The sequence below is a fragment of the Pituophis catenifer genome, unplaced genomic scaffold (genome assembly GCF_029215685.1).
Source record: "Pituophis catenifer annectens isolate HBS135680 unplaced genomic scaffold, rPitCat1.0.hap2 SCAF_4, whole genome shotgun sequence".
Classification (NCBI taxonomy): Eukaryota; Metazoa; Chordata; class Lepidosauria; order Squamata; family Colubridae; genus Pituophis; species Pituophis catenifer.
This window is the reverse complement of record NW_027256884.1, coordinates 76771704-76832651: the sequence shown is the minus strand read 5'-3', so window position 1 is coordinate 76832651 and position 60948 is coordinate 76771704. Positions and strand designations below refer to the sequence as shown.

General features: G+C 36.6%; 1 protein-coding gene across 1 annotated transcript; it reads right to left on the bottom strand.

Annotated features, from left to right (window-relative positions):
* Window positions 1-21492: 21492 nt before the first annotated feature.
* On the bottom strand, window positions 21493-38816 carry KCNJ6 (potassium inwardly rectifying channel subfamily J member 6). Its single transcript, XM_070943508.1, has 2 exons — window positions 37904-38816; window positions 21493-21818 (listed from the first exon to the last, which is right to left on the bottom strand). Exons 1-2 carry the CDS (start codon window positions 38799-38801, stop codon window positions 21493-21495), a joined length of 1224 nt encoding a protein of 407 aa, XP_070799609.1. The 5' UTR covers window positions 38802-38816.
* Window positions 38817-60948: the final 22132 nt, after the last annotated feature.

Sequence of the window (60948 nt, the reverse complement as noted above, 5' to 3'; positions counted from 1 at the left end):
AATTGTATACATTTTTACATTAAGTACTTTTCATATATTTCTTTTATTTATATAGTGCCTAAACAAGAGTGATCTCACAGCTGTACAAACTGTAAAACAGTTCTGATACTGCCAACAAGCTTACAAACCAGCCACAGCACTACAGGAATGTACTTCCCCAAACTAAGTTCAAGTATTAAATTAGAAATACATTTTTGAAAAAAAGATACATTTAGAACTTCTTAATCCATTCATCATGATTTTCTTTGGTTTTTAAAATTGATGATCCTTTTTCACTTGATACCTCATTATGAGGTAATGTGCAGGGACGTATTGTACTGCATCATTGTATTGTTTATGGCTGTGAGAAGCTGTTAAACCAAAAGTCAAAACATGCTTGTTCAGTCTCTTGTATGCAATGTTCAGAAAATGGGCCATGCACATTGTCAGTATTCCATATTTAATCAGGAACAAAGATTAAGAACAAAATTCGGCCCCATACAGGACCAAATTCTGTTCTTACCTGGAGCACTTGGCAAAGAAATCAATAGAGCTCTAGCTCCCTCAATTGCCTGCTATAGTATGTATGGATATTGCTGCAAGAAGCAAGTACATTCTTCATGAAACCCTTCTTCTTCTCTATGTAGTATGTGGGTAGCAAGAAGAGAAGGGTAGAACATAACTATGGTGAGGCTGTTTGTAGGCTTTCCATGCAAATATACTTGCATGGGCTTATCTTTACAAAACAGGGTCTAAACTAATAAATAATGCAAAATTTATCACGAATAATTGGGTTTTAGCCTAATTTCTTCTAAAATGTTAAAAATGTGAAATGGCGGTTATCCTTTTTTAGGGTAAAAGGCTTTATACCAATGGTTTATATTTCAGTTACTCACTATGCCCAAATAACTTTTTAAAAGTAATATATGTTATGACAGGTTTTAATGTAAGTCTGCACAATACATTACTTTGTATGTCCAGGTTTGCACACACAAAGGATTGATGAAACCACATGAGGATCGATCATAGTCAGTTGATGTATTACTGTTACAAGGTTATCAACCAGTTTACATTTTTGTCACATGCAGATGGGGGGTGGTCACAAAAAAATAGCTGATGGAATTCAGTTTAACTTTTGTTCTATAGCAGTTTCCCATTATTGTTTTAAATGTAAATAACTGATAACATTCAGATAGGATTGATCTGAAACTGCACCTATTTGAACACAGGGAAAAAAACACTTTGTAAAAGTCCTTCAGTAAATTGAGGACAAAGAAGAAGCCATAAGAACTGGAAGAGTTTGCAGAAGTGCAAATTCTGCAATTTTGCCTGTTTTTATTCACATTGTTTAAGGAAGGAGGAGTTAATTATTTCTTGCCCCAATCAAGACTATTGGTAATGAAATTAAATGCTGTGTTTGCAGCATAATCTGACTCCTTGAAGACTGGTTTAAATCCTGAAATTTAAGAATGGCTGAGTTCACATGACAATGATTGAAAATGCAACGTATTTGTTGTTGTTGTGTTCATTCAAGTCTGATTTGAACCTTTGGGTTATGCATCGGCACAGAAGCCTGTTCTGAATCTGCTAAAATTTATAATATTTTTTGGACTATGCATTGCTACTACTGAGCTTCCAATCTGTTTTTAGCCTGTACAGTGTTAACACTTTGACCTAAAGTAGAATAGTCTTTCTGATTTTCTTTGGATTTTTTCTTCCTTCCAATTCTTTGAAACTGCTTTAAATTGTTAGGACACCTTGTTTGCACAGATGAAGCACTCCCTTTTGATGGGCATAAATGGTTTTTTCTTAGCTTGATGAAGGTCATCAATTTTGTTTAAGTAAGGCTGCAAAGCAGGTACATCATAATTGATCTCATTTGACAGTTGCACTGGGAATAAGTTTTAAAGGAAAGGGTGGGGAGGTGTAAATTCCAATGGTTATTGCATCTCTGTCTGATAAAATTATTTCCTGCCTGCAGAGGAGCCTCATTTTTTTTTACTTTACCTACGTAAGCTGAGAGTTCAAAGATTCTCTGGAATTCCACATGAGACCAGAAGGTCTGATTTCAACTAGCCTTGAGAAGTTGTGGTCTTCTGCAATTCCACAAGTATTCCTCAATTTGTATTATGCTATATTGATTCATATTCTCCGACCTTGCTGATTCATCTTCAGGCAAGGAAATCTATCTTGGAAGGAAAGATTTCACCAAATCACACACGAGTGCTCCAGACCACCCTATCTGGAATTGTCAGAACTGAAATCTTCCCATTCTACTGACATTATAGTTGACTACATTATGCTTACTCTGTTTCTACAGGTCATCTCCAATGTCAGTTTGGTGTCTCCATTCTGCTTGGTCCTTTCAGCATTAAGCTTTTCATCAAAAGCTTAATGGGCAGCTCAAGATATAAGACAGACCATCATATGAATAGGTGGTCTCCATATTCTCAAATGCCATTAGCTAATTATGCTTTAGACCAGGGGTCTCCAAATTTTTCAGTCTGAGTGCCACATTGGACATTCAAGAGATAGATGTCTGTGGAAATTCTCAGTCATCCGGTCATGGTTGTTCCAGAGGTGCTTTTTCAAGAGGCAACTGAACTTTCTGGTTTTTCTTCGAAGACCAGTTTTTCTTCTGTTTCTCATCCAAGAAGCTCATCCAAGGGATAGGGGAAAGATCAGTTTTATAAACGAGAGAATAAAATTTAATTGAATGTGTTTCATTTTGCTCTGTGATATGATTCACAACAACAGCAAAAAAAGAAATGTGATGACTACAAAGAATGATGCCGTACTTGTATGGACAAATGATATAAGAAAAATGTCAAACATTAGCAAATGCTCTGAAGAAATAATGAATTGGTTACTTCAGATGAGAAAAGAAGGCTATTCTTTTTTTGAATAAATTTTATTTAAATTTTACAAATTTACATTAAATGAGAATCAGCCCAATTTTGTGGCACAGAATACAAATAATAATTATACCCCAAAAAGAATTTCAATAAAACAAAGCAAAGAAGTTCTGGCAATTTCAGGTTTAATCCACATGAAGCACAGAATTAATGTGAATGATGAAGCTGATCTTTTATTTCAAAATGAGTGAAATGCTGTTGTTATATCTGGGGCGTAAAACAAAAACGGAAGTTATGCTGGATCAGGCCACCCCCTCTCCCCTTGCAAGCAGAGGAAGTCACCTTCCAACTTGCTCAAAGCCAGCACAAATTTTAAAGGGGAAGGTGCTTCCCCTTCCTCATCCAGCAACCTTCCAGCTGGCTTACAATGCCCCTCCATCGGAAAAATATAGGGAATCCTACCTTCCTTTCCAAACAGTAGTGAATACAACCCTGCTTTCTCTCCCTGTACTGTTTGGAAAGGATTGAAGCACAGCACCTAGGAAATGCTGGCAGGCTGGAAAGAACCTTCCGGAGACCCAGATGTCACCCGTGGGCAGTGGTGGGTTGCAGTTCAGAGACACCTGCTTTAGAGTAATCATGGGACAGATTTTGCAGACATGCTTCCTGGTCTTCCAGATTATTTTCCTCCAAGGTCTTCGAGGCAGATCACGAACCTGGGATCCATCTCAGCATGTCTTCTTGACCAAAGATCACCAATTTCTCAGTGTAGCCTACCTCTGCTAAGGCTGCTAGTCAGAAATTGTCCATTGCTACTGAGCCACTCTTCCTGTCCCATTCATCACTAATAGCATTCCTGTGGATCTCTGAACTTGATAATCAGAGTAGTAATTAAAAGTTTGTGAACCGTTCTTTAATTTTCAACATTTCTGCATAAATATTACCTGAAACATTGTCTGTTTTCTACACGAGTCCTAAAACGAATTAAATGAAAAATAAAGGAGTCAAAATATTATCATGGTTCATTTATTCATTGAGGAAAATGATTCAAAGCTACGTATCAAATATATGACCCTTTGCTTTCAGTAATTATGGTGCTTCCTTTAGGCAGCAATAACTGCAACTTCTTTTTTAAAAAGAAAATATGTTAACATTTTTAATAAACATAGTAAAAATTAATATAAACCAAACTACAAGAAAATAGGGGAAAAAAAGAAAATATGTTAACATTTTTAATAAACATAGTAAAAATTAATATAAACCAAACTACAAGAAAATAGGGGAAAAGGTAGAAGAAAAAAATGGAAAAGAAAGAAAAATAATATAGTAAATAATGTATAAAGAACTTAACCTCTTCATAATAACAAATATGAACAATTACAAATGTCTTAAACTTTCTTTTCATTTTTATGTCTTCTCACAAATTTTTATTACAACTTTAACAAATTTCTTTTTTAAATTCAGTGTGAGAAAGTTAACCCTGTCACTCAGCAGGAAAAAGGAGGTCTTAATCCTGCTGTACAGGGCTTTAGTCAGAACCCATTTGAAATACTGTGTCCATTTCTGGAGATCTCACTTAAAAAAGATATTGATAATTTTGAGAAAATTCAGAGATGGGCAACAAAAATGGTGCAAGGCCTGAAGAACAAAACATATCAGGAGAGATTGGAGGAACTGAATATGTAAGCCTGAAGCACTGGTGGGTTTCTACTGGTTTGCCCCGGATGGGGCGAACAGGTAGTGGTAGCGGCGGGAGGCTCTGCCCACCTGCCCGGACATCATCATGGACGCTCTGCGCGTGTGCAGAAGCGCTGTGCTTGAGCGTGCGAGTGTGCGCGCTCCCGATTCCAAACCGGTAGCGAAGGTAAGTGGAACCCACTACTGGCCTGGAGGTCAGAAGGGAAAGTGGGGACATGATTGAAACCCTTAAATATATTAAGGGTGTGAATAAGGTTCTAGAAAGCAGTATTTTCAATATTAAGCAAAAATCAAGAACACAGGCATAACCTCAAAGTGACAGGAGGAAAGTTCAAAAGTAACATTAGAAAGTATTGAAGAGTAGTGGGTTGAACACGACAGAGTCTGGGTTGTCAGCAACTAACCAGGAAAAATAGTTTCTGAATCATATTCTATAATCTAGTATGGACAGATTCAACGGCTGTGAAAAAGATAAATTCCTTGCTATATGAATCATTAGGAAAAGGTCTGAAACAAAAGCTGCCGATATTGCCATATTTTAGTAGAAAAGCTGAGAGACTTCGGCTTGGAATAAAAAGTGATTGAAAGAGATTATTATCAATTTGTAGAAAATTATACATGACATGGAGAAAGTGCAGCTAGAGATTGTTTTTCTTTCTTATTATATACTTGTTTCAAGCTCACCCAATGAAATTGGAAGAAATTTTAGAACCATTCCACATGTGCAGAATTAGCCGGTGAAATTTATTATGACAAAATGTAGTCGGGTTCTTAATTAGGATGGCTTTAAAATAAATTAATACATTCATAGAGACAGGCTTATTACTATGGAAAGTTGGGGGCTGTATGCTGTCAAATAATTGCAGAGGAACAACAGTAGGAGAGCATTGAATTCTCATCTTCAGCTTGCAAGAAAGTCAAAGGCATATGTTGAGTTCTTGAAGTGAGAGCTATTTATATGTTCTGAATACTGCAACTGTTGATGAGGATACACGAAGCAATTTCATATTTTATAAAAATACATTTTTATCAAATCCCATTTTATAACTATGCATTAAAGCTGGGATTGTGTTTACTGAATATTCCTATTAGAATAATTTTCATTCAGCTATTTAACATAAAATTAACCCACATGTCCTTTCTAAACAGTTAATTTGACAATTCCTGAAATGAACTGCTTATGTGTTTTTATTGTAAAAATTCCAGGTTCAATTCACTAACTATGTTTCCTTCTGAAGTGTTAGATTTTTTTTAAAGGAAAAGATATCTAGAAGTTTTCTCCTTGAGACTATGCAGAAGAAAAGATGAAGCATTTTAAGAAAAGAGTACCTATATTAAGAGAGGGAATGGTTTGGGTTTCTATGGCAGCTACTGTAGTTGTGCAAAAAACGTAGAAAAGGAAGAATGGATTTAATGGAATGTCAACATATCCTGAAAGTTAATGTTTTACCATCAGGAAAAAAATTAAAGCTGAAAAGCTCAGTATTTCAGGAAGACAACAATCCAAGGCATACTTGCAAATCACCTCTGGCGCTTACAAGAAAGAATGACAACAATGTTGGAATGCCTTTTGTGTCATATACAGATTGTGCCACCTTCTATTCCACTTAAGGATTCATTGAAATATACAATATGAACAGGATTGTATAATCTGTTGCTTACTACTGTATATTTACATTTAATTTCTTTGATCTACAAAAAGTTTTGATTGTCACGCGTTATTAAAGAACTTATCTTCCCATCCTTATTTACCATTGGTGATGGGGTCTGATTTGAAATGTCAGATAATCTGTTTTGAAAGATTGAAGTGAGAACCAAGGAAATATGCTATCTTGGTACTTGATCCTTTTAACAAGGAGGATTTGATTGAAGATTCAAAAATAGAGGGAACAGGACGATCACATGAGAATTTTTAAAGACAAAGTATAACCTGGTGGGATTTCATTAAAAGTAAATAAACAACAGTGCAGTCTCGGATAATATTATTGAGGAAGAAAACTGGGAGACTTCTATGAAGCTAATATGGTTGAATAAGCATCTTTCAAAAGATCTTAGACTAAACAAGGATGCTTTGTGCTGGACATTGAAGGACATTGAAGGCTAATGGCCAAGGAAATCTACAAAGCTTCAACTAAGAAATGTAGGAATAAAGCCAGAAGATAAAGGAGGAAAATGAGCTAACACTAGCAAGGGAACCAAAATTCAGTTAGAAGGATTTCTTCAAATACGTCAACAGATAGAGGAAGACATGAGAGATGATGGGATCATGATGTATTGCAAATAGAGACATTTTAATAGATGATCAAGAGAAAGCAAAGAGACACAACTTCAATTTTGCCTCTTTCTATACATTCAAGCAGAATAGTGATTTGAGTAGCACAGCCTGAATTAATAAAAAGGGACAATGAACAAAAGGGGGGGATACAGGTCAGTTAGGGCATGGTAAACAATCTTCTAGCTAATCCAGTTTTCCTGGTCTGATGAAATATATCCCAGAATATGGAAAAGCTCTTCCTCTGTCAATTATATTTTAGGAGTCCAGGAGAAAAGCATCAGAAGACCAGAGAAAAGTAAATGTGATCCCCCACCTAAAGAAATGGGAAAAAAGACAAAGATACCAATAATCAGCCAATTAACCTAACACCAATTCTGGTGACTGTCAAGACTCAGCACAGCTTTGTCAAAAGTATGTCATGTGAGGAATATCTCTTTCTTTGAAAAGATAACTACATTAGTGGACAACAGGAATGCTGTGGATAAAATCTACAGGTTCCACATGACATTCTCATTGATTCAGATGGTAGTATAGTAATGTGGATCCACAAATGGTTGGCTAATGGCACTTAGACAGTCAACATTGATGGCTCTATATACAGTTGGAAAGCAATAACCAGCTGGGTCATGTAAAAATATGGATTAGGGTAAGTATCATTTAACTTTATTATGAGTAATCCAGATAATGGGATTATTGGGATGCTTACAAAATATGCAGTTGATACAAAAATTGGGAAATCTAGCCAACATCAAAGAAGACAGAATAATATTGTAATGTAAATCGATGAGGTTGGAAAACTGTTGAAAGGAACAAGATAGCCTTCAAGAGGGAGAAATTTAAAATATTTCATCTGGTGAGGAAAAATATAGAGCACACATATAACATGTGGAATTTTGAGTTGGAAACACAACATCAGAGATGAATTGAGTGTACAAATTACTAACAAGTTGGATGTGAGTCAAAAATATGGGACAGCTTCTAGAAAGGCTAACTGTTTTGGGGTCTACTAGTACCAGCATTGATTAAAGTCTTGTGACGTATTTATTCCTTTCCAAGTGAGGTAGAGCAACACCTAGACTTCTGGGTACATTTCTGGACACCGCATTTCCAGAAGAATTGATAGAACAGGTTTAGAGATGGACTACAAAGATGATGCAGGAATTTGAAAACATGCCCTACAGGCTGAAAAAACATGGAGAAAAACAGATTGAGGGGAGACATGATATCAGTGCTCATGTGCATAAAAAAGTACTATAGGAAATATGTTCAGGAAATATTTTCCATTGCCAGAAAAACTAGGACTAGAAATAATGGATAGAAGTTGAAACTATCCCAATTTTATTTGAATATAAAAATAAAGTTCCTGATATATTTTACCATTGAAGCAGGTTTTCTTTTTCCATCCTTAAAGAAGAGGCTAGGTAACCATTTTTAAGAATGGTTAATTGTTTTTTCTGCACATTACAGATAGTTGAACTAGAATATCCTTGTGTTCTTTTCCAAGTCTGCAATTCTATGATTCTACTAGTTGACTACTTTTCCATTACTGCATTTAATAGATGCTGTCAATATGTAGAGATGGATTAAAGCAATCCTGAGTTAGTGAACTGAATAGCAAATCACATTTGTTTTGATGAAAAGCAATCGTTCAAGTTCATGGTGGAGGAGATGGTGATTGGAATCAGTCTTTGATCTGTGACAAATGCTAATTAAGCAACAAAGTCCCACTTGAGTTTTTGCATTCTGACATGAGATTTTAGTGATTAAAAAATATTTAATTTTACTATGGGGATTTTATCTTTGAGATATAGCAAAAATATTGCAAATCCCTACAATAAACTGTAGCTTGTGGAATTAATAGTAGCAACAAGCCACAACATAAATCAAAATGTACAAGCAAACTTCCAACTTTGATCTCAGAATCTCATTTGCTACCCCAAAGCAAGCATTGCTGGCAAATCTGGTTAGTAATTGACATAAAAAAATAAATAAATCAGAATTAAATAAATAAGCACCTTCACACTAGATAGAGAAATATCTGAATAAATTAGATGTTTTCTGATGGAATACACAGGCTTAATTAGACATTTATGTAACAAACATATAACAGATCCCCAACATTAAAAAAAACAAGCAAACCAAAATTTACATTATTGCAGCCTAGAATGCTCCAAATTTAATACAAGAAGTAGCAAAAGTTGGAGAACTCACCTTCTAGAGTATTTTTTTAGAAAGCATCCCTATTTCCAAACCCTCCCAATCCACAAAGGCAGTGGGTGGGGGAGGTATAATATTATATTCATTTCTTGGAACTAACTAACTGGGACACTAGCTTTTGCATCAGTTGTCTTCTTTAACATATAATTCCCTCATAAGTTTCTAAGAGGATTCCCTCACTTTAGATTCATCCCAAATTATTTTATCACTGTTCCATTCAGCCTTGTCTAGCCTTCCTCATCCACTTTTAATTTTAAAAAAATCATAATATCATCCTGCTTTTTCTCTGCCTTTTTAAACTATTCTTTGCTCTCTTAGACTAATTTTGCAACCATTTTTTTCCCTCTCTGGCGACATTATATATCTCAGTTTCTTTGCAGCAATCATTTTCTTGTATGTATTTAATCTCATGCCTCTTTCAGTACTTCATCCATGCAGTATCTTTTCAACCCTTCCCACTAGGATTAGGTTGCATATTTGTGTGACAGTTTGTAACAACATTCTTTTCATTCTGTTCTAGGCTACTTTTTTTTCTCTTTTAAAATGATCCACTGTCATTCATTCTCTGAGGAGATAAATGTATTATTTCTATTTTTTTTTTATACTGGACCCATACTTTTTTTCTCTGCGCGTTCTATTTTACTTCAGTTTCACTTTTTCCTTTTCTTACATAGCTGTTCCCCCCCCCCCTCAAGTTCCACCCTTGACATTACCCAAATAATAATCCGTGGCACATTCAAAATCTCTTATCATTCTTGTTTCCTTCATTGATTTTCTCAATCTGTCATCATAAAGAGTTAAATAAATCATTTTGCGGAATGGGGTGTGGATTTGGTCAATTTTTGATACCTGCCAACAGCCTGAACTAATACCTGCAGGTTTTTTTTTCCTGACTTGCCATTGCCTCCTTTCTAGTGCTGAGAAAGAGTGACTGGTCCACATTTAGCTAGGTGGCTTTGTGCCTAAGGTAGGGCTACAACTCATGGTCTCCCAGTTTCTAGCCTGATGCCTTAACCACTACACCAAACTGGCTCAATGGTTTCTAATTATTTGAGAGCTAATGATGTGTTAAAGTGCTAGACTAGAAATAGACCTAGTCCTGCCTTGAGTGTGGAAGCAGCTCCTTGTCATATCATGTATAAATTGCTTCAATGTGCAACTATTTTCCACATTGCATTAATGTGGAAGTACAGTAGATGCAGCTAATTCCAGCAGTGAGGCTGGACTGGTCACTTCTTTAATTTGAACTTTATTTAAGAGAAATTCAACCAGTCTAATGGAGATAGGGACTACTTCTCCCTCCCCCTCCAGTTTCCTCAGGTTTTATCTCTTGTAGGGGAAACTTCTCTTTAAAAGTACTAATACTATGGATGAATGAATCAGATCAAAGTGCAATTTGAATTTTTTATTTGATTTAAGGAGATATTTTTATTCATATCTGCAGTTAAAAAATAGTTCATCCAAAGTTTCAGAAAAATATGTGTGCATTTGCATGTCCATTAAATGTTCAAATTAATTCAAAAATGTATGATTTGATACATCACGTAAGCAATTCACCTTGAAGATTCAATCAAAGAGATAATTTGATCAAATTGCCTCCAAGTCAACATTTTGAATAGAAACTTCCTACATTTTCACAGTATAGAAGTAAAGAAGAACAAGCAGGAAGACAATAGAAAGCTATAGTTGCAACGATATTCTTCTAGAAAAATAGTTCCTTCTTTTATGTCTTTCATCTCTGGCATTATAAACATGATATTATTATAATATTGCCTTTTTAAAAGACCACATGCCCATTTTTAAAAGAAAAAAAGATAGCTCTTGCATTGCAATTTCCTTGGAGGTATGCCCACCTGCTTGGAGAATGGGGTGGGGTGAGTGTTACAGGGGACAGACCAGATGGCATGATAAATAGCATTCTGAAAAGCTGAAGGGAATACTGTAGAGCAGGAGTATCAAACTCAAGGCCCGGGGCTCTGATCCGGCCTGCAGGGTGCTTAGCTCTGGCCCGCGGGGCCACCCTGGAAACAATGAAGGACTGGCTCGCAGTGCCTCTGGCAGCAAAAATGGTACTTGGGAGGGCCACACGCTGGCAGAGGATTGCAGGAGGAGAGCCTGTTTTCTCTGGCAAAGCACTCGGGCCATCACAGGCGCCCCCGACATGAGTGACGTCAAGCTGGCCATGCCCATCCTGGCCATGCCCACTCTGGCCCCCTGAGGTCAAACACAACCCTGATGCAGCCCTCAATGAAATTGAGTTTGACACCCCTGTTGTAGAGGAACCTAATGTCTGCCTTCTTAAGGTTTTGTGCCTGAAATATTATGCAAGGAAGTGTTTGTGATCATTGACTCTTTGTTTTAGTTCCTTAGATCAACATATCTGATCCTCAGGAAAATTACAGACAATACAGAATTATGTAAGATTTCACACATGCATCCCCTCTACACAAATGAGACAAATGAGAGCATGTGGGTCTATTGCTTGCTACTTTGAATTGAGTATAATGTCAGCATATATTAAAATCCTAAGGGATGTAGGATAGGGTTAAATTTTGGATATGCTACAAGAAACAGAATGGTACTAGACTTGCAAAATTAAGGCAGCTTAAAATATTTTCTTTAAGGTTCATTAACAAAAATAATTTAAACCAAACAACCTTTCTTCAGGGGTCTATTGGTCTCCCTTAGCTTGCTTGTTTTCTTGCAGACATTTCATTATCTTAACTAGGTAACATTATCAGTGCCAGTAAGGAGTGCTGTTTGCTGTCAGTTTATTTATTTATTGTTTATTTATTGGTTCGATTTATATGCCGCCCTTTTCCGGAGACTCAGGGTGGCTTACAATGCGTTAAGCTATAGCCTTCATACTTTTGTATATACCTGCTTAGTAGGGCTTTCTGGCCCCCCAAGCAGTGTTCTTTTTTATACAAAGTCAGCTTATTACCCCCACAAACTGGGTCCTCATTTTACCTACCTCGAAAGGATGGAAGGCTGAGTCAACCTTGAGCCTGGTGAGATTTGAACTTGCAGTAATTGCAGGCAGCTGGTGTTACTTAACAGTGCTTTAGTCTGCTGCGCTACCAAGGCTCTATACTTATATACTTACTTATATTCTAGTGTCTTGCCTGTCTGTGTGGGTGGGGGTGGTCTTAGGGATTCTTTGGTTGGTCTGTTTATTAATGGCTCTTTGGCAGTTTCATGATTGGGGTATTGCTTACTTGCTTCTTGATCTGAAGTTGATCTTGCAGTTAATCTATGCTGATCTGAACTGAAAAATAGCATTCCATACTAGCACTGATGATATTACCTAGTTAGGATAATGAAATGTCTTCAAGAAAACAAGCAACCTCAGAGAGCGCCAAGGACTCCTCATTTCAACCCTGAGCTACAAATATTCTCCTTTATTGGAACCTTTCTTCAGTTTGCTAATTTGTTTCCTCATGTGAATACCACATGTAATGACAACATGAAGTATTCACAAGCTTTAACTTTGAGTTACATTAATTGATAAAAATCGTAACTATGCCAACGTATTACTTTTCATATATTGAAGAAAAGTTAATAATTCTATCTACAAAGTTGTTTTCTCGTGCCTGAAGAAATGAAGAAAACTCTTCCAGGACCACCGGATAGCCTGTCCAGAGTCTTAACTAATCTTTATTTTTAAAGGAAATCAAGATGAAAAAAATCCCTGTGAAGATATCTGAGTTTCTTAGAATCATCATTGGTATTAAAAAGTCTTTTCAGTACTTTCATGGCAATAAATCAATCACATAATTTTAATAGGAAGTACACTTCAGTAACCATTATCTGCATCAAAATCAACAATGAACAGTTCATTTCATTAAAAAAACATGTTTCTAGCGTGCACCAGGGAATCTTTCAGGTCTTCCATGGTCTTGAACCTGCAGATGTTAAGCCTACTGAACCTGAGTTATGCAACTAGTTGTTCTAATGATAAGATATAAGCAGACAATTCATAGACATAATAAGTATTTGTAACATCATAATATCAGGTAATTTGATAATAATTTATGGGTTTAATTTAATGTTAAAATGAAATTTGTTTGGCTTATCCCCCTGCCCAAGTTTAATTTGAATAATTCTAGAAGGTTCTGTACAGGATGCAAATGGACTTGGCAATAAATAAATAACATACTGCTTCCATTAAAACTAGGGGGAAAGTTATATGCACTGGTTTATGAATCTAAGGCTACAAACAAACAAACAAACCAAAAGAACTTTCATTTTATCCAGAAGCCTCAAGGCTTGGGGACCTGGAAAATGAAGATGAAAGATGAACAGTCAGTTTCAGATATATTGTATATATTGATTACCTGCATTTTATAAATTGCACAGGATAAATAGTAATCAAAATATCAATGAACAACATCTGCAGGAAATACAAATGTAGGCATTTCAACCTGATCCAGAAACTGCACGATAAGTGTTCCTGAAATGGCAATTAATTACAGAGTCTTACTCAAATCTAAGTTTCATTAAGTCCTTTTTATTTATTTTTAAAATTTGTGTGTGATTCTTCAAAACCAGTTCTTTCCAATCCAGTGGAAATTGTGTTGGAGCAAGGTGTAAAGGATTATCTGCTTAGACATTTCATATTTAAATACAAATAATTTACAGGCCACTTATTTGATGAGGATGTTTTATATCTAGGATAGTAAGACTAAAAAAGTTTTCCCCATTTTTTTAAGAACAGAAAGAATAACAATTCCTTTTGGTTTTCTCCACACTTGGAATTGATTTTGTTTTTGTGGAATCTGTCATTTTAATACCTGGATTTGAGTTTTAATTTGATTATTTATTTACTCATCTTTATTGAAGACATGACTTACTTGGGAAAGGGGGTGAGGATCCAAAAGATAAAATATTCATATTTTAATAGGCAACAGTTTAACTAGTAACAACACACTATGAAGAATGAAAAACACTACTCAGTGTTGATCAGCTTTGAAAACTGTTGTTAATAAATAGCATTCCATTCTTCCCTTGTTTTCAACATTTCAGTGGAAATCACTGTCACAAAATACATTGTTAAACTCCATTGTAAAAAAATAGAATTGTGTGGGACATTCTTAGTACAAAATATTGGTGAAACTTCCCCACTGAAAGTTTCGGAAATGTTGACTTTTTCAGCTTATATTACAAAAAAATGAGATTCCATAAACTTTACATCAGATGCTTAATTGTTAATAAACAAAGACAGTGCAAGAGAGACATTAAGCTTTGTGTCCTGTTTACAACTTTACAGCTTAACACATGCATGTGCCAGAATGATGCAGTTTATTTTTCTGTGCTAAAGAACCCCCCCCCCCCAAAATGATGGGATTTTCAGATAACTTCAATAAAAAGCACTCTTTTTTCTGTTTATAAATCTTAATAAATTTCCTATTAAATTGATTAAATATTGGAAGCCCACTAAAAATTATAGATACAAAAGCTGATCATCCCAAACTAGCTTTCTCTTTTACTTTTTTTTTCCTCATAGAAATTCTCATTTGCAGAGCAAGTCAATAAGTTCTGTGTTGAAACTTCTCACTGTCCATGGACACCCCACCCCCGACTCAATTACAGATAGTCTTCAATTTACAATAGTGACCTTTCAAAAGTGACTTATGACCATTTTCACACTGATCACTGTTGCAGCACCCCTATAGTCACATGGTTTACATTTGGATGCTTGCTAGCTGCTTAATATTTATGACGGTTGCAGTTTCCCGTGGTCATGTGATCACCTTTTGCAATCTTCTGATAAGCAAAGACAATTGGGAAGTCAGATTTACTTAGCAGCTGTGTTACTAATTTAAAAACCTTAGTGATTCACTTAACAAATATGGTAAGAAAAGTCATAAAATGGGACAAAACTCACTTAACAAATTTCTCACTTAACAACATACATTTTGGGCTCAATTATGGTCATAAATTGAGGACTACCTGTACTTTTTAATCTATTGTCCCCCTGAGCCTCTTTGTTTTAAGGCTATTTATGAATGGTCTTATTGCATTACTATGCCATTTTAGAAAAGCCCTTCATTCTGAGGCCTTAAAATTGTGCTTGGAATTGTGAGCAATTAGAATTATGCTCAAAGCTAATATTATGAAAAAAAATTATCATCATGTTCTTTTGCCTCCTGATCCTACTCCACCTAAAGTTGAATATGATTTTTAATCCAAATGGTTTCTTTCTTACATATACATGTTGTTTATACACTTTTTTGACATGTGAATCCTCTTCTGGTTCTATGTGTAGCCTTACAGAAAGATGCTCCAATCCAAAAAGGAAAAACCATAATGCAATCAAAGTTAATGTAAATTAACTTTGAAATTTATCAATTTATGAAATTCTTACTGAATCCAACACAGATATTCAGATAGAGACAGATACCCATCTACTTGTATGCCTCCTTGTTGCCCATCTCAAGACAATTCTAGAGTTATATGGGGTCAGGAAAAGCTATATATACAAAAATAATCAGCATATTCTGACACAGTGATGCACACAAAGAGTATCCAACTACATATTCACATTATCTACAATAAAAAGAACTTTTATTTCAAAAGATGGAAGATAAAGAAAGTAGCAATTGTGTATGTGTTCTGTTAAAACTTTTCAACCTTACTTATGCAAAGTGAACACCAAAATGCCTTTTGGGGAACTGTCAAAGTAGTGCAAGTCACATGGAGTCACCTTGTAATAAAACATTTTCTGAAATACACTAAATAATGGGAGTAGCTGGTATTCAGTCCAATTCAGTAGGGCATCCTTAGCCTAGAAGAGAGCAGGGCTTCTAGGAGTTGCAAGTAATCAGTTCATGAAACAACTGTAACTACATCCAGTGAAAATCAGCACAGTCAAGTGAAATTAATGGGAAGTATTTATCACAGTGAAAAATTTCTGCCTGCCTACTAGATTTCACCTGAGTTATGTATGTTAAATGGTGCTATATTTTTGTACAAAAAAAGTAATGTCATTTTTTAAAAGATTCCCAGGCCAACCAGGAATTAATGAAAAACTAAGGCTGCCATTAGTTTTCTTTTTTGACAGAAATGCCTCATTTTGGCTCACTTCGTGGTATTGAATTCCAACAATTGCCTTCGATAATCACAATTCTCTCTCTCTCTTTTTTTTCTGCCAGCCTTCCTTTGAGTGAGCAGTTATTTACTCTGAAAACTGATGGCTACTGAATTTATTGGGGCTTATTTGGGATAAACATGTCAATGTAAATCAAACTGTTTTAGTTCTGTTGAAAGAGGCATCCACATGAATTTTGTTGGTTGCAATTCATCTTTAGAACTCTTCAGACATCTTGCTAGCCATGGCAAAAAAAAATTGTACAACATTATGTACATTATGTGGCATTTTGTGAATCAATTTCCTTTCATTTCCACAATGCACAAAAATTTGGATTACTGTACCATATGCCAGCAGCAGATATGGTCATCAGCAAGGCATCACTATATTATTATGTAAAAATATTTAGCAACAGATAAATGGTGGAAAATGGCTCAAAACTGTCCTAGGGTAAAGTTGAAGTGTAAATTATTAGAATTGGGATAATTTTAAGGTGCAGCATTAGATTAAGCTCACTTGACTTGTGAATTACTTGTGAAGTAATTGGGATGTCATTTTACAGATGATCAGAGCACTTCCATAAGGAACTTCTTAGATTTATATATGGTGCTCTTCATAGTTTTGTCCCTAGGAAAAATATGCCATTTCCCTGGTTCAGCATAAATGATTTCCTATGTATTTTCAGACATGGGGCAGACTTAGGAAGCATAGCTGCAAATATTATACTGAAAGAAGGCCAATGGGTGTCCATCAGATAAGATTTATTTATTTATTTTTTTATTTTATTTGATTTCTATACCGCCCTTCTCCAACAGGACTCAGGGCGGTGAACAGCTGAGATAAAACATAACATATAAAATTTAAAAAACAGTTTAAAAGACATTAAATAATTTTGGCCCTCAATTTAAAACAACCCAGTTAAAACCAATTTCAAATTAAACCGAAAGGATGGGATCAAGCCAGCCCTGCTAGATGGAATAGATGAGTTTTCAGGGCCCGACGAAAAGTCCGGAGGTCTGGTATCATGTGTATCTCTGGGGGTATGTCGTTCCAGAGGGCAGGTGCTGCCACAGAGAAGCCTCTCCCCCTGGGGGTCGCCAGCTGACATTGTCTGGCCGATTGCACCCTGAGGAGGCCCTCTCTGTGTGAGCGAACTGGCCGGTGGGAGGCTATTGGTGGCAGAAGGCGGTCTCATAGATACCCCGGCCCTAAGCCATGGAGCACTTTAAAGGTGGTGACCAACACCTTGAAGTGCACCTGGAAGACCACTGGAAGCCAGTGCAGCTCATGCAGGAGAGGTGTCACATGGGAGCGCCCAGTCGCTCCCATAATCCCCCGCACGGCCGCATTCTGGACCAACTGGAGCCTCCGGGTGCACCCCAAGGGGAGCCCCATGTAGAGAGCATTGCAGTAGTCCAGGCAGGAAGTGACGAGTGCCTGAGTAACCGTGCGTAGGGAGTCCCGATCCAGAAAGGGACGCAACTGGCGTATCAGGCGGACCTGATAAAAAGCCCCGCTGGCCACGGCCGTCATATGCTCTTCTAAAGACAGCCGAGCCCTCTCTGTGGGGGCCAGTGATTCGCCCCCAATAACTAGCGATGGCACCAGCTGGCTATATTGGGACGCCGGAAGCCACAGCCACTCGGTCTTGGAAGGGTTGAGTCGGAGCCTGTTTCTCCCCATCCAGGCCCGCACAGCCTCCAGGCACTGGGACATCACTTCAAGGGCATCGTTGGGGTGGCCTGGGGTGGAGATGTACAGCTGAGTGTCATCAGCGTACTGATGGAACTCCACCCCAAAGCCATGGATGATCTCACCCAGCGGCTTTACATAAATGTTGGACAGAAGGGGCGAGAGGACCGACCCTTGTGGCACCCCACAAACAAGGCACCTCGGGGTCGACCGCTGCCCCCCTGCCAACACCGATTGTGACCGGTCAGAGAGATAGGAGGAGAACCACCGCAGGACGGTGCCCCCCACTCCCAACCCCTCTAACCGGCACTGCAGGATACCATGGTCGATGGTATCAAAAGCCGCTGAGAGATCTAACGGGACCAGGATAGAGGAGCAGCCCCTATCCCGAGCCCTCCAGAGATCATCCAACAACGCGACCAATGCCGTTTCCGTGCTGTGCCCAGGCCTGAAGCCGGACTGGAGCAGATCAAGATAGACAGCTTCATCCAGGTACCCAGGAAGCTGTCATGCCACCACACTCTCAACAACCTTCACCAAGAAGGGAAGGTTGGAGACCGGACGGTAGTTAGCCAAAACAGCCAGATCCAGAGCAGGCTTCTTGAGGAGGGGCCTCACCACTGCCTCTTTCCTCACTCAAGGAAGCGTTGATAATCCCCTGGAGCCAGCCTCGTGTAACCTCCCGGGAAGCCAGCACCAACCAGGAGGGACACGGGTCCAATAAACATGTGGTACGTGATCAACAAGCCCATCTGCACTCCACGGCCCCACTTCACAAGAAGGGACTCACATCTGGCTATCTGTGGAACAGTGGTCTCCCTCGGATCAAGACTTTCCTTATAATAACCGCCACCCCCCGCCCCTGCCCTGAGCTCTTGGCTGGTGGAATACACGGAAGCCTGGTGGGCACATATCTACGAGGGGATAGGTCAATAGTATTATTGCTATGGAATATTTTTTTGAGACTGGAATAATAATATATCTCTTGGTAAGTTTTCCTTTAAACTAGTAATTTATTGATGGCTTGCCACACAATCTTATTATTCATTAATGAATAAGAGATTAAGTATTTATTGAGTAATTGTTGCTTAATAAATTGTTAGCTATCTAAGCTTACCTTACCCCCAAAGATACCAAAATCAGATGAACTAAATGCTTAAAAATATCACTTTCCCCAAATTATCCAAACTGTGCTCTAACATTGCCTGGGAAGACCATTTCATAGTCTCATAGGTTATTTCTGTTCATGATGCAGCATCTAGGAGCAAGTTCTTCTCAATGGGGATATCTCAATTTCAATTGTTCCAAGAAGTGTACTGCAGGTCCCATATTTTATTCTTTGAAATGGCAATAATTATTCTTGGTGGTTGTAAGAAAACAGCACTCTGTTTCAGGACCAGTCTGTATTTTAGTATTATCATTAGTTTTTTAAAATTTATTTATTTATTTATAGGATTGTTGATTATATTTTATTGTTTTCTTGAAAACTGCTTTGAGCTCCTGTGGAAAAAGAGAAGTACAGGTAGTCCTTGACTTATAATAGTTCAAAGTTACAACAGCAGTGAAAAATGACTTATGACTGTATTTCACATGACCATCAGTGGTGGGTTGCTACCAGTTCGCCCCAGATCAGGCAAACTGGTAGCGGCGGCGGCGGGAGGCTCCGTCCACCCACCTGGACACTTCTGCGCATGTGCAGAAGTGTTGCACATGTACGCAAGCACGCGCGTGCCCACAATCCCCTGAAACCCGCCCCTGATGACCATTGCAATATCTCCATGGTCACATGATCAAAATTCAGATGCTTGAAAACTGACTCATATTTATGATGGCTGCAATGTACTGCAATAATGTGACCAGCTTTTGTGACTTTCTGACACAAAAGTCAATGAGGAAGCCAGATTCACTTAACAACTGCATTACTAACTTAACAACTGCACTTAACAAATGTGGCAAGAAAGATCGTAAAATGGGGCAAAACTCAATTAATGTCTCACTTTGCAGCAGAAAATTTGGGCTCAATTGTGGTCATAAGTTGAGGACTACCTGTAGTAAGATAAAATTAATAAAAATGAATAACAATATTATTCTTACAATACTCTTACAGTATTTTCTGTGGAGCTAAAAATGGGACCAATCTGAGTGTGAATTGAATAGCACTTGATGTTGCTCACCGTGTCTCAGCAGGTTTAGTGACTGGATGGACTCATATCTGGTAGCTATATGATACATATTTAGATTTTGGGTCAATTCAGTTGCAGTAATCCACAATTGGAAGAATCTGATTCTGTCAAGCAAGGCACTACTCATAAGTAAAGATGACAGAATGAGGCCTAGAAACTATGCTTGCTAACATACAGAAACAATATCTGTTCAAAGCTGATACAGCGGTATCTAACGAGACAATCTTTTTTAAAGATTGTCTAGCTATGAAAATATTCAGAAGAATACTTAAGACGTACGATGTTCTACCATAATAATGAAACTCAGTAGTCCATTCAGTAGTTTTCTTTCAGGCAGAACTTCAGCTGAAGAGGTTTCCAATGAGCTATAAATAATGTTCAAAAATCTCCAATGCTTACACAACTGCTCCATTTCCCCAGCATATTTCAAATGACACAGGTGTTTGTTTGAAAGTCAATGCTTCCTAAAAGTATTGCACTTAGCGGGAAATAACAGATCAATACACACACATGTGTGCAGACAAACTCCTGTGAATGACAAATGTCACACAAGAACTCCTGTTTTTGACAAGAATCAGGCACAGTTAAAGTCTAGCTGCACGACCCAACTAAGCATGAAATGCTTTCACTGTTTAACATTAGAAAAAAACCAAGATAATTTTGTAAACAGTTTCACAGTATATCAGGAATCATGTTATAACATCTTTGCCCTCTCCCCAGCCCAGTCCCACCCCAATTCAGACCTATGGCTTTTTAGAGTTAGCTAAATCATCGCTTAAGAAAATAGTGAGGTACTCTAAATAGCTGCCAGTCTGGTATGATGAAAATGGCATGCGTTAATGGGGCAGTTTAAAAGGTGCCAATCAAATTCTAATAATAAACTGGTTTAAAACAGAAATGCCTTCTTAGTAGTGAGTTTTTAAAGGATTTTTTTTTTTGCATCTCATTATTTTCTAAATTCTAAATCTAAGTCTAAAATTAATTACACACAAATATACATTATTTAAAGATTCTTTACTACAATACTTTTGTACATGCTGGATTTATTATTAAAGTGAAAGAGAAAGAAATTACAGAAGTACAGTATCGTATTGATCTGCAGATCTTTCTGCACATCTTGGGTCTTAAAGCTGCAATAAAGGCATATCATTTAAATCTATTTTGGAGAAATATATATAAAAATCTGGAGTTAAAGCTCAGGTCAGTAATAATTATTACCTACAGATTCTCCATTCATGTTTGCCCTGATCTATGTATTTTTGCTTTTTGTCATCAAAAACAAAACAAAACAAAAGCCACTTGTTTATGTATGAGAATATTGATTTCTCCAACTAAAAAGTGGAACAATAAAAGGTAAAACAAAATAGGAAAATATACAATATTGCAGCTTCAACCCAAATCTTCACTGATCTTATTGATGGATGGACAGACAGTAAACATTTTAGACTGCTGTTTTCCCCCCTCTTTTGAAAGTGTTAATGTTTTCTGTCCCCTCATTCAGTTCTAAACTTTGGATTCATTCTCTAAATTGGCCACATCACCATTCCTTTCTGCTTGTTCTTCATGGCTCTTAGCTTCCTCTCCAGCCTCCATTTCAGCATGCTGATCTAACTGGCTTGAGACAGACCAAGTAAGGGGTAACTCTGCTCGACTGGCCATCTCTGCCAATTCTTTGGCGCTATAAGATGGGGTGTTGGTTTCATATGTCTCATGGAAATTATTATAATCAACTTCATAAAATCCATCCTCTAGGGTGAGAACAGGTGTGAAACGATAACCCCACAGAATTTCACTGGTAATGTAAGAACTTCGGGCTTGGCATGTCATCCCTGCAAAGAAAGAAGAGAGAAATTAGAAAGATTAGCTAGACTCAGTGGTACTGAATTTACGTATTTATTAATCACATTTATATAGCTGGCGATATGACTCTGGGCAGTGTACACACAAGTACATCTTTATCATTGGTTTTAATTCTTTTGCTACTTGGAATGCTTTTTCATGGAAAAGTGGGATAAAAAACATTTTTAAATAATATACTTACTATGATTTTATACTTAGTCTAAATTCCAAGGAAAAGCACGACAGATTTTTAAAATTCAAGGTTTAATAGCATGCAAAAATGATGTCTTATATTCAATTTAGAAAAAGAACTTTACAGATAGTCCTTGTTTAGCAAGTGCCACATACAGTGATCATTCATGGCTTCTTTTTTTGGTGGCAATTTTATTAAACACTATAATTATAACAATAAAAACTAATTCAAACTGAACAAATATACAAAAATAAAAAGAGTAGAAAGTGCAGAAAAAAAAGAAAAAAGAGAAATAGAAGAAGGAACAGAAAAGAAAGAAAAGTAAAAATATAGTAAAGAAAATAAAATAAATATATGAAGTGACTTTGCACCTTCACCACAAATATGAACAATTTTAGTAACTTATCATCTTCTCTTAAAATACAACAAATGATTTCTTCTTCCCATATTCCATAAAGCACAGTCATTTAAGTTCTTGTGCCAGCAAAAGTTCACAAAGGTTTATCAAAGATAATAACATATTTATTTTAATCTTGATCAAATAAACCAACTATATACTGTTTTACTTCTAACAAAGAATCTTTAGCCCATTCAAATTGTGTTATAGAACTTAATTTCTTTTCATTTTTTTGGTCACTTCTCACGAGATTCTTCAAAACATGCCTCTTTTGTAAACCCAGTACAAGAAAATTATCCTGTATTAGAAAATACCAGGGTGGTATTCGGACTTGTTCCTTTGGTGGGTGAGGTTCTTTCTGGCCAATAATCTTGTAGAATGCTTTTGGTCAGTTCTTCTCTCTTCCCAGCAGACCCTTCCATTAGAGATGAAGTGTTAGCTCCATCTCTTCATCTTCTGTGGCTTCCAATAGCACAACACACACACACACACACGCACACACACGCACACACACACACCATACACCACACACACCATTCAAAAGAGACAATAACAAAGTTAAGAAGGAAACAAAAAGATCAGAATAAATCTTCTCCAGCAGTTTATACCCAGATAGGGATTAATAGTCAGCAAATAGCCGAGCTGAAAATAAAACCCTAATAATCACCTCCACCAACCTTGGCAGGAGAAGCTACTGTACATAAACAAGGAGCAAACCCCACACTAACTCACACTAATGATGCTACTTAGTCTGGAATGAAACATCTGCAAGTGAACAAGCAAGCTCAGAGCACCAAGAGCTCTACAGTTCAACTCTGAGCTACACATATTCTCTTCTATTGGAAACATATAATTGTACTTTGGAGATTGCTGTAGATATGGTAATAACCACTGTTTCCAGTATTTCTGCCCTCTATTATTATGTCCAGGGACTTAACTCTATAAGGTCTAAAGATCAGGTGAATCACCACCTAGTCTTTTTGGGAACCCATCCATTTTGATGCACGAAGTACATCATTATCTACTGGGCAGATGGCACGGACTCTGGCATCTCATTCTAGTAACCTAGACACCAATAGCAAACAGTTAATGCACAGTTATTTTTTTCTAACTAAGCCTTCTGTTTCTGTATGTGAGTTTACTGCTGAAATGCAGCTGACCAAATCTGAGAATGGCTAAAAACAACAATAAACTGGAGAAGCTTAACTTTTCCTGACTTGTGTTTGTGTCCTCTCATTTGAAGTGTGAGAATTCTATACTTGGCTCACAATTTCTCTTAATTTTAATTATTTCATTGCCTCCAAAATTGCTGGTGAGTTTAATATATAGGTCTTCAGATTCCATTTATTTAAATAAGGGTTGGTGACAAAAAACCTACCCAAAGGACCTCAGATTTCTCTACTGAGGATGGTTACTCTAATGATGGCTACTAAACTACTCAATAAAAGATGCAAAAGAATATAAAGTTCATAGACTTCACTGACCATACCCTAATACTGGTAGTATGGGAAATAAGAAGAATTTGAAATTTTAATGCAGGTTTAGTTGGCATACTCTACCTAGCAGAGTAATAGCAATTATTACAATACAGTAATTAAGAATAAAATTTGTTCGAAATCAATAGAGAGTGATATAATGTGCTATATGTTAAAAGTAGCCACAACTAAAAGTTGATTAACATAAATACAAGTTAACAAACTTGATTAAAATAAATTGAGGAACAAGTGAAAACAGTTTACCTTTTTAAGAATTAAAAACAAATGGTTGAGTTATATTTTGACTACCATTCAGTTTCAGGACATAGAGTCGGGCCGAAGAGTTCTCCCCCTCTCTCCATTCTTATGTTGATACTAACAAATAAATAAGACAGGGCTGCTTGTCATATTGTTTGAATGGTCCACTATCCCTTTCTGGAGGCAGAAAAATACAACACCACCCTCTAATAATCTCCTACCAACCACCAAAGCAGATTCAGGGCAACTTTACTGTCCTATGTTTTGTCCTTGAGGTTTCAGTCCATTTTAGGTAGCATGCTTATATTTGTGGAATGCTAGCAACATTGGGTGTTTCACAGAAGCAGGAATGTCTTTTCAAATAAAACAATGCTGACTACATTTTGTAATATCTTTTAGAACTAACTTTAACCCTGACTCCTGTAAAAGTACATATAGCGCTACAATAATTATATACCTATACATAGAAGTAGCTGGTCTGAAATCTTGTGGAATTTTTTAAAAGTATGGTTTTTATTTCATCGAACTTCTTTCTTTTCCCCATTAATGTGCTTTTTAAAAGTCCAGTGATGTATTATTTTATCCCCCCCCCAATAACCTGAGAGAGAATATTTTCTCCTCTAGCTCCCCCCCCCCCACAACCCATGATCTATTCAGGGAGTACATACATCTGTACGTACTCTCTGGAAATGTAAATCTTCAGGTTAAGGTGAAATAATTTGCAGATGGTTTGGCCAAAATGTTTTGCGTTATTCTTGAAAATGGTCAAGAAATAGCAAATGACTATTGAAGAACTAATTTCCCTATCTTTTGATTGTCAATAAATCTGAAACTGGATCTAAGACAATTCTGTAACAAATTATAAAGAAATCAATCTGAAAGAACTTTGAAAATAGCATAAACATGAATTTGTCAAAGTTAATCCTTTCTCATATATGAATTGGATGACTATCTTAAAAGATTGTGGGAATGCTATAATTATAATCTATCTCTATCTTGTTTTCAGGAAAGATAAAATAGCATAGAGCAGTGGGAGAGGTCACAAATTTGGTGCTTAGATTTTGGAGGTGTCCAGACTCTAGTTGAAGAGGGAACCAGTATATCCAGCTGTATTGGGCATCAGAAAAGCGGACAGTCCTTAGACAGGGCAGCAGACAGAAACAAGCTATGGTCAGTGATCTCAGGCGTAGACTGCACCATTGTTCCATCCCAAGCCTTATTTAACCAAAACCACCACTGCCATGTGGAAGGAATATTCCTTGTTTTAAACAGATTCTTGGCATTTTCCTTTTCCTCACAGGGAATGCCCCATACTCAGATAAATGAGGTTTTTGAGTGGAGCCAGCACCCATTATTTATCAAAGATATTTTCTCTGTGTTGGTTTATATCCATTAGATTATTCTGTGAGATTTAGGATCATTATATTAGGAGAAGGGTCAGAAAAAAACCTTATGTTTTACTAAATGTTTTCTCTGTCATAATTTCTCTTGCAGAATCATGATGTACAAACCCATTTCCTTGTAAATGTCTACATATTAGAAAGGATAGTAATGCCAGGATGATAATGGTTCACTGCATTTAGTCTTTGGAATAAAGAGAGACAATGGTCCTGTTTTCAGCCATCTGTTTAAATTTGTCTAATTTTAGAATATTTGAGATTACTAATAAAAATCAATAATAGGTTGATTTTTACTTAAGTCCCATTTTCCTGAGATCTGGACCATCCCACCCTATTGGCCTTCCGAAAAGGGGTGAAGACCTGGCTTTTCCAGCAGGCCTGGGGCCATTGATCTCGCTGTTGCAATCTGGCAAGATCCGGCCATGAATGGTGTGAATGGGTTTTAATTGTTTTTAATGTTTTAATGTTTAATGTTTTTATATATGGTTTTTAAATGCATTGTAAGCCGCCTTGAGTCTTCGGAGAAAGGCAGCATACAAGTTGAAATAAATAAATAAATAAATAAATAAATAAATAAATAAATAAATAAATAAATAAATGTTTACCCATAGTAAAATTACCTCTGGTGCTTTCCATCAATTCCTTTCTCTGGGTTTGTTTGACATCCTGAACCATAAACTAACTTCACTACTTGGATTCCCAAACTGGCTTAGCTGAAAGTTGATGGGTTAATTTATGTTGCAATGTCTCATGCAACTATACTGAGGGTCCTGCTAATTTGTTTCCTGGCATAAATCTTTATCTTTTTTCATGGTTCTCTAATCCTCATTAGATGATACTGTGCATCCAAAAATAAAATATGCTAAGGCAGGGATGTGAAACTGTCATCATCACGGCGGCATCACGTGACATATCGGGACTTTTTCCCCCTTTGCTAAACCAAGTGTGGGCATGGCCAGTGAGTGACGCATCCAGCCTGCGGGCCAGGAATTTGATGGCCCTTTGCTAAGGCAACACAGAAGAATGAAATGACCCTTACCTAAGTGCAGCTATGTGAATGCAGCAAGGTATGTTAAAGTCAACTTTCTGATTATTGCCAGCATTTCTAACTTGGCTGCCTTCTTTATTTCTTGGAAATTGCTTAGTTATACTAATGTAGCTTTTAATTTTAATACCAGCCTTACAAGATTCAGGTAATAAGACAAGCAGAATTAACTTGTATATTGAAAGTGAAGGAATGGAGAAATGGGGGGGGGGGCATATTCAAATTCCATTTGAGTTGATGGCATAGTGTTGCAATGTGATTGTATTATCTCATGTTTAATTACACTGTATTATCTCATGTTCATCAACAGGTGGAGCAGCTGCTTTTTGCTCATGGGTTGCATTTTGCTTTCCATGTAAGTTAATTTGTTGTTGTTGTTATTAGTCACAAAGTCGTGTCTGACCCATCACGACCCCATGGACAATGTTCCTCCAGGCCTTCCTAGCCTCTACCATCCCCTGGAATCCATTTAGGCTCACGCCGACTGCTTCAGTAACACCATCCAACCACCTCATTCTCTGCTGTCCCCTTCTTCTTTTTGCCTGAGTGGCGCAGCAGACTAATGCTACTGTTAAAGGTAGTATTTAGCTTCCAGCTGCCTGCAATTACTGCGAGTTCAATTCTCACCAGGCTCACGGTTGACTCAGCCTTCCATCCTTTCTAAGGTAGGTAAAATGAGGACCCAGTTTGTGGGGGCAATAAGCTGACTTTGTATAAATATACAAAAGTATGAAGGCTATTGCTTAACGCATTGTAAGCTGCCCTGAGTCTCCAGAGAAGGGCGGCATATAAATAAATAAAAATAAAATAAAATAAATTAGGCTCTTCTCCAGTGAGCCCTTCCTTCTCATTAGGGGCCAAAGTATTTAAGTTTCATCTTCAGGATTTGGCCTTCTAAGGAGCAGTCAGGGTTTATCTCCTCTAGGACTGACCGGGGACTCACAGGAGTCTTCTCCAGCACCATAGTTCAAAGGTCTTAATTCTCTGGCGCTCAGCCTTCCTTATGGTCCAACTTTCACAGCCATACATTGCAACTGGGAAAACCATAGCCTTGACTATACACACTTTTGTTGCAGGTTGATGTCTCTGATTTTTAGTATGCTGTCTAGATTTGCCATAGCTTTTCTCCCCAGGAGCAAGCATCTTTTAATTTCTTGGCTGTAGTCCCCATCTGCGATGATCTTGGAGCCCAGGAAAATTAAGTCTGTCACTACCTCCATTTCTTCCCCATCTATTTGCCAATAATTGAGACAGCTGGATGCCATGATCTTAGTTTTCTTAATGTTGAGTTTCAAGCCAACTTTTGCACTCTTCTCCTTCACCTGCATCAGAAGGCTCTTTAGTTCCTCTTCACTTTCTGCCATTAGAATGGTATCATCTGCATATCTAAGGTTGTTGATATTTATCCTGACAATCTTAATTCCAAGTTGTGATTCATCTAGCCTCGCCTTTCTCATGATGTGCTCAGCATATAAGTTAAATAGGCAGGGCGACAATATACAGCCTTGCTGAACTCCTTTCCCAATTTTGAACCAAACAATGGTTCCGTGTCCAGTTCTCACTGTTGCTTCTTGACCCGCATATAGATTTCTCAAGAGACAAATAAGATGGTCTGGTAACCCCATCTCTTTAAGAACTTGCCACAATTTGTTGTGATCCACACAATCAAAGGCTTTAGTATAGTCAATGAAGCAGAAGTAGATGTTTTTCTGGAATTCCCTAGCTTTCTCCATGATCCAGCGTATATTGGCAATTTGATCTTTAGTTCCTCTGCCTCTTCAAAATCCTGCATGTACTTCTGGTAGTTGTCAGTCCACATACTGCTGGAGCCTAGCTTGTAGGATTTTGAGCATAACTTTGCTAGCATGTGAAATGAGTGCAATGGTGTGATAGTTTGAACATTTTTTGGCATTGCCCTTCTTTGGAATTGGAATGTAAACTGACAGTGACTGTAGCCACTGTTAATTTGCTGGCAAATTGAGTGTAGCACTTTTACTGCATCATCTTTTAAGATTTTGAATAGCTCAGCTGGAATACTGTCACCTCCACTAGCTTTGTTGTTGCTCAGACTTCCTAAGGCCCATGTGACTTCACATTCCAGGATGTGGTTTAATAAATGGCTTCAAACATCAAGCCAAAAAGAGGAGGAAATCAGAATGCAAAACATTATAATTATTTTCCACTAAATGTAGAATACCTGTAATAAACTGGAGGGTCAGTTTGGTCTAGTGATTAAGGCAGCAGGTTAGAAATGGGGAGACTGTGAATTCTAGTACTGTTTTAGGCATGAAAGCTAGCTGGGTGACTTTAGGCCACTCCATTTTCTTTCAGCCTAATCCATCTCACAGGGTTGTAAGTGTAGGTAAAATAAGAGGAGGAAGGAGTATTAGGTTTGTTCACTGCTTTGAGTTAGTTATAAAAATAATAAAGGTGGGATATATAGTAAATAAAAAGAAAATGCAGGTATCTTACGTACAAAAGATATAAGCTGTGAGGTAACAATATACCGAAATCTTAGCATATTTATTTGAAGTGTAACTTTATCAAAATGAACAGAAAATTTATAACATTTGTGTTAATGTGCTATTTCTGCTTCACAAATCTAAAATGTGGGACAAAGCTGACTCCCCAATAACAATAGAACTTAGACTTACATTCCACTTCATAGTGCTTTCTTCTGTGCATAACATATTTTTTTCCTAGTGATTTCTTTTGGTAAGTACATAGTGTAGTATCTCAGAGCCTGATTCTGTGCATGCTTACAGGTTATTGTAAGGTACGACGAGTGGTATAAATCAGTGTTTCTCAATCTTAGCTACCTTAAGATGGGTGGGCTGCAACTCCCAATATTCCTTAGGCAATATGATGGCTGGGTAATTCTGGGGGTTGAAATCCAGACATCCTAAAGTTGCCAAGATTGAGAACCACTGGTTTAAATTACCTCTGGTCCCATGAAACTTTGATTGGATTTGCTATTTCTGGGGAACTCTGCATTTCCTTTGTTAATTTTTCAGTCTGGAAAATCTCTTGAGTATCATTCCCTTTGTGGATGTCTCCTCCCTATCTCTCCTGGCAATAGTTCAGCTGCCATAAGACTCTCATAGTAATAATAACAGCTGATTTAAATCTCCTGGCTCAGCTTTCTAGTTGCTCCAACTGAGGTTTCAGTATAACAGTTTAAAAATATACCGTTTTTTTGGGAGTATAAGTCACTCTGGAGTATAAGATGCACATTAGTTTTTGGGGAGGAAAACAACAACAAAAAATTCTGTCTCTGCCTACCAGCATCCATCAGTATTTATCTGGCTAGTGTCCTTGCAGCAAACAGCAAATAGCCTGGTAAGCTTCAACATGTTATCACAGCCTGATTCAGCATGAGCAGCTGATTGGTGGTTGGATCAGCCTCCTGGAATACCACCAATCAGATGTTCCAGGCTGCGGGGATCACCACAGCCCATTGCCGCCTCCGCGCATTGTGTTTTTGGCCTCTGTGCATCATGTTTTTGGCCTCTGCATGCCCTATTTTTGGTCTCTGAGTGTCACATTTTCGGCTGGTTCCAGGCAGCAAGGATTGCTGCTGCTGTTGCCACTGATCCCTGCTGCCTGGAACTGGCCAAAAATGCGATGCACAGAGACAAAAAAATGGACCTGCGGAGGCCAAAAACGCAACATGCGGAGGTGGCAATCAGTGGTGATGTGTTGTGGTGATCCCCGCAGCCTGGAACAGGTCTAATATGGAGCGTGGGGAGGCTGAAACTGCAATGAATGGAGGCCAAAAACCGCTGAAGGGTGGGAGCCAACAGATATGTGGGGCTCGGCAACATTCAGTGTATAAGATGCACTGCAATTTTCACCCACTTTAAGGGGGGGGGGAGTGCGTCTTATATGCTAAAAAGTATGGTATATCACTTGAAGCAAGACAACCCTGTGAAAAATGAAAAGGAACAGGACAGGGCTCACAAAGCTATTTCAAATCACTAAGCTGGAAGGAGTGAAATGAATGTTATCATTCTGCTATTGATAGATTGAAAATAATGTCACAAAATAATTGTGCACTAAGTGACTTGGTATTTCTGGCATAAATAATATAGTCTTAGAAGTTCAGGTGTTTGTTGAAATGATCTCACTATGTTACTTCTAACTATAAAAGCTTTATTTGGAGGCTTTTAAAGTAGAATAGAAATAACCCTCTAAACCAGGGGTGTCAAACTCGCATCATCACAGCATCATCACGTGATGTACCATGAGTTTTTTCCCCTTCGCAAAACTGGACGTGGGAGTGGCCAGCGCATGATGCATCCGGCCCGCGGGCCATGAGTTTGACACCCCTGCTCTAAACTCATTGAAACAAAGTTTCTTTGGTAGGGAAGAAGTTAATAGTGAGACATACTCTAGCCATGGGTTTCAGTGAGGACTAGAATGCCTACAAAGGGGTCATAAGTAAAGATTATGAACTTTTCTTTCTATACTTGTCAAAGGCAAAGGACAAGTAAAAATCCTCAAATACCCAAGCCAGGATAGCATTGAAAAACTCCACATTGAAAAGAGACACATTGGTAGAATTTAAAGTGGAAGACAGATGACAAAATGTTACCTTCACCATTTTAATTCATTTTCTTCAAATTTCCTTAATTTTTTTCTTTTTCTCACAGAAATGGAGAACAAATAGCACTGTTCTTAAAGACAGAACATGCCAAAAAATTATATACTTTCTGTCTTGGTACTACATTACAGTTGCTAAAGCAATGTTAATTTGATATATGGGTTGCAACCCATGGCTGTATTTGTCCATTTTTCATTATCTGACATTATCCTAGTACTGTAATATGAAAATAGACACAAAATGTTTTCTGTTGATTCCTGTGATTAACTTGATCGAAGTATTGTTCTTAGTAAGTTTCTCTTTGTCATTTTCAAAAAGATAGTTTTGTGTTTTGATGGGAAACTGAGAGACACTTCTATGGGATAATCCCAACTTTTTGTTTTCTGAAGTCCTGGGAATATTTACTGTTCACAAATTCCATTTTTAGCAGTTAGAATGACAAATGGATGTTTCTAGCTAAGCAGTGGTAGTGGTGTCATAACAATTCATCCAATATAGATGATGAATTTCATGGATGCTGCACTTGTAGGACTGCAAGATCACTCAGTGAGCCATAAGGTAAATATATCTATATCTCCAACCAGTTTAGGTCTAGTCTATCCAACTATCCCTATTCTAACTTCCTTCCAAACATGTTGAGATTTCAGTTCTCAGAATTCCCAGACAGCATGGCCTTTGGCTTTACAAGCAAGATGATTGGGCCTCTTAAAATATTGAATGAAATGAGTTGCATTACCATAATGTGGAAATTGCTTTTGGCTTTGCAGAGAGAAGGAGGAAAGTCTCAGCAGTGGGGAGCAAACTGGCAAAATGAGTGAGGCGGTAGAAGTATTAAGGTTTGCTGCAAGAGAGTAAATGGGGAAAGAGGGCTAGAGTGTATAATAATAAGCATATGGTAGAAGTGAATAGCAAATTACTGTGAGCTGCTGTGCTAGGGTGCACCAAGATTACATAAAACATTTAAATGGCTTCAAACCAAGTCACAGCCTTATTCCTTAGGTTGACAAAAATCCTCCATCCCAACATTTTGGCTGACAGAGAAAAATATCCATAGTGTACTTCAATTACAAAATATTGTCTTGATGTTTAATACTAACTCTTTAGTTACTTTCTCAAGCATATCCAGTAATAATTTTGGAAAATCTGCTGAAAGAAATAGAAATATTAGTGGAAAACAGTGTTGGGGGTTAGCTGTTTTCAAAATTAATAAACAAAATACAAAGAGGTTAACAACGAATTTGAAAATGAAAAAGCCAACGGAATTGATGGGAAAAAATATTTTAAAATTGAGAAAAAACATGAGTTTGTCTAAAACATCATGGTAGACAAATCTTATTGCTTTTTTGACAAAGTGACTAAATTAGTGGACATGCTGTGGATATAATTTTCTTGTACTTCAGTAATGAATTTGCTAAAGTAGACTACAACTTATTACTTGATAAGATAGAAAAATGTGGGTTAGAAGCATCACCATCAAATGTATTTGTAACTGACTGAGCAACCGCACTCAATGTGTGGTCCTTAATGGAACTACATTTACATGGAGGGAAGTATGCAGTGGGGTACCCCGGGGTTCTGTCTTAGGCCCAGTATTCTGCAATAGCCTCACAAATGAAATAGATGAAGGGATAGAAGGGGAACTCATCAAGTTTGCAGATGACACCAACCTGCCAGGAATAGTCAACAATCCAGAAAATAGGCTTAAGATATAGAAGGATCTTGACAGATTTGAACACTGCACCCTATCCAATGTAATATTCTGTGAAACAATGAATATGTATTTATTTACATTCCCTCTACATGGAGGGAAGTATGGAGTGGGTTACCCCAAGGCTCTGTCTTAGGCCCAGTACTCTTCAATACTTCATCAATTATTTAGATGAGGGAATTGAAGGGGAACTCATCAAATTTATGGATGACACTAAGCTGGCGGGAATAGCCAATACTCTGGAAGATGGGCTCAAGATACAGAAGGATCTTGACTTGAACACTGGGCCCTATCTAACAAAATGAAATTCAATGTAGTGAAAAGTAACATTTTACATTTAGGCAAGAAAAACCAAATGCACAGATATAGAATAGGTGGTACTTGGCTCAATAGTAGTAACTGTGAGAGGGATCTTGGAGTCCTAATGGTCAATCAGTTAAATATGAGCCAACAGTGTGCTGCAGCTGTCAAAAACAGCCAACACAGTCCTAGGCTGCATTAACAGAAGGACATAATTAATATCATGTGAAGTGTTACTTCTGCTTTATAATGCCCTGGTAAGACCACACTTGGAATATTGTATCCAGTTTTGGCTGTCACAATATAAAAAAAGATGTTTAGATTCTAGAAAGAGTACGGAGAAGAGCAATGAAGATGATTAGGGGACTGGAGAGTTAGTCTAATGAAAAGGACTAGGGATGACATGATAACAGTCTTTAAGTATCTAAGGGGCTGCCACAAAGAAGAGGGGAGGTCAATATATTCTCCAAAGCACCTGAAGGCAGAACAAAATGCAATGGATGGAAATTAATCAAGGAGAGATTTAACCTAGAAATAAGGAGAAATTTCCTGACAGTAAGAACAATTAGTCAGTGGAACAGCGTGCCTTCAGAAATTATAGATGTTCCATCAGTGGAGGTTTTTAAGACATGATTGGACAACCATTACTCTGAAATGGTCTCCTTCTTGAGCAAGGGGTTGAAGACCTTCAAGGTCTTTTCCAACCCTGTTACTCTGAAAATTTTGGGAAATACTTGGGTATCACTATGTCTAACATGAATTGTATATTATACCAGATTATTATGTTATGACATGGAATTAAATTAAGAACAGGTTAAGTTGGGGGAAATTGCCATTGTCATGGCTGAGTAGAATTTCTGTGATAAAAATGAATGTCTTGCCAATAATGATGTTTTTGTTTCAAACAATACCATTATGAAAATCAATGTACCATTTAAACAATGGCAGAAATATATATCTAAGTTGTATGGTAAGTGAAAAAATCAAGAGTTAAATATAAAATACTGTAAGACGCAAAGGAACATTATAGGATGCAGTAGAAACCTGTGTTGTTGCATCTCCAGATGTAACAGTAGAACACCTCAAATTCTTGGATATGTCTGAGAACCAGACAATCCACCTTAGACTGGGAGTATTCAGATTTTTTGTCTGATTCCAGTTTTTGCCTGACACTGCTCTGTAACTATCCTGTTCCAACCTCCATATAATTCTTCTTAGTTTGTAGACTTGATTACTTGTTGCACTAGCTTCTGGTAATTTTGAAGAACCAAGGAGGAGGCCTCCAAACCAGACATTCGGTTCTGAAACAGATAGGTGGCAATGTTGGATTGGCAAGCCTAGGCACATTTCCTATTGACGAACTCTCTTATGCTTAGCATAAGCTTTGACATACAGAACAGTTATGTCAGCTCCTTTTACAGTAATTATTTTTCTCTGGAACTTTTAACATTAATTCAACCTCCTGTAGTGTGTGTTTCAAATAGACAGTGTGTTTCAAATATGTGATACTTAAGTCAATGAGAAATTCTATTGCTGTGGATATATTACCCAACACTTTCCCCCCTGATAAGTTGTCAAATATTTTTACTAGAATAACTACATTTATGATAATTTTTCTGGAAGCAGATTAAACTGTTTTATTTTAAAACAGTGTATCTCACTACAGCTATATCCTCATTTATGTGGTGAGATTGAAGTAGGCAACTAAACCTGCTAAAGTTTGCAGTAATTATGAAGATTGAAGCAACAGAATGCTCAAAATTAGTTGGGACTGGACCTAGATAACACTTATAAAGAAAATAAACCACACAATGTTCTAATAGCACAAGTTCTGCATATCAAGAACAATTTCTCTGTGAAATAGACTCACCTTTATAGCTCTTAATATTAGAAAGATAAACTATATGAAGTGTGAGCTAAATACCTCTAGATAATGGGATATTCAGTTATATATAAATTCCTGTTCCTTCATATGGTGAAAGCAAAATAAATCAGAATTTAAATTGAGCCTAAAGTACAATTGGTGAAATTTGAATGTAGATGTTGTGAATTTTTAAAGCATACCATTGAGTCTGAAAATTAAATGTAGCCAGCATATGACTAAACAATCAATCCACAAGACTAGAAGTCAAAAAAGCTTTGTAAATAGTAATCTGTTTGATAGCCTCATTAAATATCTAAATAGCATTCTCTATGCAGTTTACTGCTTCTCAGAACATTTTCTGCAGCTGCTAAAGCATGCTTTTCTTTTTAAAAATGTAAGCAGAAATGGTTCTGCAAACACTGGACTTGAACTGTTCATCTGTTGGCAGCATAAATGAAATCACAAACAGATTTGTACGGATTAGGTATAAAGGAGTAATTTATCTTGTAAGGATTTTATGATATTTTATTCTTTTACAATGTGTAAACATCTTTCTTTTGTGGGAAAGAAAGGGTTGTTTAGAATACTACTTCTATTTTGCTCTTGGGGAAGAATCAGTACTGTGAAAGGCTTACATAATGTAATAATCAGGAAGCCTGACAAGAATGTGACTGTTTTTCTCCAGTGAGAGCGACATCAAACTACTGGCTCCATTTAAACAGAACTAAACTCATTCTCTGCTAGTGAATAAAATGTAATGACATTTTCCGAACTAAAACCATGACCTCCTGTAATTTCAGATGGTTGAAACTGTCATTCATAGAATGATGACATATTTTATTGCTTGGGAAATCAGCTGGCTGATGGAAATTATAGAGATTAGTTCCAAATTCCAACACTGATATTTAAAATTCTACACTTCCAGATTCTTAGATTTGATGCTGAGAAAGAATTTAGAGTCTTCAGGGATTGTTGCTAGGCCTGAACTCCTTAAGAGCTCCTTAATTATGCCAATTATGCCAATCATGTAAAAAAATCTACTGAAAAGCAAACATTTAGATTATACTCTACTAGCCTATTTTGAGATGTTTTATTTGCAGCTAAATGCATCATGCCAGAAATTTATTTGGAATCTTACTTATTCAGGAACTAGTACTAGTCATTAGAATTAAATATAAATAATACAATTATGGCTGGGCATATAGAGTATCTTCTTGTAATTTATGTTGGTACATTTGCTTATCAGTGTGAACTAATGTTGTGGAATTCATATTGTAAGATATAATGGAACAAACAATTATTTCCAAACCACATTTACCATAATCATCACCATTTCTCTGCTGTACACATTATATTTTATAGTTTTTATTTCCTGCCAGCAATTTTAAAGCAACACGTCTTTTCAACAAGGCTGCTTTTCTGGATATATGTCTTCTCTTGATATCTTAATTTATGGTGCTTGTAGCTGCCTTTCTGTCAGTGTATAAGAGTTCATGAGTTGGAATAGGCATAGCAACAAGGTCAGCCAATGGGGCTGTTTGGTGGTTCAGACAGCTAGGAGCCTGAGCATGGCTTAGCTCAACTATTCTGTATATAGGAGAAGTCTTGTCTCTGCTGTTCCTGGCCTGTGTTTGTACCTACTTACAATCTCTTCTCTCTACCACATTGGAAAAACTAGTATGGGTACTGTATATTTGCCTTATGTGTTATTAAATATATAAAGAAGTTTTGAATCCTGCTGAATTGTCTGATTGTGTGTGCTGCAACAAACTCTGACACTTTCTTTTTACTGTAAATACACCAGATTACTCTCATCATTTTCCTGTGGCCCCATTTTATGAATTTTTGATGAAATGCACTTCTGTATTTCCAAAACCTATTAATGTTTTTTATTGGAAAGGGCAGTTTGTAGTAATTCCACACACGCCTTCTGTTTTGCAATGTTTTTTAGATGCCACATCTAGACTGACAGCTCTCAATCATTTGGATCACTTTATTCATTTCTAGTTTACTGATGTAGGCATTTCTCTGACACAATCCATAGATTCCATTACCAGCTCACCTGAACTTCTCTGAGGCTGAAGTCAATTCACTTCTTTTTAAGCATGACAGATGTGAATCTCAAAAAAATATTCTATCATTACTTTACTTTGAAGCATGGTATGTTCTGGCTGTAGTAATGTGAGCTTATGGTTGCATCATATTTTGTAGTTTAAAAGTATTGTTATGTCAATAGCCTTTCATTCCACTGATTTATGTGATTTTTGCATCAGAGAAGGGCAAGAGACCATCAGGATCATCTTTTAAATGACTCCCTTAAGCTGAGACCAGCAGAGAGAATAATGCGATCTGTTTTCTGGCTCTGCAATTAAACCTTTCTTGGGCCTTATGCTTCTAGTAAATGTATCTGATGTCTTTTTCCTGGTAGGAATAAGATTAGTAAACATAATAACACAAGGTTTCTAGAATGTGCTGACACTGGGAAAGCTCATTTTTTGTCCCAACTTTGCTCTGTAAAGCATTCCTATGTAACAGTGATAGGAGAATTATATTAAACAATGATAGGAAAACTAACCACAATGAATATCTGTCTTATTACCCCATTTGAGAATGTCACAGCACCATCTCTGTTTTGCTCCATTTTATTCCATTCGTCTTTTGCACCATCAGACTGCATGGATATACGTTAGACAATTTGGGATACTTAAACTTCAGGTGAGTGTAAATAAATTGCAAGTGTTTTACATTTAAACTTTTTTTTTTTTTTTTACAATACAATGCCTCTTAAAAAAGAAAGTTAATTTATGAGAATATGAGAATAAAAATTGTTACCTGTCGCTTCCACCATTCCTTCTAGGATCACAACTATTTCTAATTCCTCTTTGGGCAACTGAGTTTTGGAAATCTCCCAGAAAGGACTCTGTTGGTTTATTTCATGGCTGATGATCAGTGGTGAAACCAAAAACAGTCGATCATCCCCAGTATAATAACCTACATTGATATCTGTTTGATTGAGAGGTATAAATTCCCCCTCCTTTGTCTGTTTCGATTTGATCAGCTTGGCTCGTATTGATGCTTCCACAATGTGTGAATTTCTAAGATCCCCAACTCGAAACATCAAACACAGCTTTCCATCCCGCATAGAAATTACAGCATTGGTAGAAAACACCAGAGTTTCTGCTCTCTTCTTGGGCTGTGATATTTTTACAAACATGCAGCCAACCATGAAAGCATTCACAATAGATCCTAAAACAGACTGAACTAAAAGCAGGATAATTCCTTCAGGACATTTGTCTGTGATAACCCGATAACCATACCCAATTGTAGTTTCTGTCTCTATAGAGAATAAAAAGGCTGAGACAAATCCATTGAGGTTGCTAACGCACGGTGTCCACTTCTTATCTCCTATGTGCTCCATGTCTCCTCGGATGTAAGCAATTAGCCACCAGATGAATCCAAAGAACAACCAAGTCACAGTATAAACCAAGACAAATATGAAAAGATTGAATCTCCACTTGAGGTCGACCAAAGTAGTGAAGATATCGGTCAAATAGCGATAAGTCTCTCTCACGTTTCCATGGTGGACGTTGCATTTTCCATCTTTCCTAACATACCTCTGGATTTTTCTTTTGGCACCCTCTTTGCTTAAATGTTTTGGCAGATCTTCTCTGGCCTGTTTGGGCAACTTGGGTGGATGAATTGTAACAGGGCTTTCCACGTCCTGCTCCATTGAGTTTCCTTCCAGCACATTAGCTATTATTTAAAAAGAGAGAGAGAGAGAAAGGAAATAAATAGGAATAGTGACAATGCAAATAAGATTTTCAAGATCAGTTACATGAAGCATCTGAATTATTTTTGAACACCACTAGAAAATTACTGGAACTTACCATTTGTTACCAATAGAAAGAACAAGTGTTATCTGTATTATTTGAAATAATCTCTTACTTTTACTTTGTATAAGTAGGATAATTTAATATTCATAAAAACTGTTTAAGTTGCAGTTATATGCAAATTTTCTTAAGCAGGAGTCTGGGTAATATCACAACTGTCTTTCCCAAATTTCAGAATTTTGAAATAGATTAGCTTTATAAATGGTAATTAATCAAATGGTATCAGGATTATTTCTAAGCACCACCACTCTGATCTTTTTGGAATAGCAACTGTGTACATTATTCTAACAAGTTATTTTATGGACTTAAAGGTCAGAAGAACAGAAGCAAAGATTGGAAGTGCTTTACTATTAGAATGTTCAGAAACAAAATGTAAGATGATGATTTAAAACAAATATCTATTGCATTTATATGCTGCCACGTTTGATGAACTCTTATAATAGCAATAACATACATAAAACAAACCAATCAGTTATAAATATTAAATAATAATAGCCTTAGTATAGTTAGTCCTCAAATTATAACCACAATGGAGCCCAAAACTTTGGTTGCTAAGCAAGACATTTGTTAAGTGCGTTTTGCTCCATTATATGATGTTTTTGGCCACAGTTGTTAAGTGAATCACTGCAGTTGATAAGTTAGTAATAGGGTTGTTAAATGAATCTGGCTCCCCCATTGACTTTGCTTGTCAGAAGGTTGTAAAAGACGATTATGTGACCCCAGGACGATGCAACCATTATAAATATGTACCAGTTGTCAAGCATCCAAATTTTGGTCCTGTAACCATGGGGATGCTGCAACGGTCATAAGTGCAAAAAACAGTGCCGTTGTAACTTTGAATGTTCACTAAACAAATGGCTGTAAGTTAAAGACTACCTGTAATTCCAATATTAGATAGAAAATATCTACAGTAAAATCATCCATAGTAACCTAAAACAAAGAACAAAGCTACAAATGAAACTCCTGCTAGAAATTCAAGCAACAGTTTTGATCAAGATGACCATCAATCACCAAAGGCCTTCTGTGAATGTTTTATTTCATATTATAAATCAATGTTGATATGCCAGTCTCTGTTCTTTTATTTCTAATTCTGGATGTTTTTCTTTTCAGAAAGATCAAGAAAAAGGGTTAACTACATACATGTTTTATATATACTCATCAGAGATAAGCCAAGCCTTGAGTTTTTAACCAAAATACTATGAAAATGTGCCATGCACAAATAAGCCAATCCCAGAAAAAAGTCATGTTTTAATATTCCCAGTTGGCTCATCTGTGAATAAAACGTGGATTATCCATTTTTCATGGTATTTTGATAAAAAATTCAGATCAGATTATCCATGAATAGGTTTATCCACAAGTATATATGTGATTTACAGTAACTTAAAAGGTATACTATATGCAGTAGATAAGCCCATCCTTGGATAAGCCAAACACAATTTTTGGGTGCATATAGGCACCTAAAATTCTTGGTTATTCATGAGTATATGCAGCATATAGATATTCTTCATAAATACTTTCCTCATGGGCATTCGCACAGTCATACCTATTCTACGTCTGGAAGAAGGGAAATATGCATATTGGTTGTGTTTTCTTCACTCCACAAATTGCATAGTCCTCCTGAGCCTAATAATCACGTACAGTATGTTGATGTTCAACAATTCTGGGTAACTCAATGCACTGAATAGTTAGGAGCATTCTCAATCAACTTTTGAAACTTTGAGATGATAATGTTGAAGATTTTGCATAGAAATGATGATTCATCACATAAGCAATTTTTGTGAAGAATGAAGTAACTCTAATGTCAATGCAGCAAATTATTGTCAGGATAGAATGTTGAAATTTCCATTAGGACACAGGTGTCAAACTCACTGCATGATGTTGCTGTCATGTGACATCATGATGTTTTTTCCTTTCACGGAGCTGGGATGGGTGTGGCTTGCACATGACATATCTGGCCCATGGGCCGCCAGTTTGACACCCCTGCCTTAGAACTATTCAAGTTTGGAAGGCACGTTTTAATGATATCTCAAGTGAAGCACACTTCAAAGTTGTCTTGCACAAGGCACACACTTACTTCTCCTTCTAAAGAATGAAATAAAGCTGCTATGTTGTGTTGTGTTGCTTCTGCAGCCTTCTCTCCATGAGCTATCCATGCAGTTGCTGGAGATCTCTGACGTGATGCTGAGCGCTCCACTGAGATGAACAGTGTTACCTCAGGCAAACTTAGTAGCCTTGGAAAGCTTTGTTTCTGTGTGTGGGATACTGAACTGACAGATGCCTGAATGTTGTTATTCTTTTGTAACTGTATATTATAATGCTATGGTTAATCTTGCTTCAATTTCTGCATAAACAGACTTCCTCATTCTTCCAAAAACATATACTATACATTTTCAGTTGCTCTCAGATTTTTTTTCAGCTGTTATACATAAACCTGCTTGGCAACAGATGTTTCACTCAAGTAGGGGATGTAAAACTTCAGTATGCAATGATTTGGATAGCATCAGTCAACACCTGAGTATTTCATGAGGTTCTATTCAGCTGGAGCAGCTGCTTGTAGACTATTACATGATGCGAATAGTTCTATGTAAATACTGTATATTTGGTGACACAACTTGGATTATTCTATATTGCATAATAAAATATGAAAACAAGGGAATGGAGATTTTGTAATATCCTTCCTCTGGGGTGGGGTGGGAATGGGGATTTTGCAATATCCTTCCCTTGCCACGCCCACCAAGCCACGTCCACTAAGCCACATGATGCCCACCAAGCCACGCCCACAGAACCGGTAGTAAAAAAATTTGGATTTCACCATTGCACTACTGTACTATGGCTCTCTATTGCATATTAAACTAACAAAGTTATCCTAAGCAATTCTTAACACAGAACATAAATTATGCATGCTACTTATATTTTCTAGCACAAACATATTTTGACAATAATACTAGCATTTGTGTGGTTCCTCATGTTCTGCTTTTTTTGCAAATCAGTCTAATACCACATTCATTTCATTGTAGAACAGATTATACCATTGGGAAGGTTTCCTAACATTTAGTGAAAATCTCCTTTCTTTCAGATTAAACCCATTGTTTGGGTGATTCTTTCGAACAATTGAAAATAAATTTGCTTCATCTATGAGACAGTGTTTCTATAGTTGAAAGTGGTGATCATGCCATTCATGCTTCAAGCCTAATTTATCTATCCTTCTTAAGTTATTCTTACAGGATTTGGGCTGTTATAAACCTACCATTCAGTTGAATTAAACCAATCAGACAGTCCTATTTCTAAGCTTCTTATTTCAAGCAATCAATCAGAAAGCAATTGACTATGTTCAGTCAATATATTATTTTTTCTTTAGATTTGCACAATAATATAAGATTATATTAAATCCATACATAACTGATCTGCAACATTTACATCAATTGATTGCCAAGGAAACTATTATGGCTTCACCTTTCAGTAATTTATATATTTACTTTAGAAGAATGTGTCCCTATATTTTACTTACTCATTTGAAGTTTTTGTTATTAATTAACTTGCTGTTTAGCCAGTTAATAGTTGGAACAAGTGGTTTGTTAGGTACATGCCAACTTTATTACCTAACAGTGGATATACTTTATAATAGATTCACAATTTTAGATGTACAGAAGTTTGTTCATCTTTTGTGTGAAATCCACTTTTACATGATAGCTATGCTTAAATATTTAACCTATAATTATTTTATATTATAATTGTCCTAAACAAAGCATACCCAAACCCAGGAGTGTTATATAACTTGCCAATGAGTTGTCTCACTAAAATGAGCAGTGAACTAACTGTATAGTGAAAATCATGGGATTCTCATTTCTCATTTAATGTAATTTAGGAGAATGAGTAAACATTGCTCAATTTTAGTCCTTGTAATGCTTTGCTAACCAAAGTCATCCCCAATCGTTGAATATTGTGTATAGCATATTTGCCAATTGTGGGAACTTTAAGAAGTATAGACTTCAATTCCCAGAATTTCTCAGCCAGCATGGCAGACTGGAGAATTCTGGGAATTGAAATCCAAGTTTTAAAATTTCCAAGGTTGGGAAGATGTATAAAATAATAAAACACAGGACTTTTTCTCTGATGTTTCATGCTCCCTACTCTGTTTCTGTGATGAAGAGCGTTTTTGTTTTGTGTGTGTGCATCTGTATATGTATTTACAGAACAGGAAATTTGATCAATAAGTGTTCTAATCTAGGAAAGCTGTGCACACAAAACAGTGGGGATGGGGATCCTATTTAATAGACTTTTGGTGTGATCTTTCTGTAAGTTATTGCATTCAGTTAAAAAAAACGATTTCCTGTAATGATTTCGAGTTTTCTACCTCCACAGTGGCCAGTTATCAGATCTTAGCAAACTAGCAAGCAAGGGACAATGTCATCTACTGTTTTTAAAAGAATGACTGAGCTGCACAGCTGTAAATATCATTTTTCTTGATGTGTATTCAGGTTGCTACTGTGTTGCATGTGTATTTTGCAGCGTTTTCTGCAAATTGAAAAGTATTACAAAACCTGAGTTTCTACTTTCTATAAATAGATATTTATATTATATTATTGGAAGGAATGTAAACTGAGTATTGAACATCCCAGCAGATATCCAAATCAGCATCAGCAAATCATATTTCTAGGGGAAAAGCTAGCAGTTTCACAGCTCTAGGACGCTACGTTTTCTGCTGTTTGCATAGACATTTACACCCGTAGAATCTCTAACCATGACAGGGAAACAGAAGGCATGCTGTTATCCTGAGGAGTCATTGGTTATTTCTACAAAAAGCTATCAGCTAATCTCCCCACTGAGAATGCTGCCAGCATATTTTCAATTCCAAGAAAAGCCATTCACAGAAATTGCAAAGTCAAGAATCACTGACTTGGAAAGCAATCAGAGAGGTCATTCAATTGAACCCCCAGTTGCATAATAACATAGTGCAACAACCAGGCTACGCACTTAGATCATGCTCACTCCCTTAGGATCCTTTAATGTTCCAGAGCTTCCCTAGGAAAATGTGGTGGGAAGTAATTCAGGCAGAAGACAGAATTCACCTGCCTCCTATCTCAAAGGTCTTTTAAAAGGGAAGCTTTTGTGTATAGGAATTCAAGACTATAGCATGCAACTCTTTCTTTTCCTGAGAGCATTTTTTTTTCAATATTTCCCCCTTCCCAAGTTAAAAAAATGTATTTCAAAGACGATACCACAAAGCTGGAAATTGTCTTGCCAAATGATCATCAGCTTGACAAACTAGAAAAATTAAAATGTTTGGGACATTTTAGTTTAAAGAAAAAGGTAATTGAGGCACATTACTTTTTTCTAAAATTATATCTGGTAAAGAGGCAATTGCAATGAGAGATTGTTCTTCCTCCATTATCCCCAACCCAGGAAGTTCAGGAGATATTAAAGGAAGTTCCTGAAGATAACTATGTCATTTTTTGAATAATTAAAGGGGTTTGCCTGGCACGTGAAATGAAGACAGCCATTTATGTAAATATGTTTAAACAATCTTTGAAAGATAGTAGGATTGGTTACTAGTTAGGTGATTGGGCACACATCCTCTTTTGGGTTTTTCCATAGCATCTGCTTGGCTAGGGAGAAACAGCTGGCATGTCGGTGTTGATCTGATCCAGTGTAGTGCTTCTTATGTTGTTATCTAAAACTGTGTATATATAGACATGTATTCCCAATAACATTTGAAATCTCCCAGCAATGCAAGCCACCCATTATTTGATTTGAATTATTGTTGAAATATGCATTACTGTGCCCTGTCAGACACCAAAGGAGATGCTGTTAAACACATATCTTGCTATTAAGCCAATTTTACATCAAGACTGGAATAACAATGACATGGTTTTGCATCAGGTATATTGTCCTGACACAGTATAAAAATAAACGAATAACAGACACAAACTCTTCTCTAATAAAAGTGAAAACAACAACTACACATTATAATGAACAGTGTCTGCAGAACTATAGTTCATAGAAAAGGAGATCTAAACCTCTCTCATTGTAATTTTAGCAACAAATACCTATCCTAAAAAAAAAACCTATTACCTGTTTGCAAATTATTAAGGCAGTATTTCCAATCTTTAAGATGAGTGGACTTCATCTCCCAGAGTTCACCAGCCAGCAAGGAATTGAAGTGCACTCATTTTAAAGCTGCCAAGATTGGGAAACACTGCATAAGAGGATCTTACAGCTGCCTTCCATAGCTGGGAACAGAGATGGAATTGCAGTGTTGTGTAACCTTCCTTTTTTAAAAAAATATGATTTATTATTTTCTTTTATTCATTAAACATGAAGCTCAGTCAACTGAACATTTAAAAATGTATCACAAATATCACTGGTGCTGATGGTTGATACGAGTTGCTGCCAGCATTCTAGGTGTCAACCAAGTATCTTCTTAAAATGTACAATGTGCATCTTCTTCATTGTCCTTCAGATATTCTTCCAAAGCCCTTTTTTCTTCTTCAACCATCTGATGTATTTGCAACATTCCATGCCCACCTATTTGCCTTGGTAGATAGTCTATCAATGTCATTGAGAGGATGAAGGGGATGATTCATTGTCATTATTTTTCTGGTCTTTCCATCCATTGCTTTTAATTCTGTTTGAGTCCAGTCCACTATTCCTACTAATGACTGGTATTGCCCAGATGTTGATTGCCTTGATGGTATTTCCTCCATTGAGTTTGGACTTTAAGATCTTCTTCACTCTATTGATGTTTTGACCTCTAATCTTTTACTTGATTTCAGTGTGCCTGATGTTGTCAGCTTGAAAGATACCCAGGTATTTGTAGTAATCATCTTCATCCAGATTCTTAATGTTATTTTCATGGGGCATCTTGATTCTTTCAGTTTTCACTATTTTTCCTTGTTTGATAGTGAGTGTGGCACATTTGTCCAATCCAAACTCCCTTTCAATATCTTGGCTATATATATGAACAGTGTTGAGCAGCAATTCTATTTCAGATGGTGTTTTTCCATACAGCTTCAGATCATCCATGTAAAGGAGGTGGGATAGTCTGGCAGATGTTTTTGATGGTCTGAGCCATGGTCTGAGTTATTCAATATTGTTGACAGAGGAAACAGTGCAATGACAAATAGAAGTGGTGATAGTGAATCTCCTTGAAATATTCCTCTCTTGATATTAACTTCTCCAAGTCTCTCATCATTGACCTGCAATTGTGTCTTCCATTGTGCCATCGATCTTTACACAAAGCTTGTGATGATTCTACTTACTCCTGTTATTTCTAGGCACTTGATTATCCAGTCATGTGGCAGAGAGTCGAATGCCTTTTTGTAGTCAATCCATGCTACATTCAGGTTGGTCTTCCTTCTCTTGCAGTTTTCCAAAATCATTTTGTCAATTAGGAGTTGTTCTTTTATTCCTCTGCTATTGGGGCAGTTTCCTTTCTGCTCAGGTGCAAAGAGATTGTTTACAACTAGATGCTGTTAGACTGCAACAGCTATCACATCACCACATTTTAACAATTTGAAAATTGTTGGTAAGCAGGTAATTGGCCTGTAGTTGCCTGATGATGATGATGATTTGCCATGAGAGTTTTGAAGGCTTTTCTGGGGTGAAGGTTTGGAATGAAGGCTTTTTGACCAATGGGAGAAAATAGGGAGGGGGATTTTCCTGCCTGTCATCCATTCCTCAAGCTCAGCACAGACTGAGGGAAGGATGGCAGGCAGGAAAACTCCCCTCCACATTTCCCTCCCGTTCACCAAAAAGCCTCCCACGAGCCTCCCAAAAAGAGGGAAAAAGCAAAGCAGCTGGCCGCAGAGCTGACAGCTTTGGGGAAACAGCCCAACAAGCAGAAGTGCTACGCCCAGAAAGAGAAGGGCAAAAGTGGTATTTGCACTGCCCCAAGGGGCCAGCAGGCTGCAGCTGGACAGTTGCCCCCCCCATGCCTGTGCCGCCACTCGTGCTGGTCATGCCCATCTTCCCTGGCTTATTTTCAGGGTAGGGGTAATATTAGGCCCACCCCCCAAAATTAGGGTTGGGCTTATTATTGGAGTGGGTCGTGTTTTCGGAGAAACACAGTATATACCCTGTTTCCCCCAAAATAAGACATCCCCTGATAATAAACCTAATCGGGCTTTTGAGTACATGCACTAAAATAAGCCCTCCCCAAAAATATTTAAATGCATGCGCAGCTGGTTCCCCCCATTTCCTCTGGTTAGGGTTAGGGAGACAGAGCTAGAAATCAGGTAAGATGGCAAGAGGAGTCTTGCTTCATGCGCTCCAAAATAATAAGACGCCCACGAAAATAAGGCCAAGTGCTTATTTCGGGGTTCAAAAAAATATAAGACAGGGTCTTATTTTGGGAGAAACACAGTATATCTATATCTATATCTATATCTATATCTATATCTATATCTATATCTATATCTATATCTATATCTATATATCTATATATCATCTATATCTATATATATCTAAAGTGGGTAGACAAATCAGCATGCTTTAGCTTTTCTAAAAATACTTCACTTTTGCTGAATTGGATGACCCAGTATATTTTAGCATCATTCTAATTTTATACTGATTCATGATCTTTTCAAAGTATATCTCTTAAAACACATCCAGTTCACAGGAGGACTACAGATAGTTTAAAATTCTACTGTTTTATAAATTCTATATGGAAAGAACTAATTGTATTTTTTTAAATAAAGTATATATTTTATTCAGAGAGAACAATGCAGAAAATGTACATTATATTTTTAAAAAAGGTCTACTTGGTTCCCTGACCCAAGCCAAAGATAAATGTTTTTCCAAATAAAAAAATGAAATCTATATCATATATTTGATTTTTTTATTTCTTTTTTTTTAGACAAATGCTGAACTAAGTTATATGCTAGAAAAAGCAGACTTTCTGGAATAGCTTGATTAGACTACAGGATCCTGATTCATAATTCTGACATATTGTTTTTGGCCATTGAAAGAAAGTATGCTGTGGAGTAAAAGTTAGCCTAATATTCTCCTGGTACTTTCTATGTGATAGGAAATATGCCTTTTCTTTTTTTTTAAAAAAAGATAATTCAGACATTGAATCCTCCAATAGTATCAATAAAACTATGGACAGATTATGAAACATGAAGTAGCTAGAGCCATCTGTTTGCAGAAATTTGTTCTTCTACATGACTGTTAAAAGAACAAGAGCTTTGTCTTCTTTTACTGCCAGATATCCTAATAAGAATTAAAATAATTATTTGATGCATAAGTATCTTAAACTGTAATAAGATGTAAATTTATAAATAAATGCTAAAAGAATAAGAGTTAAAATAGTTCTGTACATCCAATGTACAGAATGTACAATGTACTTTTCATTGACTGATAATCTTATCTCTTAATAATGCAGGAGCTAAAAGCTCTGAGGCTAATATTGATGCTAAAATATGTGGCAGAACACAAGACTATGAAAATGGAGCAGATGGTGCATTCTCAACAGAATAACATTAAGCATATCTTGGTTTCTTCCATATATTTACTGTTGTTATCTGCTGCTCATAAATACATAGCTCCATGTTTAAGTTCTGCAAGCAACATCTGGCAAGCCATTAATTTATCAGCTGACTGTTAAATTTCTATTAGCTGAAACTGATTTTAACATTACATGGTTGACCTAGTATTGAGCAATCAAACTCTCTGTCTCATTCATATTGAAATTTCAGACAAGTTCCATTGAAGTAAGCTAAATGAGCACCTATTGGCTTCTAACTATTATGATTGACATAATATTGCTACATTTGATTATTTGCCATTTATTATTTTTTATATAATATTTATTTCATATAGCTGGATTTCAGAAAAATAAGATGGATTCCAATGTTATCTTAATTCAGTTCATAAAAAGCATTTTGCTCAGACTTTAAAATGTAGCAGTGTAGAGGCAGCAGATAGAGAAATGGTGAGTCATTACAAAAATATGGCAAATGCCTCACTCTGGAGCATCAAAATCCTGAGATTTGGGACTTTACTACCATTTTGTAAGTTCCCAAAGACCTGGATTTCCATTGGGTACGGAATTGGGAGGTTAGATGAACCATTGCTGTGAGTTAGCAGATTTTATGGTTTGAGCTGACTTTGTCCATGTCTCTATCTTTTTCTCTATCTAACACTATTATTATTAATTATAGTTTTTGTTTGGTTATAGTTTTATATTTGTTGGGCAGAGTCACTCCTGGAAAATAGATGGGGAAAAAATAGAGGTAGTGACAGATTTTATTTTCCTGGGCTCCAAGATCACTGCAGATGGGGACTGCACCCAAGAAATTAAAAGACGCTTGCTCCTGGGGAGAAAAGCTATGGCAAACCTAGATATCTTACAAGAGACATCACCCTGCCATCAAAAGTGCATATAGTCAAGGCTATGGTTTTCCCAGTTGCAATGTATGGCTGTAAAAGTTGGACCATAAGAAAGGCTGAGCGCCAAAGAATTGAAGCCTTTGAACTATGGTGCTGGAGAAGACTCCTGTAAGTCCCTGGACCGGTCAAACCGGTCAGTCCTAGAGGTGATCAACCCTGACTGCTCTTTAGAAGGCCAGATCCTGAAGATGAAACTCAAATACTTTGGCCACCTAATGAGAAGGAAGGACTCACTGGAGAAGAACCTAATGCTGGGAAAGATTGAGGACAAAAGAAGAAGGGGACAGCAGAGAATGAGGTGGGTAGATGGAGTCACTGAAGCAGTAGGCGTGAGCTTAAATGGACTCCAGAGGATGGTAGAGGACAGGAAGGCTCAGAGGAATGTTGTCCATGGGGTTGCGATGGGTCTGACACGACTTCGCAACTAACAACAACAAGACAGAGTCACAATTGCAAAATGGGTGGTTATATAAATTGATGTTATATAAATAAATGAATGAATGAATAAGGTACTCTTAATTTTTTTCAGCCAATTGCTTCCTCTTGAAAAAAGCACGAGGTTATCTGATGCATCCCATATGTAGCAGAACAGTAGTGATATACAGTTATGCTAGTTATGTTATACTCATTATTCTAAAGACTATCATCAAGGGGTTAGTCTGAATTTTAATAATCAAATTCTTATTTGAATTTTCTTCAGAAATGACCAATCTTGACGTTATTAGTGGCAAACAGAAGTTGCTGTGCTGTGAAGCTACTGTGTGTGAGGAAAGGTAAATTGTAAAAATGTCAATGAAAGTGTTAAAATCCTCTAAAGGCCCACTTGCAATTCTTCATGCTGCTGTAGTGGGCAGATTCAGGGTTGAGGTGGGTGATATATTCTAAACAATACATGTAGAAAGAAACATTCCGGAAATTGGATGCCAAACTATTATTATATAGGAGTGGAAGTAGGCTGACTGGAGTCTAAGAACCAAAAGGCGAGTTAAAATAAGAGTTCGCATCTATCAGAATGTGAACTACACACAAAATCTATCAAACTGCAGTGACCCTACTAGGGGTTTATGTATCACTTGTTTTCTTCCATGACAGGATGCTTTGCTTGATTGCAGTGAAGTTTCTCTCAAAATTTTTTATCCTTTTGATAAAAAGTCAAGACATAACTGATATGCATCAGTTGTGTAATCTGTTTTGACAAGAATGGCTTCTATAAGAATGGCAACTGCCATTTGGAAGCCATAGTGCAGTGAAGTGCCCTTTTAAATATCAGATTTGTTGCAGATTGCAATATACTGAATAAGTGTTGGAAATAAATCAATGCAGATTCTAAAACAGATGGTAACATGAAACTGACCATCTGAGCCAAACTTGAAGTGATTCAAAATAGTGATGTGGACACCCTACATCTTTCCCTTGGTAGGCATGTTGCTGTTCCCTCTATGAATGGAAGATTTCTCTACCCCGTACAGAAAAATAGAAATTTGGTCTTGGAGGATTTCTATGGAATTAAGGATTTGGAAAGAGAATAGCAAAAATTTATTTTTATCAATGTCTTTAGTTTCTTTTGATTAGTGCTTCTTATCTCCGGTCTATGCTTTGCAATAAATGTACTTACCTCTAAAAGGATCTATGTATGTGTATGTGGAGTGATTGGGTTTGTTTTCAGAGGGGATTTGAAGAAGTTCTTCTGTCTAATAAGAAGCCTTTTGAAGGCAGGCTTAATAAGCATAAAAGGACTTCGATTTTTCATTGATGACATGTAAATTTGAATAAACCAGAGAGGCAGTGTCTAGGATAATTAAACATTGATTTGCCTTGAGGTCAGCTGGGAAAAGACTATTATCAGGAAAAAGGGTACATAGTTATTTCAAAAACTTGTTGGCTGGTTTACGATAGAGGTTTCCTGCAATGGAAGAAAAGATGGAGCATCTCAACTATTTGCAGTTTCTGACTTGTCTCTGGAGCCATCTCTACTTGTGCCAAGGGTTCAAATTGATTTATTCAAATAATTAAATCATTGGTAAACATTATTGTTCAATAAACATGCTTAAAAATTATACTAGATGTTCCTCACATGACTTCTAATGCTATAACATGATTAGGGTTAGAGTCTCCTTTGGGCTTGAATAAAAATCTGCCAATTTAAATTCTGGGTGAAACAAGTCTTTTGGGGAACTTTCCTGATCCATATCATCTTGCTACGTAGGTTCAGCTCTACCCTAAGGAGATAAATTAACAATAACAATAACAATGACACAAGATCACAGTGAATTGTGATCTTTCCTTGCCACTTTCTGCCCTCAGTCTGAATAAAACTCCGACTGAATTGAAGCAGAGAATTGGAGCCTTAAATATTTAATCTGAAAGAATTTCCAAATTGGCAGCTGGTGGTCACAAATGTTCTCTAACTATAAATCATCAATTGTTCAGGTCCATATTCAACTGTAAGGGGAAAAAGAAATCAGCTTTTATATAAACAAAGCCATATTCTTATTCTGGGATTTCTACTGTACTTTTACTGTATAATTCAGACTTTGGACTGGAAATGTTCAATTCATTGTTTTGAACCTTGTTTGATTCTCAAAATATTTGCAAATTACATCTCTTTCAGGGGTGGAAAATGGACCGGTTATCTCCCTGAAATGAAGAAATATAGTTAAAACTAAACAACCTGTGACCATTGAGAGATACTTCCTTAATTAAATAGAGATACAGAATGAGGCCAGAAAAAAATTCTTGGCAACTTCCCCATTTTGGGAAGCTGTCAGGGTGCGTCAAAATTACCCCTCCTTTTTCTTGACTGAAATGTGGAACTACCCGTCACTTTGCTTGGAGGAGAGGGAACAAAAAGTGCTACAGACTATCAGGAAAATGTATCCCCGCTCACTATCCTGGCATGTCCCCAAAGGGAGAGCATGCAGGTGTATAGCATGGCAAGATCACAGGGGTGCATTTGATTGTGGGAAGTGGCAGGGAACATCAGCAATCATGTTCTAGTTCTAGACTGCATAAACAGAGGGATAGAATCAAGATAACGTGAAGTGTTAAAGCCACTTTATAATTCCTTGGCAAGGCCACACTTGGAATACTGCATCCAGTTTTGGTCGCCACGATGTAAAAAAGATGTGGAGACTCTAGAAAGAGTGCAGAAAAGAGCAACAAAGATTATTAGGGGACTGGAGCCTAAAACATATAAAGAACAAATGCTGGAATTGGGTATGTCTAGTCTGGTGAAAAGAAGGACTAAGAGTGACACGATAGCAGTGTTTCAATATCTCAGGGGCTGCCACAAAAAAGAGGGAGTCAAATTATTCTTCAAAGCACCTGAGGGTAGAACAAGAAGCAATGGGTGGAAACTAATCAAAGAGAGAAGCAACCTAGAACTAAGGAGAAATTTCCTGACAGTTAGAACAATTAATCAGTGGAGCCACTTGCCTCCAGAGATTGTAAATGCTTCAACACTGGAAATTTTTAAGAAAATAATGGATAATCATTTGTCTGAAGTGGTGTAGGCTTTCCTGCCTAAGCAGGGGGTTGGACTAGAAGACCTCCAAGGTCCCTTCCAATTCTGTTATTCTATTTCTACGATAGAGGGCAGGCTTCCCCACTGACTTGTGGGAAGCTGGCAAAGAGTATTGGCAATGAAGATCACAAGACTGAGGCTGCGCATTGCAGTGCTGAAGCAGCAGCATTGTTGCTCCACTAGTGCAAATTCTGTTATGAACCACATTCAACAATAGATTCAAGGAGGATTTTGCTTGCAAAATAATTATGCTATCACCAGCTGCATAATGTGATCTGCTAGTTCTTATATGACTTGATGCACAATAGCGCCTGCTAGCAGAAACCTAGCAATGTAGCAGCTTATTCTGCAAATATTGTATGGACTTACAGCATGCTTGTAAGGGAGAGAAGTGAGTAAATTAAATGTGTTTTCTCTCACTAGATTAATTAATCTTTTATCATTCTGATGTGATGTAAGTGGAGGTGATTTGCAGCTTCCAGTGTAATGCGCAGGCTGGACGCTAATTAGCTCATGGATTCCACACTTCCTTGATTTTTGCTCAAAAAAATATTTATTTATGTATTAAAATATGCAATTTGGGGTAAATTATATTCAGAAATGTTTTATCTCAATATTGTGTGCATACATAATATATATTTAAATATGTATCTTTCATTCACCTTTAATATGAAAATGAAAACGAACAAACTTATAAATGAGCACATGAAAATAAGAACAAACTAAAATCTGCCCACTCCTATATATTTCATAAGTGAAATATGCCTTATCTATCAGAATTGTACTTTTATGGCTTGGAAGGCTTTTTCCTGCTTTAAATGACAACTGCAGTCAGTTTACTTTCAGTCTGCCTGTTCTCTGATACACATTCTGGAGTAGATGATAGGTTTGTGTTTATTTGCTGCAGTGCTAAATTAATCCAGCAACCCTTGGTAACCAGTTTTGTGTTTTAATGAATAAGTCAAACAGTGAAGGGTTCTTCCATCTCTGTAACATAGGCCCTTAATCATACATAGGCCCTTAATCATACATAGGCCCTTAATCATAGACAGAAAAAAACTGCTTGCAGAAAAAAAAATTCTAAAAGAAGATAGAAACTGGCCTTTGATTTGGATTTAATTAAACAGCTCTTTTCAATATTTTGTGTAACAGTCATAATGTTATACCAAATATATTTATATTCTTTAATAACAAAGTTCAAAATAAACTCCATTATGATTGACTAAAAAGGGCTATACGATAGAAAAGACCAGAAATATGTTGGGTGCAAGTTGTCTTCTTTTGGAGACCCAGTGTACAAAATGGCATGATAGAGTCCATATGCTTGTTTCCACATATACTGTTTTTATAAACTAGTTATGCATCAGCAATTCTCAAGTAGTATTAATTTTTCCCATGTGTGGAGGTTATATGATGCTGGAGAACTAACAATGGGGGTAGCAGTGCTTTTGCAACAGCATATTAACACTAATAAATCCTAAAAACAATTAGAACAGAAGAATGTAAACATATCTGAATTGAGGGTCATCTATTTTTTTTTTTTTTTGGCCTGTTGAATATGCTTAAAAATAGTTTGGGAAATTGAAGGAGTTTCATTCAGCATGTATGGCACGCTGTTGATGCTATTAAAATAATTGCACAAGTTTAGTTGATAAGGGGAAAAAGTCTTCAATAATATCTTGCTTTCTCTGCTTTTCACTGTAATTACTAATCATCACTTTACTGCCATGACTAAAGTATTATTGTTTTATTATTGTAACTGTTTATCTAATAGGTAATTGAACTAATAAATGATATACATTTGTCAACACTTTAGTCTACAAACCTTCCCTTTGCTAAACATTTTAATCCTGAAATAGATTTACTGTGATATTTATGCACTAAATACTTCACCACTTTAGGATTAAACTTAATATAATATTCTTTCAGGTTTCAAATCAAGAGATCCCACATTTATCTCTAACATCAGTCAGCTGTAACTACTGTCTCTGGCCTGCTCCTGTATGAACCTCATAATTGCACTGAAGTTTGAATAGTTGCTTCAGTTCTTCTAGGCTAGTATTTTCCAACATGGAGTGCTCCAGATGGGTATGGGCTTCTCCAACATGTAGCCAACACAACTAAGGAAATAAGCCAGCGGTAAAATCGCAGATGGTAAAAAAAGGGACGTAATGATATCCTGGTGGGTGGGCGGAGCCTCCCGCCGCCGGTGCTACCGGTTCGGCGAGCCGGATAGAACTGGGGAGATTTAACCACTGAACTAAGATGAGAAATTATGAGAGTTTGCTCAATAGACCTGGAAACAGAAGGCCAGGGATGAAAGTCTTAGCTCATTTAATGATTAATGCCTCCTGACAAATATGTTCGAGGTTATTAATGTAGCTTTTTGAGCACCATTTTGAAATATTTTAAATACAATGTTAAAATAAGTTTATTTTAACTTAAGAATATATATATATATTTAGTTCTATAGTTCCTGGAAATGAAGTACCGGGATAGCTATCTAGGAAGATATCTTTCTTTTTTGAACTGGGCAGTTTGGACTAAAAAAACAAGAAAACTGTTATTACATCCCCATCGTGAAATTGGTAGATTATATCTGTCCTGCAGAAATGGAGGCAGAATTTACTTTAAGTCACAGAAACTATCAAAGAAGAAAAGCATGCATTGCCTGATTACATAAAAGACAACCCAAAACAAGCATTGTTGTAAGTTAAAAAATGGAACATATTAAATGTGCAGGAAACAAAACACGAATATCAAAATAACTTAATAAAAACAAGAAGAGAATATTGGCACAGAAAAGCATTACATGTTCAGTTTCTATAAAAGATTTAGGGGAAAGTGAATAAAGACAAAACTTTACAACAGGAACATTTAAAAAAGAAACTGAAGAGCAAGCTATTCAAAATAATGTAATCAAGGCCAGAATTTAAAAATATCAACAATAGATCATATACTCAGTTCATGCAAGAATTCTGCAAAAACTGATTGTAAACAACAACATAATACATTCAATTTTTAGATCGGTAAAACTTATTGTGTGCCAATAATGAAAAATTTGTGGGAACGTAGATTTGAATAAGTAGCCAAAAAATAAGCAGGTTAAAATATTTAGGGGATTTCTGAATACAAACTGGTAATGTCTTGGTGCATAACACACCAGATTTAACTGGGCTTGAAAAGAAGAAAGTGTGGATAATTAATGTGGCAATACAAGGGGATACTGGAATAGAAAATGAAGGGTTGGAAAAGGTCACAAAGTATCAAGATCTGAAAACTAAAACTGAAAGATTAATAAATCAGTGGTTATTGGCGCACTGGATGCTATGCCAAAGAATCTTGGATGGTATTTGGAAATGTTTGTCAATTCACTGATTTCTATCTATCAATTACAAAAGGCGACATCATGCGTATACTATGCCGGCACATAATGACATCTTTAGTTCTTGTGAAGAACTCAGTGAATATGAAGGCCAACTCCAGCTAAAGAACTGGCAGCTCATATTGTTGTGCATGTAATAATATAAAGTAAAAGCTTAAAAGATTTCATATTTAGTTGCTTTGGTCACTCAGCACCATGAACTCCCCACCCCCACCCCCAAGATAGGACACTATACTAATAAAAAAAGAATTGTGGATTCAATATAGGTTGTACAAAGGTGTCAGATAAACACTGCAGAGCAAATCTCAACCTGCTGTTTTCTAAGCTGTTATACAACATGCTTTTGCATGCTTGGGTATGTATAGGTCTTTCTTTCTCACATAAGATATGTTCAGTTTCGGGCTTTTCCCTGGAGAAACTACAGAACTGGCCTAATTCCTGAAATGAAATGGCAGTATTTAATTGCTTGCAGACTGGTTGTGACTCAGTGCATATTGTATTATTAAAATAAATGGTTATTTAGAACATTGTGGAATGGACAGGTTGTAAGAAACTGTTTAGTATGTAGTGCTGACACACTGCAGCAGAGGCAAATGAGATCTTAATTTGAAGAGAAAAAAATATATAAACTAGAGAAATATTAATTTATGGTACGGCTATGTTAAGAGCTGTACTTCTGTTTTTTGCTGCCTAAAATCAGTGAGAAAGGATGTGATCTCTTGTTTTCTTTACATTCGAGCAAACATATTCCTAGTCCATAGGAATGGACTAGGGACAATAAAATAAAAGCAAACCAGATGGTCTGACAAGTGGCTTCAAGGTCATAAAATAGGCTAGGCAGCTGTTATGGTGTTATGACCTGTGCTTTGTTTCATGCTTCATTAGGAGCATGAATTTCAATTTAGCACGATGACTTGCTGTGATATATACAGGCATACTTGACACTGAAATATATGTGTGTGTATAATATTATTTACTTGAATTATAGACTATAACATAAGGGGACATGCTTTAAGGATGTAACCAATGTGTTTTCTTTTCTGACTAGTGGTTTAATACATCACCAAGACCTTACTGTGTTGGCAAAAACAAACCCTATCATATATTGGATCTTCTGCGAGATGATCCCCATCCTCTATCTATGCTACCTTGCTAACCAAAGTTCTTTCCACTCAAGCAAACATTTTCTTGAGTAGAAAGATCTCAAGTGTTGGCCTAAGAATATTTTTTTGGGCAGTGGCTTAGGAATCATCTTATATGGCCAACTTCCATAAAGTGCCCTGGGAGAATCTTTAGCATTTGTTTTCAGCTTGCCTTAGAAAATCTGCATAGCTGAGAGTGAGTAAAGTTGAAGCTGAATTTTCTTTCAATGTAACAGTGCAAAGAGCAGAAAGCTAACTCAAGCAGTTGTTCAGCACTTGAGTGCACAACTGAACATTTACTGTAATATAACTATTTGAGGCCAAAGTCTTCCATGACAATACATGTCTCTTTCAGATCAGAATTAATGCTTGCAATTGAATCTTGGACAGAGGATGAGAAACTAGCCTTTGAAATTGGTCTCTGATGACAGTCCCCAAGTTTTAAAATGCCATTTCAAATTTTGATAGTATTATTCTGAACTAACCTACCCTATCATGAATGTTCAGTGTTGATCAAAACATTAGACAAAACCCTTCATTAAAAACTCCTGAAATTATTCTCTGTTACAGGGTAACATACATGCCTTGGTAGAGCCTGGTCAGTGATTAAAGTATAAGAAGAGGATAACAGAAATTAATGGATAGTTCTTGATATACTTCACTCAATTATAAAAACCATTGATTGATGAAGAATTAAAAATCTTTAATGGTTTTAACGGTGTATAACTCCCTTCACTGCTTTATATTTTGTCTATCTGGTTGCCTATTTGGTTACTTATTTATATTTCAATTATTAAAAATAACCTGAAAGCAAGGAAGTTTCTAGAACAAAAGTCAGCAAGCTTTTTGAACTGAAGGGTTGTACAAACCTCTAGAGAGTCTTAGTGAGGGCAGATCATATTTACTCTTTCTGTCATAGTTGTAGTCATATACTATGTTTAAGCTTCTTACTGATCTATCTAATTTTCTGGAATTACAGAATAGAATACATCACAAACCACCCAAATGGATTTAGTTTATATAACCCATTACGCGCCACTTGATAGCTAGCTAATGTTAACATTAGCCAAACATAGAATGTTGTGGAAATATGTATGTATGTACAGGCTTTCTCTCATTGGGATAAGCATATTGTGTGAACCCCTTCAACTCTACACCCATAAAGTGTCACTTTGTCCAGTTCAACAATCCCAGTACATATGTTGCCATTTTCAATTGCTACTAGCAGTCTTAATCAGCACGGTTTTAGCATTCTCCATGAGACTACAACATTATTCAAACATGAGTGATTACCATTGGTAATCTTTTTCCTGCAAATTAATTGGGAGATTAATCTAGATCAAAGAGTGATTTTAAAAGAGACAAGCTGCTTCTAATTGTAGAACAAGAATTTTGTATTAACTACATCTTCTGATTAAGGAAGATAATACATTTCTATTAGTTTTTTAACTAGGTGTAAGCAAAAAACTCAAGTCTTCATTCCTTAAAGGATAGTACAAACTGGATTTTAAAGAACTGTGCTGTTCCATGCTGCATTATTTTATTCACAGTACACACAGTACATGTTTTTTTCAGTATAAACACTACATTAAAAACCTGGTAAATTAATATTTGCATACATAAGCAAAGGAAAACATATATAAAACTGAAACTAGCAATAAAAAATAAGAAATTTCACTTCTGTCATTTTTATTTGTAAGCCTTGGAGAATAAAATTTATCTGGTACCAAAAAGAAAACAAATCTGGCAAATAGTTATGTAATAGCAATTTAGCCTTTACTTTAGCTTGCTTGGATCTAATAGTAAAGGAAAACAAAGGAAAACAAGGTCATGTCGTAAAGCTGATCTGATAAAATAATAGCACTGAGGGTACTTTAAATTGGAAGGTTTCTAATGCTGTCATTCAAAAGATAACTTTCAATTCTAGATGAGCTTCTTCTGAATTTCTTGGTCAAAAAAAAGCAGATTGCAGAGTGAGAAAACAAAAGGTTCAAATAATGTACCCCTTGCAAAATTCTACAAGTAAGTTTGATCTCTACGTAAGTGCCTTATATGTAACAAGGATAGCATGAATGAGAGGAAATACTACAGTAGACAGGAATGAATAGTTATTCAAATTCACTCTGGTACCAAATAAATTTAAAGGACACAAATTCATAAATTACATACAAAAACAGATGAAGTTATTTATCTCCCAATATTCTATAGTCTAATAATATTTTAATATCCTGCATTTCAATAAATATACTACTGGAGGCTTTGCCAACAGTTTAAATTTTCTTTAACAAAATAAATGGACAGATGATAGATAGATAGATAAATAGATAGATAGATAGATAGATAGATAGATTAATTGATCAATAGATAGTTATAGATCAGGGGTCGACAACCTTAGACACTCAAAAAACCATTTGGACCCATTTCCCACAGAAAAGAAAACACCGGGAGCCACAAAAATCTTTTGACATCTAAAATGAAGATAATGCTGCATATATCATTTTTTACCTTTATGCTATGTATAAAAAAACTAGTGTGTTGCATTTATATAATCAATGAACTGCTACAGAGAAAACAAATTTTTATTTTTGCATGCAACAAAAACATTTTGAACTCTGAAAAAAAATGAGTTAAAAAGCTCAATAAATTGTGTGCCGGCGGGTGTTGCACATTGGCGGTTGTGATGCATGTTTTGAGTGACAGGGAGCCGCAGCAGAAGGATGAAAGAGCCACATGTGGCTCCAGAGCCGCGGGTTGCAGACCCTTGTGTATAGATAGATGATAGATAGATAGGTAGGTAGGTAGATTAGCTCCTGTTACTAATTTGTCAAAAACTCTCCAGGGTTACGCATACATACAATATTCTTTCATTCTGTGTCACAGTTTTTAAATGGCAGTCCTTATTAGACTAATAAGCAACCAGTTTGTGCAACATAGAGGAAATAGTGATTTAAATTATATTTCTATTATGATGCTACTAAATAGGTATTTGAAAAAATAAAATGTCAGAAAGGTCAATGCCAAAAGGAGGAAATACAAAGAAGATCATATATTTAACTCCACTCCACTACTAGTTAGTGTCATCACAATTGATACGTGTCTGCCTATTTTCTTGCCAGGAGGCTAGGAAATATGCCTTGTTTCTTGCAGTTTCCATGGTTTCTTATTAATAATGACATTTTCCTGCAAATTAATCTTTGAATACACATCAGACTCCAGCAGTTTTTCCCAACCTTGTTCCTTCCAGATATGCTGGACTTCAGAATTACTAAGTGTTGGAAACTTCAGAGAATTGATGGCTTTAATTATTTGATAGAGAGCGTTGACCACTTTCTAAATTAGAAATTTGGAGTTACTGATGGTGGCCTTAAAATAACTTTACCAGTAGAATAATCCAAAGTTTCGTGGAACCATGAATCAAAATTATACAAGAAGTTCTTGTTCCAAAATCAGTGCAATTAAATGTGGATATTTGGTTCATGAAAACATTTGAGCTAACATTTTAAAATATTAGTTATCCCAAGAGTCTCCAACTTTGGGGCTAGCAGGGA

Bases quoted from the DNA above. Each gene is read 5' to 3' on its own strand.
- KCNJ6 (XM_070943508.1), bottom strand. From the start codon at position 38,801: ATGGAGCAGGACGTGGAAAGCCCTGTTACAATTCATCCACCCAAGTTG. The intron at 21,819-37,903 runs GTAACAATTTTT...CTTTCTTTGCAG, and splicing joins AGGAATGGTGGAAGCGACAG to GGATGACATGCCAAGCCCGA.